The sequence below is a fragment of the Bubalus bubalis genome, chromosome 6 (genome assembly GCF_019923935.1).
Source record: "Bubalus bubalis isolate 160015118507 breed Murrah chromosome 6, NDDB_SH_1, whole genome shotgun sequence".
NCBI lineage: Eukaryota > Metazoa > Chordata > Mammalia > Artiodactyla > Bovidae > Bubalus > Bubalus bubalis.
Window position 1 is genome coordinate 58,289,201 of NC_059162.1, and position 72,089 is coordinate 58,361,289.

General features: G+C 40.0%; 1 pseudogene; it reads right to left on the reverse strand.

The window, feature by feature from the left end:
• Positions 1 to 45,613: 45,613 nt before the first annotated feature.
• On the reverse strand, positions 45,614 to 46,297 carry LOC102405956 (annotated as a pseudogene).
• Positions 46,298 to 72,089: the final 25,792 nt, after the last annotated feature.

Sequence of the window (72,089 nt, forward strand, 5' to 3'; positions counted from 1 at the left end):
TAAAATAATTTGTCCAAAGTTGCTGAGTCAATTTAGCAAGGTCAAGTCAAACTCAGGAGTTTGGCTCCAAAACCTAAGCCCTTAACCTTGAGACTGCACTTTTGTCTTTCCAAAAGAAAGAAGTAGGATGTATATGTGGGAGGATCAGTTATCTCCTCTTCTCGTGGTTAAGATTGAGCTGGTTTAGAAGGAGTTTATTTGAGCAATGTAGGAAGATTATTTAGGGTAGGATAATATTAGCAGCAAGGAAAGGAAATTAAGAAAGGGAACATTTTGGATCTACATTTACATCTCATAGACACCTCTCTTCTGAATGGAGGGCTGTTTCCTGACCAATTTTCCTAGTGAAAGAAGTTATTCACAGCTGCGGAAGCAGGCCCCATGGCTGGCAGGACTAGACCATCACTTCTATCGCAGGTGGTAGTAAGAGTGGGAGACGGTAATAGCTTACTGTCATTTCTAACATTTTAATAATTGACAGAATAAAAATTGATCCTTATCTTTAAAAAAATCAAGAAAGGCTTCAGAAAATTACTTCCTCCAGCTTATCACCTCTGCTGTCTTATTGTCATAATGAAATCATGTCTCATATTTTCTTTCCCCTCTGCTAATAGCAAGGCTTTAAATTATTAAAGGAGAGGGATGTCAAGGCTTCTGCTTTGCTGTTTCTCTCCTCTCTGCTTTGAGACTAGGTTGACTCTTTGGGCTTTCCTGTTGCCGCCCTGGAAAGGTTCCTTCTCTGTTGGGCGTCACATCCCAGCCTTGCTTCGTGTCTGCAGACATGCAGGGCAGAGTTTAGGCTGCTGAATGGAGCAGAGGAATGTTTGAGTGGCAGGGGCAGGGGGTTGTTGACTTTACCTAAAATATTTTCTGAAAATAGCTCATACAGTGTTATGTTTTGTAGCTCCCTCCGCTCTTCTGTGACCCCACTTTTAAATAAATGTGTAGAGTTATGGTGTGTACAGAGGAAGTTAGAGAATGAACCCCACTGTTCCTATCTCCACAGGCATCTTTGCGGGTGGGACAGGGTGAATGGGCTCTTTGGGAATTCTAAAGGGAATCCTCTAGAGCCAAATTCCTCAACCAGGGCAAACTTCCATCAGCTGTGTAAATAGTGTGGCAGCGTGAGGAGGCCACAGGCAGCTTCCTGACAGTCAGCTACTGTGCCCAGGTAGTTCAAAGGATTCATGTTCCATCCTGAGCTTGCAGGATGTGAGTTGAATCTTGTAGTCCCTGATGAGTGGGTGGATGGGTAGAAATGTTCTCTGTACTTTTATTTAGGAGGGAAGGCAAGTCTGATGGTGATAGATAGGGCTGACTGATAAAGCCACAATGAAAAGAGGGCTTCTGGGTATCTGAGTGAAGGAAAAAAAGGAAAAAACCTCTGGAAACTGGGGACAGAATTGGATACTCATAAGCAGACGTTTATCTCAGCTCAAGAAATTCCTGGGACCAGGCTTAGGACACTGTGCTCTGAAGTTATTTATTTAACTGTTCTTTAGAGCAGGAACTTAAATGCAGTTTGTGTATCTAGTTTCTTTTCCCCACAACATCTGAAAGAAGGCAGCACCCTGGAGGCTTCCTGTCCTAGGGCAGTGCCAGCTGCCCGTGCCTGTGCCTCTGTAGGGTGTTGGTTTGCAGCTGCATTAACCTCAGCTCTTCCTCATGCACAAATCTGGATGCTCGCCCTAGCTCCTGGATCTGCAGTCATTTTAGTGTTTTTATGCTTATTCTGCAGGCTTCATCACTCTGACATCCAACTTGTTTGTTTAGCTCAAATGAATGGGCATGGAGACAAAACAGCTAGGTATAAGCAGTCCTCTGTGTACATCTGTACATAATGCATTCCTAAAAATATACACTAATTCACAAAACTCAAATCATAGACTTATGTATTGTAAACAGCATTCTAGGACCAAAGAACTTAAAGTACTAGAAAATCCCTAAATATTTCTTGTTTTCACAGTTAGTTTTTGATTGTATATTTCTAGCATTTTGTCTGAGCTCTATAGTTTAATGCTTTCCCTCACCGCTGGATATAGGGAGTACTGGCTGAAGTCCAACCATCCTCCAGTGGAGACCAAAGTGTGTCTGCTTTTGGCTTGGCCATTGTTTTCTGTTTTCATCGCAATTGTATTAATTTATGAGCTCTATCCTTATCAATAGTACCAGTATTTGTTTTTCCATTTTCAGTCCCACTTTTATTGATATATATGGATAAAAAGGATAAAATCCATTAAGATATTCAAATAATTACTTAAACAAATATTCTTTTTTATTGAAGCATAGTTGTTTACAATATCATGCTAGTTTCAGATGTACAGCATAGTGACTCAGATTTTCTCTTTGCAGATTATATTTTATTATAGGTTATTACAAGGTATCAGACATTATTCCCTGGGCTATGCAATAAATCCTTGTTGCTTATCTACTTTATGTACAGTATAAACAAGTACTCTTTTACAAAGATATCACCATACTTCCAAAGAGAACAACTATATCTGCCATTATCCATTTGTCCTGCCCAGTTTAAGTGCTATGTTTCTCTTTTCTTTAAAATTCTCTCAACTTGCCTCAACCATTCCAGGAATGACCAGATACCAGTGTGCATGCAGCTATGGATATGTTTTCTCGAAGTGAGCAACTTTCTGACATTGGTCAATGGCCCAAAACCACAGGAATTGATGGAAGATAATTTTAGAGGCAGTTGCTTGTTTCCTATGTGCTTTATGAACAACTCTGCCTCAAACTGTTCTGAGAGGTCTATCATCCAGGTAGACCTCAGAGTATCTTTTGTATATTGTAGTTGTTTTCTTCAAGACAGTAGACTGTTTGAACTGTTGTTTTCTTTTCATTGTTAAGGTTCAAATGTGTTAGACATGCATACAGATAGTTGCGACTAAGAATTTAATTAAGAGAGACTCCAGAAAGGATGGAAGAAATGGAAACCAATAGGAAATCCAGATTATTTTTTTGTCTTTTGTTAGCACATTTACGGGTTCCTTGTGAGGATATGGAACAACAGACTGGTTCCACATCGGGAAAGGAGTACGTCAAGGCTGTATATTGTCACCCTGCTTATTAACTTATATACAGAGTGCATCATGCAAAATGCTGGGCTGGATGAAGCACAAGGTGGAATCAAGATTGCCGGGAGAAATATCAATAACCTCAGATACACATATGACATCACCCTTATGGCAGAAAGTGAAGAAGAACTAAAGAGCCTCTTGATGAAAGTGAAAGAGGAGAGTGAAAAAGTTGGCTTAAAACTCAACATTCAGAAAACTAAGATCATGGCATCTGGTCCATCACTTCATGGCAAATAGATGGGGAAACAACGGAAACAGTGGCTGACTTTATTGTGGGGGGTTCCAAAATCACTGCAGATGGTGATTGCAGCCATGAAATTAAAAGATGCTTGCTCCTTGGAAGAAAGGTTATGACCAACCTAGACAGCATATTAAAAAGAAAGAGACATTACTTTACCAACAAAGGTCCATCTAGTCAAAGATATGATTTTTCCAGTAGTCATGTATGGATGTGAGAGTTGGACTAAAAAGAAAGCTGAGTGCCGAAGAGTTGATGCTTTTGAACTGTGGTGTTGGAGAAGACTCTTGAGAGTCCCTTGGACTGCAAGGAGATCCAACCAGTCCATCCTAAGGGAAATCAGTCCTGAATATTCATTGGAAGGACTGATGCTGAAGCTGAAACTCCAATACTTTGGCCACCCGATGTGAAGAACTGACTCATGGAAAAGACCCTGATGCTGGGAAAGATTGAAGGCAGGAGGAGAAGGGGACGACAGAGGATGAGATGGTTAGATGGCATCACCAACGCAATGGATATGAGTTTGAATATGCTCCAGGAGTTGGTAATGGACAGGGAAGCCTGGTGTGCTGCAGTCCATGGGGTTGCAAAGAGTCAGACACGACTGAGCAACTAAGCTGAACTGAACTGTGAGGATAATCCAGTGGTATAATATATTATACTGGAATTCATCTACATCTTAATATCACACAAAAATAGATCTGAGAAGCAATGTGGTAGTATTAGTAACAGCACAGACTTTGAAGGAAGACAGAGAGTTTGGATCTACCACTTTCTAACTGTATGACCTTGAGTGAGTTATTTAACCTTGCTGAGCCTCAGCATCCTCATTCATAAAATGGGTATAATTATGTCCACGTCTCAAGGCCATGTTGACTTAAAAAAATGTACAACTTGAAAGTTGAGAAGTCTGTTTTATTTGGCAGACTTTCTGAAGACTTCAAGCCCTGGAGGCAACCTCTCAGAATTGTTCAGAGGGACTGTTTGGAAGTGGTAAGGGAGAAGCCAGGAGATATAGGAGTTTTTGCAACAAAGAACAGGCAGTAAAGACATCAAAATATTCCTGTTAAATCAAGACAACCAGATATTTCAAGTTAATGAATTTAGCACTTTTTTTATGTATGGGAAGATGCAAGAGCCTGGACTCATGGGAACCCTCCTTTGATATGCACCTCAGCTATCTGGGGCCAGTATCTGTCTTATCCTGAGTCCCCTCAGGGTGGCCCGTGGGGGTGGCTGCAGTGACCTAAGGCTTGGCAGTGGGGCAGCTTGTTCACCTCTATCCTGACTTCCCTCAGGGCTTACTGTTGGGGCTGCTGTAGTGGGTTGATGGCTTGCAACAGTCTTTGTTTACTGATACAGCGGCAACATTTTTCATTCACAGTCATTATAAAAATTAAACCTATATTTAAAAAATTTCTGTGATCTCATCCTGTGTTAGTCAACCAACATAGGTTTGCTTAAAGATTTCCTTGCTGTGGTCTAAAAACCTGTGTTTCTTCATTTCATCTTTAACAGTTAGCTATTGGCCAAATAAAAACACTAACTGTCATGGAGAGGGAACGGAGGATGGCTGAGGGCACGTGTGTGCAAGTATATTTTGGGCTTAGACCAGGTGGGCCTGAGTGGTGGTGCCATCATTTTCTCTCTGCTTGTGGGTGGCTTTTCGTGAATCAGTGTTAGCTGAGTTGTTCAAAAAGATTGGAATGCTATTGATCTAGCCTTCATATCCTCACATCTTATCACCATTTATCTGGATATACGATGTTAGAAGTTTTTTGGAGATTGAGATATGAGGTGACATAAACCACCTGTTTTCTTGGGACAGAATTCCAAATCAGATAACTGGAAATAGAACTCGGAGAGGAGGTTTTAGAGGGTAGAGAATTCTGATTTCCTCAGAATCTAAGTAGTAGGGGGCTGACATAACAGTTGAAACCGAGTCGCATAGATTCTTGCATGTACAATCTGTAAGCTTTTAGAATTATTTACTCTTGGTTTCTTTTTAAAGGTCATGACACAGCAATAGTTTGTCAGACTCTTCCGTAAATACTAGTCTCATTTGAAAACACTAGTTACTCATATCAGATTCCTTACAAATTATGAACCAGGTTCAGGTCCCGGAGTGAGGAGACCTGGATTCAAATCCACTTTCTGCCATTTATTAGCTCTATGACCTTGGGTGAAAATATTCTTGAATGATTCTCAGTTGATTCATTTGTAAAATGTGTATATCAATACCTACATTAGTGAGTTGTTTTGAGAATTAAATGAGAAAATGTTTAAAAAATTTTTTGTAAGCTCTCCCACTGCAATAAAGAGTCTAAGTAATACAGTAGATCATCACAGGATTCTGCTATATCCTGTAAAGCAGGGGTCCCCAACCCCAGGTCATGGACCAGTGCCAGTCAGTGGCCTGTTAGGAACCAGACTGCACAGGAGGAGGTGAGTGGCCAGGGAGGCACGTGAAGCTTCCTCTAGATTTTCAGTCACTTTTGTGGCTCAGCTGGGAAAGAATCCACCTGCAACATGGGAGACCTCGGTTCAATCCCTGGGTTGGGAAGACCTCCTGGAGAAGGGAAAGGCTACCCACTCCAGTATTCTGGCCTGGAGAATTCCATGGTCTGTATAGTCCATGGAGTTGCAAAGAGTCAGACACAGCTGAGCAACTTTCACTTTCACTTTCCTTCTCCATCCCCATCTCCTTACTACCTGAGCTCGGCCTCCTGTCACGTCAGTGGTGGCATAATAAATATAATGTGCTTGAATCATTCCAAACCATTACCCCACCCCTGTCCATGGAAAAGTTGTCTTCCACGAAACTAATCCCTGGTGCCAAAAAGGTTGGGGACGGCTGCTGTAAGACATAAACAAAAGAACAGACAAAGATCTATATAGCATCATCTGCTAATGTCTGAGTCCCTTGGACTGCAAGGAGATCCAACCAGTCCATCCTAAAGGAGATCAGTCCTGGGTGTTCATTTGAAGGACTTATGTTGAAGCTGAAACTCCAATACTTTGGCCACCTGATGCGTAGAGCTGACTCATTTGAAAAGACCCTGATGCTGGGAAAGATTAAGGGCAGGAGGAGAAGGGGACAACAGAGGATGAGATGGTTGGATGGCATCACTGACTCAATGGACATGGGCTTGGGTGAACTCCAGGAGTTGGTGATGGGCAGGGAGGCCTAGCGTGCTGCGGTTCATGGGGTCGCAAAGAGTTGGACATGATGGAGCGACTGAACTGAACTGAGACTAATAACGAGGAATATAAACAAGTGTCTGTGACATACTTATTTTTAATGTAACACTTTCCTATGAAATATTAGGGCAAGGGCCAAGGCTAAGAAATATTTAGGTTTCCCACAACAACTTCCCTTCCAGGAAATGGTACGTAAGAGCAAGATGATAAAAAATTTCCACTTTAGCACACAGAGCATTTCTTCTGTTGCTTAGAAGGACTTTATATTTTTAAAAGGAAAGTTAGTTTAGCCTAAGTTCTAAAGAGCCTCCTTCAAAAAAAGTTTTATTCTTGAAGAAATAAAAAGGCTATCACTTAGGAAAAGTACAGCTGTTTGAGCCCATCAAGTTGTGACTTGACTGTGGCAAGAGAATGAATGTTTCTTGAAGTCCTACATCTCTATTCTTTTTAAAAAATATGTATTTATTTGGCTGCATGGGGTCTTAGTTGCCGGATCTTCATTGTGTCACATGGGATCTTTCGCTGCAGTGCATGAACTCTCTCATTGTGACTTGCAGGCTCCAGAGCATGCGGGCTTCAGTAGTTGCTCAGTGCGCAGCTCAGGCTTAGTGCCATTTCCTTCTCCAAGTTGCCCCGCAGCATGTGGGATCTTAGTTCCCAGACCAGGGCTCAAACCCGTGACCCCTGCATTGCAAGACAGATTCTTAACCACTGGACCACCAGGGAAGTCCCATACACCTTGATTCTTGGCTGAGGAGTGGCAACATGCTTGGGGACCATCAGTCTTCATTTAGTCATAATGAATAATAGGGAAAAATCACTAAATGTGTTCTGGTTAGTCATTCAGTTGATAAATATGCTTAAGAGTTTATTATGTACAAGGAGTTACTAGGGTTTATAGTGGGTACAGGAGGAGGGCATTGGGGGTAGTTGTGCAAAGATGTATGAGTTACAGTTGGATCTCAGAGAAGCTTAGACTCATGTGGAGAAATGGAGTATACATAAACCTATCACAAGATACAAAGGGTGGTTTCATGTCAGACTGCAGAATGTATGATAGTTCAGAGGAGTGAGGGGTCATTTTCATTTGGGGAATCAGAAAAGAATTAACGAAGGAAGGTGTTTGAGCCATGTGTTGAGGCATAGTTGTCTTTGCACAAGTGGGGTAAGGAAGAGTGAGTATTTGTGGTATAGGAGAAATCAAGACCAAGACCCCAGAGTGGGTAAATGAAAGAAGCATGAGGAGAAGAGAGGGAAATAAGACTGAAAAGTTTGAACCCTGGGTCAAAGGGAAAAGGAACATTGTATGTATATCAGAAAGAGCGACTTGGTTTAAAATAGGAAGGTATTGTATTTCCTTGTTTCTAAGAGTCACATTTTTCTTCCTCATTTTAATGTTTTTAAAATAAAAAAAATCTTGCAATCGATATGTATATTTAGTGTAATATTTCTTTATTGCCTAAAAAAGTTGTTAAATCAATGGTATATCCACAATTGATGGAAATACTTTAATATTTTATAATGGTAATTATTTCACATGCAAATACACACAAATCCACTTTATAGGCTTTTCAGAGAAATAAGTAAAATAATGTGTGCAGCACTGGTCACATAATGGGTTCAATAAACTTCAGTTCAGTTTAGTTCAGTTCAGCCGATCAATCGTGTCCGACTCTTTGCGACTCCATGAGTTGCAGCACGACAGGCCTCCCTGTCCATCACCAACTCCTGGAGTTCACCCAAATTCATGTCCATCAAGTTAGTGATGCCATCCAGCCATCTCATCCTCTGTCGTCCCCTTCTCCTCCTGCCCCCAATCCCTCCCAGCATCAGAGTCTTTTCCAATGAGTCAACTCTTTGCATGAGATGGCCAAAGTATTGGAGTTTCAGCTTTAGCATCATTCCTTCCAAAGAATACCCAGGACTGATCTCCTTTAGAATGGACTGGTTGGATCTCCTTGCAATAAACTTACTGTTTTTAAAAAATAAAGTTGAATTAACTCTGATAGGCAAGGGAGAAGTACAGAAGGACTTCAAAAAGAGAGAGGTGATCAATCAAACTGTGACATCCAAATTGCTAATAATTTTAAGAATCAGTTTTTGGGAAGAGCCCATCTGGGACACTATTACAGTAGTCTAGGCAAGAGTTGCTGCTGCTGCTGCTTAGTCGCTTCAGTCGTGTCCGACTCTGTGCGACCCCATGGACTGCAGCCCACCAGGCTCCCTCGTCCCTGGGATTCTCCAGGCAAGAACACTGGAGTGGGTTGCCATTTCCTTCTCCAATGCATGAAAGTGAAAAGTGAAAGTGAAGTCGCTCAGTCTTGTCCAACTTAGCGACCCCATGGACTGCAGCCTACCAGGCCCCTCCATCCATGGGGTTTTCCAGGCAAGAGTACTGGAGTGGGGTGCCATTGCCTTCTCTGAGGCAAGAGTTAGTGAAGGGCTAATCTAGGGGAGGACTAGCGAGAGTGAATATGACCTGTGTCTTGCCTTGGAGACACCATTAACAGGATTTGCTAAGCAATAGCATGCCGCAAAGGAAGAAGCAGACATGATGGAGAGATTTGTACAGAAATACAAGATATGGGGTGTGATATTGTGATTTATAAGAAAAAACATGTACTTGGTCATTCAGATGATCAAAACACATTGGTGGTGCTCGGTCGTGTTCCATTCTTTGCAACCCCATGGACTGTAGCCTACTGGGCTCCTCCATCCTTGGAACTTTCCAGGCAAGAATACTGAATTGGGTTGCCATTTCTCACTCCAGGAGCTCTTCCCTACCCAGGGATCAAACCCACATCTCCTGTGTCTCCTGCATTGCCCCATGGATTCTATACCACTAACGCCCCCTGACAAGTCTCATTTATATTTGGTCCTCATGCACAGTTCCTGACTTACAGCTCCCCAAACCCTTTGAATTTTCTAATTGTTGAGACTGACAAAGCTGTCTCATGTTATGATAATGAAGTGACTTTTGGGCCTCACTAAGGTTGGGGGCTGTTTACCTGGAGAACCAACCTTGTGATTGAAGACTTCCAGAGAGGGGAAAGGGCCTGGAGGTTGAATCAGTCAACAAGGGCCAATGATTTAATCAACCACGATTGTGTACTGCTGCCTCCATAAACACCCAAGAGGACAGAGCTCAGAGAGCTGCTGGATTGGTGAACACATGGAGATGAGGGAGAGTGCTGCAGTGGAGAAGGCATGGAGACTCCACACCCTCCCCATACCTATGCAGCTCTTCTAACTGACTACTTCTGAGTGATCTCATTTTATAATAAATTGGTAATCTAGTAAATAAAATGTTTCTCTGAATTCTGTTAGCTATTCTAGCAAATTAATTGAACTCAAAGAGGAGGTCATGGGAACCTCTGATTTATGGCTGGTTAGTCAGAACTACAGGTAACAACATGGGCTTGTGACTGGTGTCTGAAGACCAATGAGAGGGTCATGGGAACTGCTAATGTATAGCTTTGACCTTCAACTTGAGCCTGAAATGGGGGAAGCAGTCTTATAGAACTGAACCCTTTACTTGTGGGACCTGATGTTTAGAGTCATTCTCATAAGTGGTGCTTGAAGCCATAGATACACATAAGATGTTTAAATAAAGGGAATATAGAGGGTGGAAGGATGGAAACCTAAGGATGGAAACTCTAGAGAAAAGCAACATGTAGACAATTTATTGAAAATGAAACAGAGGAACCAGAGAAACAAGTTTGGAGAGCTAGAAAAGGATTATGTCGAGGTATGTTCCATCTATAAACAGAAATTAAATCAGTGGAATAGGATAGAAAGTCCAGAGATAAATCCATACACCTCTGGTCATCTAATCTATGACAAAGGAGGCAAGAACACAATGGAGAAAAGGCAGTCTCTTCAATAAGTGGTACTGGGAAAACTGGACCACTATATGTAAAAGAATGAAATTAGAACATTCTCTAACACTACACAAAAATTAACTCACAATAAGTAAACTGGATTAAAAACCTAAATATAAGGCTGGATACTATAAAATTCTTGGAGGAGAACATAAGCAGAACACCCTCTCGCATAAATCACAGCAAGATCTTATTGGATCCACCTCCTGGAGCAATGAAAATACAAACAAAAACAAATGGGTGGGATCTAATTAAACTTACAAGTTTTTGCACAGCAAAGCAGAGCATAAACAAAATAAAAAATAATCCACAGAGAAAATCATAATTTGAAAAGATACATGTGCCCCAGTGATCACTGCAGCACTATTTTCAATAGCCAGGAAATGGAAGGAACTTAAATATCCATCGATGGAAGAATGGAGAAAGAAGATGTGGTATGTCCTGGTGCTAAGTCACTTCAGTTGTGTCCGATTCTTTGTGATCCCATGGACTGTGGCCCTCCAGGCTCCTCCATCCATGGAATTCTCCAGGCAAGAATACTGGAATGGGTATCCAATCCCTTCTCCAGGGCATCTTCCTGACCCAGGGATTGAACCCGAGTCTCCTGCATTGCAGGTAGATTCTTTACCATCTGAGCCACCAGGGAAGATATGGAATATGACTCAGCCTTAAAAAAAGAATGAAATAATGCCATTTGTAGCCATATGGGTGGACCTGGAGACTGAAGTAAGTCAGAGCAAGATAAATATTATATGATATTGCTTATATGTAGAAGCTAAAAAAATGGTGCAAATGAACCTATTTGCAAAACAGAAATAGAGTCATAGATGTAGAAAACAAACTTATGGTTACCAAAGGGAAAACGGGAGGGAAAAAATGGGAGATTGGGATTGACATATGCTCTCTGCTCTATATAAAATAGATAACTCAATAAGGACTTACTGATAGCACAGGGAACTCTACTCAATATTCTGTAATGACCTATAGGGAATGGAATGTAAAAAAGAGTGAAATATATATATACAACTGATTCCCTTTGCCGTACAGCAGAAACTAACACAATTATTATTGTGTTGTCTATTCTTTTAAAAATAGATCTTAGAAATTTTCATCACAAGAGATACCTTTTTCTTGGCCCACCTATGTTGTCCTTGAATAGCTCAGCATTTGGCTGCCATTTTTTTGCTACTTTTTCTTTTTTCCTTTTGCAGCAATTTCTGAGCTCTTTTTTTTTTTTTTTTTTTTTTGACTCACATTTCTGTAGCTGCTTTAGTATTTTTCTCTCCCTCTTGACTGTGTGCTTGTGGGAAAATGCAGAGCACAGACTATCTGAGGCAGCCCCTTTGGATGATCCAACACTGATGCTTAAGAATATCAGGGAAAGAAATGAAACCACATGCACAAATCATTGAGGCAGTCTCCTGGAGTTCCACTTTTGTGGCAATCCAACACTAATAATAATACCACATGGTTTAGCGTCTAAGCACGGACCTACCCTGATTCACCTTAAAATTTGCTGGAAAAGATGCTCTTGCATCTCATATTGACATTTTTTTTGGCCTCACCACGGCTTAGTCTCCCTCCATCCACTGCCCCCCAACCAGTGGTGGAAGCCACACCCCCTGGAGTGGAAGCTTGGAGTCTTAAACACTGAACTGCCAGGGAAGTCCCACCTTGCCTCTCACATAGAACCTTCCAACTCCTCCTCAGCTCTTGTACTTTGTTGATGTTTCTATTTTTATGTCATTTTGTATGGTAATTAGTTCTTCCTTTACCTTGCCACTCCAGGTCCTTTAAATGGGCTCATATCCACAGAAGCTAGCTTAAATTTTGAAAGTTACTGTGTAACTTATGTTGAATGCATTATGTACTTGTAGACAGTGGTAGTCTCATATTTTTCATAATCGCATTTTCATGTGATAATGTATTATACATCAAGAGCCTGTTGGCAGTGCATTTAGTTCTAGTGTGGAAAACTTGTAGGCATGGATTAGGTTTGGTTTTTATTTTCCTGCTAATGGGGATTGCGATGTTGAATTTCAGTACACTACCAAATACCTGCAGAAGAATTGACTTTATTGAGGAGAAATAGAACACACATTTTCTTAGTATGTTTTTGTTGTTGAAGAAGTGAAGTGAAGTAAAAGTAGCTCAGTTGTGTCTGACTTTTTGCAACCCCATGGACACTACCACACTATTGCACTCATCTCACACGCTAGTAAAGTGATGCTCAAAATTCTCCAAGCCAGGCTTCAGCAATATGTGAACCATGAACTTCCAGGTGTTCAAGCTGATTTTAGAAAAGGCAGAGGAACCAGAGAGCAAATTGCCAACATCCGCTGGATCATCGAAAAAGCAAGAGAGTTCCAGAAAAACATCTATTTCTGCTTTACTGACTATACCAAAGCCTTTGACTATGTGGATCACAATAAACTGTGGAAAATTCTGAAAGAGTTGGGAATACCAGACCACCTGACCTGCCTCTTGAGAAACCTATATGCAGGTCAGGAAGCGACAGTTAGAACTGGACATGGAACAACAGACTGGTTCCAAATAGGAAAAGGAGTACGTCAAGGCTGTGTATTGTCACCTTACTTATTTAACTTCTATGCAGAGTACATCATGAGAAACTCTGGACTGGAAGAAGCACAAGCTGGAATCAAGATTGCTGGGAGAAATATCAATAACCTCAGATATGCAGATGACACCACCCTTATGGCAGAAAGTGAGGAGGAACTCAAAAGCCTCTTGATGAAAGTGAAAGAGGAGAGTGAAAAAGTTGGCTTAAAGCTCAACATTCAGAAAACTGAGATCATGGCATCTGGTCCAGTCACTTCATGGGAAATAGATGGGGAAACTGTCAGACTTTATTTTGGGGGGCTCCAAAATTACTGCAGATGGTGATTGCAGCCATGAAATTAAAAGACGCTTACTCCTTGGAAGGAAAGTTATGACCAACCTAGACAGCATATTCAAAAGCAGAGACATTACTTTGCCAACAAAGGTCCGTCTAGTCAAGGCTATGGTTTATCCAGTGGTCATGTATGGATGTGAGAGTTGGACTGTGAAGAAAGCTGAGCACCGAAGAATTGATGCTTTTGAACTGTGGTGTTGAAGAAGACTCTTGAGTCCCTTGGACTGCAAGGAGATCCAACCAGTCCATTCTAAAGGAGATCAGTCCTGGGTGTTCTTTGAAAGTAATGATGCTAAAGCTGAAACTCCAGTACTTTGGCCACCTCATGCGAAGAGTTGACTCACTGGAAAAGACTGATGCTGGGAGGGATTGGGGGCAGGAGGAGAAGGGGACAACAGAGGATGAGATGGCTGGATGGCATCACCGACTCAATGGACGTGAGTTTGAATTAACTCCCAGAGTTGGTGATGGACAGGGAGGCCTGGCGTGCTGCAATTCATGGGGTTGCAAAGAGTTGGACACGACTGAGCGACTGAACTGAACTGAACTGGACTATATAGTCCATAGAATTCTCCAGGCCAGAATACTGGAGTGGGTACCCTTTCCCTTCTCCAGGGGATTTTCCCAATCCAGGGATTGAACCAGGTCTCCCACATTGCAGGTGGATTCTTTACCAGCTCAGCCACAAGGGAAGCCCAAGAATACTAGAGTGGATAACCTATCCCTTCTCCAGCACATTTTCCCAACCCAGGAATCCAGCTGAGGTCTCCCGCATTGCAGGCGGATTCTTTACCAACTAAGCTATCTTGTTTCCACTTTTAATAATGGTCTTGATAACTTTCTTGTTAACCAAATTAACAAGAGTGGGTGGCCACTCTTTAAAGGAGAGCGATTGAAGGATGCCAGGACATTCAGTTCAGTTCAGTTCAGTCGCTCAGTTGTGTCCAGTTCTTTTCGACCCCATGAATCGCAGCACGCCAGGCCTCCCTGTCCATCACCAACTCCCGGAGTTCACCCAAACTCATGTGCATCGAGTCGGTGATGCCATCCAGCCATCTCATCCTCTGTCGTCCCCTTCTCCTCCTGCCCCCAATCCCTCCCAGCATCAGGGTCTTTTCCAATGAGTCAACTCTTCACATGAGGTGGGCAAAGTATTGGAGTTTCAGCCTCAGCATCAGTCCTTCCAATGAATACCCAGGACTGATCTCCTTTAGGATTGACTGGTTGAATCTCCTTGCAGTCCAAGGGACTCTCAAGAGTCTTCTCCAACACTACAGTTCAAAAGCATCAATTTGTCGGTGCTCAGCTTTCTTCACAGTCCAACTGTCACATCCATACAGAACCTTAAAGATTATAATTTACTGAGTCTGGGTCAAGAGTTGGGCATCTTATTTTTATAAGCTTCTCTAATTTTCTAAGGCACACCAAAGTTTGATGATTACCTTATTTCTGAAATAAGTTTTAGAATGTTGAAGAAAAATGATCATGGGTAGAAAACCATCTGGTAAAAACAACTTTAGTTATCTATATTAAAATCTCCAAATACTTGCAGCTTAAAAGCCTTTAAAAGATAGGTCTTTCTGAAAATTTGTAGAAGTAAGAACTTTCAGAAAGCTGAAAAAAAAATAGATCAATATCATATGTAAATATTTTTGAAGAAATAGAAGAGATTCAGACAACTCTGGGCTGAAAAAAAAAAAACAAAACACAGCAGAAGCAATATTCTCATAATGTTGGTTTGGTACGTGAGCAACTGTTCTTCAACCATGGTTAGGCTGAGCAAAAGGAAACGGGCTGAAACTAGAACATGAGGGATTTAGGTTAGAATATAAGGGGAGAAATATTGGAACAACTTCCTAAGAAATATTGTGCAACCTATTTCTCGAGAGGTCTGTAAAAATAGGATAGATTTTCATGTCAGATTTAAATCTGGTGCTGCTCAAAGGTGAAAGAAAGCCGAAGTCCTTTATTTTATTTCTCATATATATTTTGATGACCTTTTAAAGTCTATTTTCTCATTTCAAATATTGGAAACTGAGGTTTTCTGTTATAATATGGCATCATGAATTTTAAAAATATTCTTCTGCCTTCAATTAATTTTGCTTTATAAGCTATATATACATATTATATATATATATATATAAAATGTATGTATATATATTGCTTTGCCTTAAGATTTTCATCTCATTTCCATGAAAAGTAAGAATTTCTAAGCATATCGACTCCTACCCCACTCCTTTTTTCTTCTGTTTTGAAACACTGTGTTTTTGGTCACATGTCTACACAACAAAGTTCAAATAAGTAGTCATAGGAACCTTTTCCGGCAGGCTTTGGCAAATCAAGTATATACTATATAATGTATAATAATTATACATGAAGAAAAGAGGCAGAGGGCCCAGAAGCTCTTGGCAGCTGTGCTGTCTGGTTAGAAAAGGAAGCGAGTTACAGAGTTTGGACATTCAGTTCTGAAATGTTATTCCTGAGTCAACAGGATTTTAATTATGTATGTGGCCTAGAAGAAACTTTTACGCAAGAGGAACATATTGTTGTCGAAAGTGTTTGTGATTTTGATCCTTGTTCAGAATTGGAAATAAGCCAAAAGTAATTTCTGAAGGTAAATAACTGGATTGAAAGAATATAGAATAATGATACCTCTCCTAGTGGCAGGAAAATAACCAGTATATCTGACTTTCCTTTCCTTCTCTCTCGTTCAACACACTCCCTTTTCTTTTATTGTTCTTTTTGTTAAAAAATATGTATGTATTTTCACACAACACTCATTCATTTTAAATCACACTGTTTAGACAGAAATAAAGAGTGTGTTAAGTAAAACTTCATCTTTGAACATCTTTTCTCCTTTTCTCCTCATGATATAGAGGTCACTTAGAGTTTTTGTTTATAAATTTGTTGTGTTCTTGCATATGTGTTAGTGTAGTTTTGGAAAAAGTTTAAAATTTACTGCACTGAACTGAGTTATTGCAAGAGGAATAGGAAAACTATTTTGGGGACTTCCCTGCTGATCTAGTGGCTAAAACTACTTGCTCCCAATGCAGGGGGCCTGGGTTCATTCCTAGAAAGGGAACTAGATCTCACATGCCACAGCTAAGGCCCAATGAAGTCAAATAAATAAATAGATTTTTTTTTAAAAGAAAGACTATTCTGGATTATCATGGATACCCTCTTTTATGGATGGAATGCTGCTGCTAAGTCGCTTCAGTCGTGTCCGACTCTGCGACCCCAGAGACAGCAGCCCACCAGGCTCCCCCGTCCCTGGGAGTCTCCAGGCAAGAACACTGGAGTGGGTTGCCATTTCCTTCTCCAGTGCATGAAAGTGAAAAGTGAAAGTGAAGTTGCTCAGTCGTGTCCGACTCTTAGCGACCCCATGGACTGCAGCCCACCAGGCTCCTCCATCCATGGGATTTTCCAGGCAAGAGTACTGGAGTGGGGTGCCATTGCCTTTTCCATGGATGGAATAGAGGGATTCAAAAGACCTGTAGAAAGCAAAGAATTTCACTTTTTTGAAAGCAAGCTTTTCTTCTTATGACTCCATTCCTTGATTCATTCACTGATTGATTAATTCAGTTCAGTTCAGTTGCTCAGTGGTGTCTGACTCTTTGTGACCCCATGAATCACAGCATGCCAGGCCTCCCTGTTCATCACCATCTCCCGGAGTTCACTCAAACTCATGTCCATCGAGTTGGTGATGCCATCCAGCCATCTCATCCTCTCTCATCCCCTTCTCCTCCTGCCCCCAATCCCTCCCAGCATCAGGGTCTTTTCCAATGAGTCAACTCTTCGCATGAGGTGGCCAAAGTCCTGGAGTTTCAGCTTTAGCATCATTCCTTCAAAGAACACCCAGGGCTGATCTCCTTCAGAATGGACTAGTTGGATCTCCTTGCAGTCCAAGGGACTCTCAAGAGTCTTCTCCAACACCACAGTTCAAAAGCATCAATTCTTCGGCGCTCAGCTTTCTTCACATTCCAACTATCACATCCATACATGACTACTGGAAAAACCATAGCCTTGACTAGACGGACCTTTGTTGGCAAAGTAATGTCTCTGCTTTTGAATATGCTATCTAGGTTGGTAATCACTTTCCTTCCAAGGAGTAAGTATCTTTTAATTTCATGGCTGCAGTCACCATCTGCAGTGATTTTGGAGCCCAAAAAAATAAAGTCTGACACTGTTTCCACTGTTTCCCCATCTATTTCCCATGAAGTGATGGGACCGATGCCATGATCTTTGTTTTCTGAATGTTGAGCTTTAAGCCAACTTTTTCACTCTCCTCTTTCACTTTCATCAAGAGGCTTTTGAGTTCCTCCTCACTTTCTGCCATAAGGGTGCTGTCATCTGCATATCTGAGGTGATTGATATTTCTCCCAGCAGTCTTGATTCCAGCTTGTGCTTCTTCCAGCCCAGTGTTTCTCATGATGTACTCTGCATAGAAGCTAAATAAGCAGGGTGACAATATACAACCTTGATTAATTAGGTCAATCATTCAATATTTACTGAGTACCACAATGTGTCAGTTCTACCACGAGGTCTCAGCAGTAGACGTAGGATTATCCTTGTTTGTTTTAACTTACCTTCTCCACTCCCCTTCAAGTGTGCTGCAATGATTCGTGATGTCTTCTGTTTTTGTTCTTAATTTTTCGGCCACGAGACATGGCATGTGGGATCTTAGTTCCCTGACCAGGTATTGAACCTACACCCCCTACATTGGATGCATGGGGTCTTAACCACTGGACTACCAGGGAAGTCCTGTAACATCTGTTTTAATAGATGGCAGTTATTGAGCATTTAGCAGATATTGTCTTTAATGCTTTTATAAATTATTTAATTATCACAGCAAGCCACCTCATGAAGCAGGTCTTATTAACAACCTCATTTAAAGAGGAAGAAACTGAGTACAGGGAGAATGGGTGTCCTGCACAAGGTCACTTACCTCGCGAGTGAGCCCAGCTTGTGGGACTGGTTCTTAACCCCATTCTGTACTGCCTCCTGGGGTTATTTATTCTTTTTTTTTTTTTCCTAAAGAAATCACATCTTTTATTTCTTTATTTTTGGCTATGCTAGGTCTTCCTTGCTTTTCGTGGGCTTTCTATATTTGCAGCAAGTGGGGGCTACTCTTCGTTGTGGTGTGCAGGCTTTTCATTGAAGTGGCTTCTCTTGTTTCAGAGCACAGGCTCCAGGGTCCGTGGGCTTCAATAGTTGTAGCCCTTGGCCTTTAGAACACAGACTCAGTAGATGTGGTGCACGGGCTTAGTTCCTCTGCTGCATGTGGAATCTTTCTGAACAAGGAATTAAGCTCGTGTCCCCTGCATTGGCAGGCAGAATCTTATCCACTGTGGCACCAGGGAACTCCTTTATTCTTTGGTTTTTGATTTAGAGATTTTCTTTAGGTGTAAATTCCCAAAGCCACCTGTATGCCTCATTAAATGATTTTTTTTTTTTTACCTTCTGTTTTCATCTCTTTTACCTCCTTGAAATCCATCTATAATTATTTTTAAGGAAAACAATAAATGGCCTGAGTCTCCAGTTATTTTAGATTGTTCAACACTTTCTGACAGCAGTCTTGATTCTGTCTTAAAGCTTTAAAAGTAGCCCAATCAATGTGGCACATTTGTGAAGGTTAATGTAAAATAAATTATTTTAGAACATAAAATGACTTTTTTCCTCTAATATCCTTACAGAGGAAAACAATCCTTGTTTGGAGTGCTTTGAGTAACTAAAATACTAAAAACCCTGTGAGGTTCTCTGGTTAAGGGAACAAGAGTGCAGAATGTACCTGAGTGTGTACAGTGTTGGTTTTCTCCGGCTTAGTAAAAGATTGCAAAACAGTCTTCAGCAAACCTAGAAATGACAACTATGATTTTATAATCATGAGAACTCGAGTCATGTTTCTTTAATGCTGTATTATTCCGTTATACCTTAAAAAAAAAAAGCCTTCCTTTTAAGACAAGCCAGACCTGCCAAACCAACATATCATCTTGGAGCAATTAACGGTTTTAGGGTTTCCCCTTCTGGAATCTTATTTCCAGTTGACAGATTTTGAAGGTTCCCCAAGGGTAACCATTTAGTAGATGTCATGTGGCTTTTAATGTGGGGCTTGCAAAAAGCAAATGATCACTTTGTTAGAACCCGGGGACTCATACTTGGCTTTACTCTGTGCACCCCAGAGTTAGCGTCTACAATAGCTGGGGATATGTAAAACCAGGTTCTCTTCACATCCTGGCTCTGTCATTGGCTAGATAGCTATGTGATCTCAAGTTAACTCCCAGTGCCTTGGGTTTTGCTTCTGTAGGAGGGGAATAGCAACAGTGTCTTTCTCATAAAGTTGTTGTGAAATAAGATAATCTATGGAAAGCACATGGCAGGGTGCCTGGTCCACAATAAACACCCAATAAATGTTAGATTTTATCCATCCCAACAGTGGTGAATATGAAGGTGACTGATATTGAATTCAGTTCTTTTATATCACCTTAATAGAATTATTTGATGTTTGCACTGTAATTTATGGCTTCATAGCACTAGAGACCTCAAGGGGTTTTAGTATTTTTAGTTACTCAAAGCACAAAAGATTATTTTTCTCTATAGGAACATTGGAGGTAAAAGTCACTTTATATTGTGAAATAGCTTTCTATACCTTTACAAATGTGCTAAATTGATTTGGTTACATTATAAGACTTTTAGAAAGAATTGAGAGAATAAATGGACAGTTTTTGACATCTAGCCTTAACAGCCAGGAGACTTGGTTAGTGAGATGTATAAACAGAGACTCAGGTCTCCAAGAAGCTGAAAGAGTGTCTTGGTAAAGGATATGGACTATGGATTGAGGTGCCTGGATCAAGAGGAGGGGATGGGTCCTGTGATTCCCAAACTGTGTTCTCTCAAATTGTTAACTATTATAGTACGTATGACCCACAAAAAATGATTCCATAGTCAAGTTTAGAAGGTCCTGGTCAAAAGTGGTTAAATGCCAAGAAATTCCTATCTCTCAACACCAATTTGTGAGCTGGGTAGGCCAGCATCAAGAAAAAGAACAATTCAGGCCCATTTTAATTCACTCAATATGCAAAAATCTAAATTAACAAATCAGATCTGTTGAAGTGAAATACACAGACTATTTCAAAAATAGCCTTCTTGATGTCTTGGGCTTACTCCATTCTGACCAGCCTGTCAATACAGACCCCTGTATTAGGGAATCATTCACGCTACAGAATGATTCTCCATTTTCACAGATGGTGTCACCGCAAAGTTTCTCCAATAATTACCCCTCTTGGTAATTAATATCTGATCTGATCTTCAGAAGTTAGTTTATAATCAGTTCTAAGGAGCCATCAAGTACCCAGAACCTGCTTCTGCATTTATTCTTATGCTGCATGTGGCCTTATGATAATTCTAAGGCAAGCTAGTAGAAGTCTGCTATAGTAAAACCTGGAATTTTACTCAATTTTTGTATTCTATCAAATATCTTCATTTTCTTTAAAAAAAATTGGGGGTCTTGGGAATGAGATACCTAAAGAAAGGAGATGGCTTAGTTAGGTTTGAAAGGTTGTGAAAATGTTGTTTTAAATGAAGAAAGGGATTACATGACTATTCTCATTTTTAGAAAGTTAATATTCTCCAGAATAGGATAACACAACATAATGATCATGATTAGCTTAAGTCAAAGATAGAGTTCCTTTATTAGCACTCATGTATTTCCTTGAATCACTTCAAATGGATACCCATATTATTGTATTATAACATTTTATTTTTCTTAACAGAATTATGAAATTACTTAAAAGACCAGGTAAAACAACATTTCTCAAATTACAGGTCATAATCCATCAGTAAGTAGGAAAATTAATAAAATGAATCATGATATTTTATGAAAATAGAAAAATAAAATATCAGCATGCATAACACTTTGAAAGGGTAGGTTTTGTTCCATATATATACATATATATATATATATATATATAAATAGCATATAAACATATGCATGTGAGTGCTGAATCAAAAAATTTTAATATATTTCTTACTGTGGAATGCAAACAAAAAGTTTGAGAACTCTTAAGATAGAGAATATTCAAAATGAAAAGTAAAAAAAGACCATGTTATTCTATACATTAAATATGATTTTAAATGTGAAATTATTCTTAAAGCAGTGTCCTTAGACTTAGCAAATTTACAGTTCTAATAAACAAAAGAGGCATTCAGGCAAAATATATTCATATACATGTATGTATATGAGCATATAAACACTTATCTTTAAATAGCATTTTTTAAACCTTTAAATATTATTTAAACCTTTAAAATATAGTTAGAAATATAGCTTCCCATCCTGTGAATAACCACTGTTAATAATGTAAAATCAAGGGGGCAGTTATGCTGATGTTTTAACAGTGTTCACTCACTCATACTAAGCAAAACGGTATGAAAAAATTCATGTGTAGTTGCTACTTTTTAGTTTAGAATTTATAACCTATTTAGCACCTATCCTCTCATTAACCTGGACTATGGTAGATGGTCTGTGTGATGCAGCTGGACTCCAGAAAGAAGTTCTGAAACTGCATTAAATGGTTGAGATGAGCCAATCTTACACTTCATCTTAATGATTTTTTTTTTTTTTAATCCCTGATTGCTCTCTGATCTGAATCAGTCTTGCTGAACATTGTTACACCGCTTTGCCCATTCTTCATCATGGACCATATAGGCTACCCAGGGAACTCTCGGGACTAAAAGCATTCCCGACATTCCTTAACACAACGTTCCTCAAAAGGTTGGTTTCTTAGGATCCAGCTGGAGCCCTGCCTGCCTGGTTCACAGAGACCACTGCATAAGCCTTTCATTAGGAGCCCGCCAGACAGCAGCAGCTGCCTCTCTGCTCTGAAAGGCTTGCTTCACTCAACTGGGAGTCCATCAAAGTAGCTTTCAGAGGGGTACATGAGGACACTGCAATTCTCAGTGAAGAAGAATCAATCAGTGGGGCCGAGTTTCTAGCACCACAGTGAAGCTACACATAGATTGTGTATCTTGGTATGATGTGTGTTTTCTTTGGAAAGAGGCATTTAAATGAAGTTTCCTATAACAAAAACTTGACCTCCTCCAATTCTGAGAGTCTCAAAGTTACTTTGAACAAATTCAAGAAATAGAAATCCTACCTTGGAACTCTTATTAGCTGCCTTTTTGAGAAAAATAATTACAGGATACACCATTTGCCTTCTTTTCTCTATTAATATTTCCAAATCTGCCTTCCTCCCTCCCTTCATCTTTCCTCTTGCACCTCAAATACTTCCTTTGAGGTTCTATAATTCTCTTTTTAGAGGAGAACACCTTGATATCAAACATTCCAGGGTTGAAGATTTTCAAGAAGGAGAGCATAAAACCCAAGAAACTTTTTTCATGTAGAGCTTGGTTCCTTCATGTTCTTTCTGGGCTCTTCCCTGCCAACCTCGAGGGTTTACTTTGCCTAGAATTCTCCTTACCTTCTTCTTCCTAACTCAGCCCCTCTTGGTTTCCATATTTCTTGATAAACACAGTCAAACTCAGCATCTTTCTGCAAAACCCTAGTACAAGATCTTAAATATGAGTTCTTGGCTAGGTGTTACAGCCTATGATCACACATCTGGATCTGTGTGATCTGACCAGTGGAGTCTGTCCTCAGGCCCTATTCTTTCTCAGTGACCCATGAGACACTCAACAAATTAGAGCTGCTCTATATTTGGCCTGTGACCGACTGCCAGTGAAATATGACTCAGCGCCAGGGGCTCATCACAGAACGAGGTGATTAAGAAGCTAAGCGATCATTTCACACTCCACATGTACAGTATGAGAGCTGGAAGGAAAGCTCTTAGCTTAGGGGATGAGCATTTTTCTCTCCCGATCTCTTCCTCTTGTAGCTGGGGGCTGGGGCTCATGGAAAGTGTTGAGATGAGAGTAAGGTGGGCAGTGCCTTTCTGTAGCATCTATAGGATATGTACATTTTGTTGCCTTGTTAGTCACTTTTCTGGTGACATTTAACCAGAGGCGCTTTGACTTTGGAATCTGTGGCAGAATTTTCCTCTATTTTTTTCTTAAATTGAAGTGTAGTTGCTGTATATTATTATTGAAGTTACAGGTATACAATATAGTGATTCACAATTTTAAAGGTTATACTTCATTTATAGTTATAAAACATTGAATGTATTCTCTGAGTTGTACAATATATCCTTCTAGTTTATTTTATACCTAATAGTTTGAGAGTCCCTTGGACTGCAAGGAGATCCAACCAGTCCATTCTGAAGGAGATCAGCCCTGGGATTTCTTTGGAAGGAATGATGCTAAAGCTGAAACTCCAGTACTTTGGCCACCTCATGCGAAGAGTTTACTCATTGGAAAAGACTCTGATGCTGGGAGGAATTGGGGGCAAGAGGAGAAGGGGATGAGAGAGGATGAGATAGATGGCTGGATGGCATCACTGACTCGATGGACGTGAGTCTCAGTGAACTCCGGGAGTTGGTGATGGACAGGGAGGCCTGGCGTGCTGCGATTCAGGGATCGCAAAAAGTCAGACATGACTGAGAGACTGAACTGAACTGAACTGAATAGTTTGTACCTCATACTCTCGTACCCCTGTCTTGCCCCTCCCCTCTTCTTTCTCCTCACTGGTCACCACTAGTTTGTTCTCAGTATTTGTGAGTCTGCTACTTTTTTGTTATATTCGTTGGTTTGTTACTTTTTAGATTCCACATATAAATGATATCATACAGTGTTTGTCTTTGACTTATTTCACTTAGCATAATGTATGGCAGAATTTTTAAATGCCAACTTTGAAATAGAGAAACTCACCTAAACCAGTCCTGTAAGATGTCATCACCTAAAAATATCCCTAGTGGATTATTAGGAGCAGGAAATGAAGCAGAGATAGCAAGTTTACACTGACTTTTAAAAGAGTCACTATGGAGTGTTTATAAGCATACCACAGATGACTAAAATTAGTTTATTTTGCACAGCATTAGCCACTGCTGACTCAAGATGGTGATACAAGCAGTGTTAAGCTGTGAGCTCACCAGGAAACTCATTCCCTAAAATTATTCTCTGGCAGAGAAAGACCCCTAGTTCACATCAATGGATGGAAGATGAGATATAAATAGAAACTTGTTATGCCATCACTCAGAAGCTATGTTTTCCAGATCTCTGTTTCTTGAAAATGTAAAAGCCTCCTGATCAGTCTCAGTGTGGGGGGTGTGTGTGTGTGTGCGTGCTTGTGTGTGCGTGTACAACATCCTTTTAGTGGTGCAATACAATAATTGGAAAACAGGCTAAGTGATCTGGCAAGGATCATCCACCAGCTCACTGGCACTGAAAAGCGAGTTTGGGGATCCTGTAAAGGTCCTATGAGCTGATATGTGTAAATGATCAATTAATTCAAAACATGTTCATATAGGTGTAGGCTGTGTAGGTGTGTGTGCTGTTTCTCTATTATGAAAAACAGGTTTCTTATCTGTTTTTCTGTATGTAGCTGATTCTTGAACAACGTGGGGGTTAGTGGTGTTGATCTTCCTTACATTCAAAAATCCACATATAACTTAGAGTCAGATATGAAGATGATACCAGTCTAATGGCAGAAAGTGAAGAAACACTAAAGAGCCTCTTGATAAGGGTGAAAGAGGAGAGTGATAAAGCTGGCTTGAAACTCAACATTAAAAAAACTATGATCATGGCATTTGGCATCATTTCATGGCAAATAGATGGGGAGTGGAAGCAGTGATAGATTTTATCTCCTTGGGCTCCAAAATCACTGAGGACAGTGGCTGCTGCCATGAAATCAAAAGATACTTACTCCTTGGAAGGAAAGCTATCACAAACCTAGACAGTGTATTAAAAAGCAGAGACATCATTTTACCAACAAAGATCTGTCTAGTCAAAGCTATGGTTTTTCCAGTAGTCATGTATGGATGTGAGAGTTGGACCATAAAGAAGGTTGAGCACCAAAGAATTGATGCTTTCAAACTTTGATGTTGGAGAAGACTCTTGAGAGTCCCCTGGACTGCAAGGAGATCAAACCAGTCAATCCTAAAGGAAATCAACCCTGAATATTCACTGGAAGGACTGATGCTAAAGATGAAGCTCAAATACTTTGGCCACCTGATGCAAAGATGACCCTCTTCACATCAGGCTCAGGGTTTTCTAGACCCTGATGCTGGGAAAGGTTGAACACAAAAGGAGAAAGGGGTGGCAGAGGATGAGTTGGTTGGATAGCATCACTGACTCAATGGGCATGAATTTGAGCAAACTTTGGGAGATGGTGGAGGAAAAAGAAGACTGGCATGCTATAGTCCATGGGGTCGCAAGGAAGTCAGACACAACTTAGTGACTGAACAACAACAACAAACTTATAGTCAGCTGTCTATATCTGAGATTCTTTTGTATTCTTGGTTTCAACCAACTGCAGATCATGCAGTACTATAGTATTTATGATTGCAAAAAATATTCACATATAAGTGGACCTTCACAGTGCAAACCCATTGTTCAAAGTTCAGCTGTATTTAAAGGTCAGTTTATCAGAATAAAGCTGCATCCACACTCTACTCAAGTTACTGCTTTGGTTGATTCACTAAGGTAATCAATTCCATAAAGTAAGAAATCATACAAATCAACCATTTAACGAAATGGACTAATCAACCCAGTGAAAAAGTGGCTGCAGCTCTGTACCAGCCAATAATCTGTTATGTTCTCTCTTCATAGCTGATATTATATTCCTTTTCACACAGATTTTCTATAGTATTCATTTCAGGACACGGCACATCTTCTTTAGTGTGTGCCAGAGTCATTTGGTTCTGAATTGTTCTATTTCTCTGTAGGTGCCCATTCCCTGCCACTGATAACTTCCCGCATCTGTTTAATTCATTTTCTGGCATATTAAGTACTGGGATTATTTCTTTAGTGACAAAGCCCTCAAACTATGCATCACTGATTTTCTATTTTTGAAGCCCTGGAATTTTCCTTGTTGGGACACTGAGTGCTTTATTTCTAATTAGGCTTTCCTTCTTACTCATATTTGGCTTTGCTTTATCAATAAATTACACAACCAATAATTAGGAACAGGATTCCAGCATGTGCTGCAGACATGATTCCCAGTGAAGGGCGGGAAAGAAGGGACTTTCAAAGGGAGATGGAATTTGGATTGCAATGCAAGCAAGATGACTCTAGGCTTGACAATGAAATGAGAAGTTGTTCATTTTTAAACAACAGCTGGACTCTGACTCAGGTAGAAACCATCCCCTTTTATTGGCTATTTTCTTTAAAAGAGCCTTTGTATTATGTGGCAGCTTAGGAAAAGCCGTTCGATGTTCTGCTGTAAAGCCAGGACAGAGTAAAATGCTCCAGAAGTGAAGCATCTTCTAAGATTCTGTTCTAATATCTCTACCTCTATGAAATCTTTCCTGATCTCCCCACTGGGAACCATGTCTGCATCCTATCAGCTCCCACAGCACTTTGAGATAATCCAGGTAAGGTAATTAGTCAAGAGCCTGGTATAAAGCAAGCCCTGATTTTTATTGTCCCTGCCTCTTGGTAGTATGTATCACATTCTGCTGGAGGGCATCATCTTATCCTCAGCAGTTACTTATACTTTGCAGGTACTTCTAAGTATGTATTAATATATTGTCAGCCCATCTCAGGTAATTTGGACCCTCAGGCTTGACATTCAGTAGATACTCAATAAGTTCAGGGCTAATGAATGTTCAATGAATTGATATAAACCAAAAAATCCACCACCAAAGTTCAGCCTTTGTGTTCACGGGGTAAACAACAACTAAAAATATATAAAATGACCTGCTGGTTATTTAAATAATTGACCAACAAGTTTTATCCACACACCTAATATGCAGAGTAAAATAATTATGGCTAATACTTATTAGGCATTTGCTTTGTGATGGGCTTTGTTCTGCTCACTTTACATGTACTCTCTTATTCTCACTGCCATCTATTCTAAAGACAAGTCACTGAGGCACAATTATATGAAATCCTTTGCCCCAGGTCAGTCTTTTACCAAATACTGCATTAAGCCAGAACTGAGCTGGAGTTGCAGACGAGTTATGGTTTGTTGGTTTATATTGCCTGCTTTGTGCAAAATGCTAAACCAAGAGCAAATGCCGGAAGCAGTCCAGCCAAGATGCTGTTGTCCAGAGGCTTTATGTCTCTCACAAATATACTTGAGCTCTCCACTTTCCTTTTTGTTGAAGGTGCCCCAGGTAGAGAGGGAGAGAAGGGCCATAAAAGCTGTTTGTTGGCTTGTGAGCACAGAAAACGTTTACTTCAAGACTCAGACTGTATCTTTGTGTCTGCTTTGCTCCATCAGTAAGCACTACTCTGCCACACCTATTCCCACTTTCCTTCTCAGACTCTGATCTCTCCCTGCTCTTCTCTTAGCTTTGAATTTTCCACTTCCATACCCTCCTTCAATTGTCTGGGCCTTACAGGTCCATCAAGATGTAACTTAGATTTGACACCTTTTGCTGGAAGCCCTCCCTGACCATCCCAGACAGGTGTCAGATCCCTACAACTCCCCATGTATCCTCCTATCCTGGCTTATCATTCTACATTATAGTTCTTGGTTTGATCATCTCTGCTTCTAGACTATGACCTCATCAAGGGTGGGGACCCTGTCTTGCTCCCTGGTTTCTGGAGATCCCACTGTCAATTCTTGCCACATAGGTGCCTCGTCAATATTTGCTGAAAGAACAGATAGGTGACTAAATAAAAGTGTTTCCTCGCGAGTTTATTCCACCCTGAAAGCATCATATAAACCAACTACAGGGCTGCTGTACATTCACACTCAGATGCCCGAGATTGGCTGGAAAGACACAGTTATGAATAACAGGTTAGAGACATCATATCTTTGTCCCTATGTATCAGAGAGAAAATATCCTGCTGCTATCCAACCCAATACCATAGGCGTAAATAATCTTTGATGAGGAAAGGAAAGCAAGCCTGAAAAATTTGTGGCTGGAAAAAAATGTTTCAAGCAGCATTTTATTTTTCCTGTCTGTGGGCTTGTTGTATAAATTATGTGTGAGACAAATATGTGATATGGAGATTCAGTGGTAATTACTTGTTCTCAAATGTTTGGTTAACCACGCCTCTCAATCCCACATACAATAGCTTAGCACAGAATTAAATTCTACCCTTTAGGCAGGATTAGCATTTGCAGTTTTGTGTTTCTGTAGTTTAAATGTTTTTATCCCAGTATTTATACTTTTCTATTTAGAATAAATGTACTGAGTGTGTGTGTGTAGGAAATATAAATAGCATGGGATTTTTATGATTCAACTCATCATCCTTATTGGTTTGTGGATCAATTTTTATAGATATTGATTTTTTTAATTACTTATCTCTAATTAGTTATAGGAACATGGGAAGAATTGCTAGGCCACTTTCTCTTCTAATGACTATAGTATCTTCTCTTTGCCAATAAGCAAAGTCTTTACTTTCATAAAGGAAAAACGTTTCCTTCAACCTTTACTCTCAAAATGCAGAGACTTCAAGAGACAATGTTGTTTGACATAATCAGGGAGACAGTTTTTCCCTGCTGCCACATATAGCAGGAAAAGGGGAGGGGAGAAGGCATTGATCTAATTAACTGGGGACTCTGTAGACCCCATATTAGTGGTAGTACTAATTTATCCATTCAACATGCAATTAATGTTCACTGTGTGCCTAGAATGTTCTGAAAGCTGCTATTTTCTGACAGTATAAAAAGAATCAGGGCATGGTCTCTGTCGTGCCATTCTCTCAAGAAACTTATACTGAAATAGGAGACAGTTGTATAAACAGCTGCCATCAAACAAGACAAGTCTTAGGTGGGAGTCTATTAAAGGTGCAGCATGGCTTTAAGAGAAGAACTTAAGCTAGCTGGGGAAGTCAGAGACGTGGGTTCGCAGGGGAGCAAGTGCCTGAGCTGAGACGTACTGGAGTAGGAGTTTGCCAGGGGGCAGAGCTGGTGACTGAGTGATGGGGGATGCTGCTGTAGACAGAAGAATGAAAATAGTGGGTCCTTGGAATCTATTGGTCTTTATTATCAGTGACACGTGGCCTGTCACGACTCTCAGAGACACAGTAGTGCGAGGCTGGCTCCCTGGGGAAGACTTTAAGCTTGGTGAGGAACTGTTAAGATTGGCCTAGAGAAAGAGAGAGAGAGTTAGTTTATTCGGCCGCCATAGGTTGGGGAGGCCACAGGAGCTGCCTCAGTGTTGTCAGGCTGAGGAGCAGAGGCAGCAGGACCTGTTCTGCAAACCACTAGATCTGGACTGACTCAGGTGTCCAGTGTGTGGTCATGGCCACCTTCATCAGCCGAGTACAGCTTAGGTTGAGCCTTTCACACAAATTAATTTGAAGGCAGAAAGATGAGTTTAGCCCAACATTAGAATATTTTGATGGCATCATGTGTGTGGTCAGTTGCTTCTATCGTGTCCAACTCTTTGTGACCCCACGAACCGTAGCCCACCAGGCTCCTCTGTCCATGGGATTTCCCAGGCAAGCATACTGGTATGGTAGCCATTTCCTTCTTCAGGGGATTTTCCCAACCCAGAGATGGAACCCACGTCTCTTGCACGTCTCCTGCGTTGCAGCAGATTCTTTACCGCTGAGCCACGGCAGCAGCCTTGATGGCATTAGGTGGGATATTTTCAAAATAGAGTTCCATTTCGGGGGAGAGGATATTTGTGTGTGTTAATCTATTAAATAATGGTATTTAACCCTAGAGAAATGGCAACCCACTCCAGTACTCTTGCCTGGAAAATCCCATGGACGGAGGAGCCTCGTAGACTACAGTCCATGGGATCGCAAAGAATCGGACATAACTGAACGACTTCACTTCACTTCAAGTAATTCCAACACTTCCAACAGAGAACCAACTGAGGCGCCTTCATGGTTCTCCATTAGCATTTCCCTTTTTTACTTGAAAAGCAGTACATAAATACCTTCCTTATTCTTTATCTAAAGTAAAAATTGGAGACAGGAAAAATATAAAGAAGAAGGTGATTGTTATAGTTAATATAAATCTGTGATGTCAGGTCTATTCTTCCAGTAGCCTAAATTTTCTATTTAATTATATATTGACATTTTTCTGTACTTATATCCATCTAAGTACTTAAATCTGTTTCCAAAGCTCTTCAGAATTTCAGAAAGGAAATCCTGCTTCAACCACCCTCATCTACTACTGGCCGCTGTGTTCTGTCGATAAGGTCTCTTTGTGCCATGACACAGTTCATTTTGCTATCTGAATTGTTTCCTCTTAGAAATCCATGAATTTCCTTTCCTCCTTCAGAATCTGGCTCAAAACGTAATCTCTCTGATCAGTTTAATCCCTACTCCAGTTGCTTCTTTGCTTCTTGACAGTCTTTATGAATTATTCAACTTGCATACAAGTTTCTGTTTAAGCCTTCTTAAACATTTTAATGTACATATTTTGGGTCTACATGCAGGACCAGCAAGGGGACTCTAGGAGCTAAGGGATCCATCAACTAACATCCAGCAAGAGAACAGAGATCTCAGTCTTATAACCATGCAGAACTGAAGGAGCAAGGAAAGAGATTCCTTCCTGGACTCTGAAAGAAGGACTCCAGAATTGCCAGTGCATTGGTTTTGGTCCAGTAAGACCTTATACCAGACCTACCAAACTATGAGATAATAAATTTGAGTTGTTCTATACCTCTAAAATTGTGGTAATCTTTTATTGTGGCAGCAATAGAAAACAAGTATTAGAAACCACAACAAGAAAGTTGTAGAGGAATGGGAACTCAAACTCAGGTGATCTGACTCCAGAATATCTGTACAGCTAAGTCACTCTTTATTAGCCAGCTCATGCTGATGGGCATTTAGACTGCTTTCAGTGTATGGTATTCCAGACAATGGAACAGTAGCTTTCCTTATGTCTATATCTTTATATGCTTTAGTTAGAATTTTTACAGGAAAATTTCCTAGAAGTGAAATAATTGGGTCAGAGGAGAATCATATCAAGTATTTTTTATAAATACTGCCAAACTGCCTTGCAAAATGTTCCCAGTGAAGCTCTTAGACTAGAACTGAAATCAGCAGGAAAAGAATTAAGAAAAAGTATGGATGGATATGGCTCATTGGTGACAATTTCAGCGAAGCAAAGGACCAAAATGATCATGTAACTGCAAATGCCTTTCTCCTTCATTTTAACTGGAGGACTTGCAGACATCTGTTTCAGGAGATTTCCTCTGGCTTTAACTTTTCTCTGTGCATTGTGGACAGATTCATTTTGTGCTTTTACTTCTGAGTCTTGCTTTTTGGCCTTTGAGGCAATAGTGACTGACAAAAATAAATAGCCTTTTCAGTAAGGATCTCTTGTGCTAACACATCCATTCTAAAATTCTCTATTACTTCAACTGAAGCTAGATTTTCCCATGTGCACAATAGGTACTTTAAAATACTAATAGCATTTCATTAATTTTGAATGATAGTCTTCCCAGCAGGCCCCTGGAACTCAACTTATGGAAGAAATCACTGGTTAAAAAAATTAACAGAGCAGCCAGCTCAAGTGCACAGGCTCTGTGACTAGCTGGCATTTTATTGGAGTCACCAAAGCAGGCCCCATAAGATTGAATGGCCAGTTCCTCACATGACTACATCAAAACAACCTCTTCACATTAAGGAATCCCAGGCTCTGAAAGACAAGGAGTCTTTCTTGCTGAAAACAACTTTTACTTTCCTTGGGCATCTTAACTCCACTTTTTGTCTGGAAAGTGGTCTCCTTCACTTCCAGTTTGCACTAATGCTTTCGTTGTGCTTGTAGATCTGATAGCATCCTCTTTTTTTCCCAGACTCTTTCTTTGCTCTAGAACTTTACTGCTTTGGAGATTTTGGCTTTCTCCCTATGCTGTGATTTTTCTTATTTAGAGTCATGAAATCTTTGATTCAATTGTTCTCCTTATTTTCTCTTTTTTGCTCAACTGCTAAATCCTGGGACATTGTATATAAACATCTTCATGGCTGTGAAATGGAAAGATGTCTAACTAATGATGTTTGTTTGCTTTTTAATTTATTTTTGCTTCATTTTACCTAGGAAAACAGGCTGGAAATTTTGATTAATTTTCAGGTATTATAATGAATAATAGCACCTCCTATTTATTGAATAGGCTTCCCTGATAGCTCAGATGGTAAAGAATCTGCTGCAATGGAGAAGATCGGGTTCGATCCCTGGGTTGGGACCATTTATCCTGTACCTGATACTATTCATTTTTTTTAAAAAAATGCTTTAGCTTAAAGTCTTCAGGGCCTTTGTGAGGTAGGTGCTACTGTTACCCCATTCTACTGTTGAGGAAATTGAGGCTTTAAGAAGTTAGACAGTCTGATCCAGGCTGTGTAATAGTAAATGATAAAGCTGTGGTTGAAACACAAGCTTGTTTAACCAGTCTGTACCCTTAACCACTATACCAGAATGTTCTTTGGCATTTCAAAATCGTGTAAGCAATACTTCCAAGAACATTTTTAACAGAAAAAAATTAAACACAGAGTTACTTAGTTGTGGTGAAGTAGAAACAACACTGGGATAGGAGTCAAAGAGGGAGTCTCAGCTGTGTCCTTAACTAGCTGAGAAAGTCCCCAGGCAAATCGGTTCACCAACCCCTCCCTTATCCTTTATTCCCCCATCTGTAAAATGCCAATCTTCTAGCATTCTTAAAAAAAACAAAAAACAAACAAAAAAAAGACACTTGATTTCCTCTTCTTTAATTTTTTCTATACTAAGATAATTGAAATCTGCCACTCCTATATCATTTGTGACAGTTAAGGCCGGTATCAAATGAGTCAGTCAGGACAGAGCTACTTGTCCTGAAAAAGGAAGAAAAAAGCAATGATTAAATGCCACCACCTCCTCCCCCGGCAGAGAGCAAGCTAAGCATAATGACTCAAGTTCAAAGCCTAGAAAATCTTGGCGGAAACCAGGTGGATATATTCTTCTGTCTCTAATTTTCTCTGTGTATATTCATCTTTGACCTTAGAAATCTGGATGAATGTATGGCTCATCATTTAATCATCATCTCAAATTTGCTCAAGCCATTATGTAGCAATAATGCTACCAAATTGTCTTTGTCCAGTCGGAAACATGACTGTATTTGGAGATGGGTCCTTTAAAGAGATAATTAAGATAAAATGAGGTCATGTTGGTGGGTCCTAACCCAATATGATTGGTGTCCTTATAAAAGAAATTAGGACACAGAAACAGATGGAAAGATGGCTATGTGAGGACACAGGGAGAAGGTAACCATCAGCAAACCAAGAAGAGAGATCTCAAGAGAAAACAAACCTGCTTGATCTTGGACTTCTAGACTCCAGGACAGTGAGAAAATAAATTTCTGTTGCTTAAGCCAATGAATCTTTGGTCCTTTGTTATGGCAGCCCTCAAAAATTAATACACCATGTTTTAAATCCAGGGTTGTTTTTAGGTTTTTTTTTTTTTTTTTTTTTTGTTTTTTTTACTTCTTAGAACATCTTTACCTCCATTTTTAATTTTCTTTCCTCCTTTGAGCTAAATTTTCTTGCCCTAATAAGTCATACTGTGGTGTCAAGCTTCATCCATGTACTGGAGTACAGGAGTTTCATAGATGTTAACAGTGTTTGAAGAACACCCAATGTTAGTGAATCTTGACTGGTACTTTTAATATAGCTTACATTTCTATATCTATGTAAAATCCTTGTTTTGTCACTGCCTCATCTGTGAGTGTAAGTTCTTAAATAATTTTATAGCTAATAAAATAAAACATTGAGCCATATAAAATTGAGGTCTCATCCCTTACCAATACACTATGAATTTTTCTTCTTTTTCTTACTTCCTATCTTTATAACATGGCCACAGCAGTCCCTCTCCTCCAGGTTCGTGTTTTCAAGCTAAAAACATAGGAAGTCATTCTTGACCTTTTCCTTGTCTCATATATCCATCTCATTACTCAGTTCTGTTCATTCTCCCTTTAATACAATTATCTAATAGAAAAAGACTTGTAATATTAATCTACAATATTAAATTTGAATTACAAATATCAATATGGACTAATGACTTAAAAATATCAATATGGACTAATATATTAAACATATCTACCTATCTATTCTGGCTTCAGGAGAAGGCAATGGCACTCCACTCCAGTACTCTTGCCTGGAAAATCCCATGGACAGGGGAGCCTGGTGCGCTGCAGTCCATGGGGTCGCTGGGAGTCGGACACAACTGGGCAACTTCACTTTCGCTTTTCACTTTGATGCATTGGAGAGGGAAATGGCAACCCACTCCAGTGTTCTTGCCTGGAGAATCCCAGGGACGGGGGAGCCTGGTGGGCTGCCGTCTATGGGGTCACACAGAGTTGGACACGACTGACGCAACTTAGCAGCAGCAATTCTGGCTTCATCCACTGAAAGAACGTAAAAGCTATGATATCCCCTTCCCAATAAGCACATCCAGAATCCAGATTTTGGTTTCAATTCATCATTACCTACTAAAAGAATAGTGGTCTTTGGAGAAATAGCTGATTCTAGGTGTTGAGCAGGAAACCACAAGGTGAGTTTAGGATATCTTGTGTCAGAAACCACAGAAGGGCTCAGTGATTTATAGGGGCATGTTAAAAGGACCCAGGAATTCATTTGAAAGGGTTCCCACTAGAAAAATTTTGAACATTTTGAAGTATAATTGATTGTTAAACATTGAATACATAAAAGTCTATTAGTTGACAGTGATACTCAAAAAAGTGAAGGAAAGGAGGGAAAAATCATTTGGATCATTAGAGATGACTACTTAATAAATCCTGATTCTGAAATTGGTAATAAAAAGGAAAGAACTAAACATTTACCTTTCCTTTTTATGGGGAGTTGTATATCATACTATTAATAGTTGATGAGGGAAAATTCATATTTAGAAAAAAACGACAAAAATAGGAGTGAAACTATTTTAAATTCACTATTTTGCAACCCCCAGTGAAGTAATTGATTCAGGCAAGGATCACCAGTGATGAAAGGTTATTGCGGAACGGGATAGTCACACAATGACAAAACATCCCCACACAGAGTACTTATTAATTGTGAAGAACAAAGGGAAGAGACCTGGTGGTAGTTCCCACTTTGACCAAGGGACTGATACAAAAGCATTCATAATATGGGATAATCTTACATTATGTTCCCACTGATGTGATGCAGATGAAATTCACAGAGTTGTTTATGAACTGTTCTTGCCAAAGATGTTCAACCGGAATCTAATTAAGCCTTTAGACTTAGCTTCAAATATATAGGAGTTACAGGGAATCAAAGAACAATAAAATTGTTAATCCAAGGAAACATACAGAGTAATCCCAAATGTGAAATATTTTATAGACGACTTTTTTAGATTCATTCAAAAGTCGCTGTCATCAGTGGAGAAAGAGTAGGCAAGAATTGATCTAGATTAAAAGAGACTAAAGAGATATGACAGCCAAATACAGTATACAAAACTTGGTTGACTCTTGACCTGATTTAAAAAAGCTAAAAAACCACTTTGAGAACAACTGGAGAAAATTTGAATGTGAGCTTTATGTTAAAAGCTCTGTTGGTGGCTCGGATGGTAGAGAATCTGCCCTGCAATGCAGGAGACCCAGGTTCCATCCCTGGGTGAGGAAGATCCCCTGGAGAAGGGAATGGCAACCCACTCCAGTATTCTTGCCTGGAGAATTCCATGGACAGAAGAGCTGGGTGGGCTATAGTCCATAAGGCCTTAAAGAGTTGGACACAACTGAGCAACTAACACTTCCACTTTCTATACATTAAATATGACATATGATATTAAGAAACTAATATTAACTTTTTTTAGATGTGATAATGAATGTGGTGATATATTAATAGAAGAAAATTCTTATTTTTAGGAGATGTGTATTTGGGTGACTGGGGACCAAGATCCTTCACTCAAGGGGGCAGTATTACTCGGGATCAGCTGAATGAAGGCCCAGTGTTGCTGAATCTTTGTGTTTGACTGTAAATTAAAAATAAAGGTTTATATACAAATTCTCATTTTAAAAACTGACAAGTAAGTTTCTTTAAAACACTGCAGGCTGAAAAAAAACTGTGGGCTACAGTGTTCACTCTTTCGTACTGACCTCTGTGTCATTCTTTCATCTCTCTTCTTGTTCTAGAAGACTTTCTCCATCCTTTTCCCATTGAAATCCTGTGAGTCTTTCAAAACCTAACAAGCAAGACCATTCACCTTTCCAAATTCTTGTAGGCAGAGCTAGCACTCCCTCTCTGCTGGGTCTGGCTACTCATACAAGCCTTCATCCAGGACTTATAATGGAATGACATATTTGGTTGTCTGTCTCCTTCCACTTAGTTCTGCACCCTCAGGATTAAGAGCCATAGTTTATTCATTGTGGTATCCCCCGTGCTGCCCACACTGTCTGGTATAAAGTCAACACTTGATGGACATCTGTTGATTGAGTTGCAGCCTGTTAAAAGTAATGCTACAGAAAAATTTAGGACATGGCTTCTGTGGCATCCAGTTGGCAATGTACTTAAGAATGTTTATGAATAAGTAAAAGAAAATTTCCTATTATTATATTCCAAGCAAGGTTGTGTTTTGGGCTCATTTGTCTATTATAGTATATTAAAACTAAACAAGTTTAGTTTTAAAAAGAAAAAAACTATCTCAAAAGGATTATTTCTGACCTTTTAATGCAAGAGAATGATTAATAGAGAATTGTTTCAAAGATGGATTTTCTAGAACAATCTTGGCCAAGATCAGGCCAAGGATTTAGGCTGCTTCATAACCTACAAATGCTCTAAACCTACTTGAACCTATATAAATAAGAACTGATGGTGGAGTGTGTGCTCAATCAAGTCACCTTCCTCCTTTTGGGACATCAATGCCTATAAGTGCTCTACACACCCAATTCTCTCCTTGTCATTTTCATACATTTCTTTTCTGCAATGCTTCCTTCCTTCCTTTCTTTCTTCATTCCTTTCAAAATTCAGCTTAAAACTAAATTCTCCCAAGGAGTCTCTGATAAATGCCACACACCTTGATTGTTCCTCTATATTGTCTTCTCCATTATTAATCTGTGTTGTTTTTTTTTTTTTTTTGCTAGGCATGGTCTATTCCTCTGTAGGCTATATAATTACAATGATTGCGTTATTAAGAATAAGATAGTAAGAATCATTTGGAGGGATCCTGCAGCTTGCTGGATCTCAGTTCCCTGGCCAGGGATTGAAAGCCCAGAATCCTAACCATGAGGCCATCAGGAAACTCCTACAAACTAATTCCTACAATCAGGCAACTAGGAAACACTGGTCTTATCCTTATGCCTGCTAATTGCTTTGGTTATGTCCAGCTCTTTGCAACCCCATGGACTGTAGCCCGCCAGGCTCCTCTGTCCATGGGATTCTCCAGGCAAGAATACTGGAGTGGGTTGCCATGCCCTCTACTAGGGAATTTCTCCAACCCAGGGGTTAAGCCTGTGTCTCTTATGTTTCCTGCATTTGCAGGAGGGTTCTTTACCACTGGTGCCACCTGGGAAGCTTGGATTTGGGATTAGACTGACTAGAATTGAGGCTGGGCTCTAGAGATTGTTAGCTGTGTGAAGCATTAGACAAGTTATTGTGTTCACAGATGTGGATTTTTATATTTAGGTAAACACTATCGTAGGGTTGTTCTGGGGAATTAAATGGTTCATTGGAGCATTAATACAGTCTAAGTTCTCAGTAAATGTTGAAAATTATGTTTACATTTGCTTGTCACTCTCTCGATCATGTTACTGTGATTCAAGGTTTGGGTGGTGGGCTTCTTTGGATTTTCTGTAACGCTGGTGATTCAGGGTAGAGTGGCCCATAAGATTTTACCCTAGCCATTGTTGAGAGCCTATTAACCCCTGGAAATTTTTTTTTTTTGCCTCAACAAGATATCCTTTTTTTCTTTTTTTTTTTTTTGGTCCTCTTTAATTTTATCTGTTACCTCCATTAAATTATAAAAAGATCTTTGAAGTCAGTGACCCAGTCATACATTTTGTTACACGTAGATCCAGTACCTTGTGTGGTGGGCTATCAGCAGAGGGCATTATCTAATAGAACACACATTTATTTCATACTGCTATAGAACCATCATTTCTTGTTTAGGTTACAACAGCTCCTAATGAATCTTGGAGTCTTACACTCTTGCTTGCCTACAATCCAGTCTCTACACAGCAGTCAGTGTGATCTTTTAAAAATATTATCACAGGCTGTCATTCTCTTTTGAAATCTCCCAATTCTCCCCACGGTATTTAAAATAAAAAAAATTTCTTACCATAATTTTGTAAGCCCTACCTGAACTGGGCTGGGTCTGTCTGACCTCATCTCCTGTCATTCACTTCCTGGATCATTACATTCCCGTAACTTTGCTGTTTCTCCTGCCTGGGATTTTTCCCCCCTAGATCTTCCCATCATTAAGCCCAGATGTCATCTTCTCAGAGACCTTCCTTCCCCTCCCTGTTCAAAGTTTTCCTCCCATCAGTTTCTATCCCATTAGCCTGCTTTATTTTCCTCTGATCCTTTACCCACTGTCTGATCTTGTACTTACCAGTCACTGATGTTAGCTTGCTTGTTTATTGGAAGCTCCATGAGAGCAGGCATCTTGCCCATTTTGTATCCCAGCACTAGGGATAGAGCATGACACACTGCATGTGCTGCATATATATTTGTCAACCTGATAATTGAGTTTTACAGATAGAGTAAAGAACATCTGTAGAATCTAGTAGATTTCAACACTTTTGGTGGCTCAGACAGTAAAGAATCTGCCTTCAATACGGGAGACCTGAGTTTGATCCCTGGCTCGGGAAGATCTGCTGGAGAAGGAAATGGCAACCCACACCAGTATTCTTGCCTGGAGAATCCCATGGACGGAGGAGCCTGGCAGTCCATGGGGTTGCAAAGAGTCGGACGTGACTGAGCGACTTCGCTTTCTCATCAAAGAAAATATTTGGTTTTAAATAATTAATTTGTGCGTTTGTCCAGTTCTTTTCACTCATTTTTGACAATTAATACGATTCTATACACATAGAAAGTTATTAGCAAATACTTGGCAATTTAAAGAATCCTTGTTCAACAAAAACTACCACCGGGGGAAATCCATCTTCTGACCAGAAGCTGTGGACAGGGAAAATCTGGCCGAAGGAGAAGCAGAGCTGACCCCAGGGGACAAGGGCAAGTGAGAGATACTGAGCACAGCTCCTCTGGAGTTTCCCTACTGCTCTAGAGAGAGAGCGATAGGAAGCAGAAGAGGCAGGGTCGTCACTGAAGCACTCAGAGGAGAGGCAGGGAGAGCAGGCTCATTAATGCCCGCCAGGGCTACAGTGAGAAGCAGCCTGGAGCAACCCTGGGCCAGTGGCTGCAGCGCTGCAGAAGGGATGGCAGTGAAGGCGGTACCACAGAAACAGTGTCTCAGGGAGGTGGGGACCTGGCATGCAGCCTTCCATGAAGGGCAGGCTGTAAGGGGCTTGGGAAGGAGGCAATGACTGAGAGATTACACTTTTATAATCTTACTTTTTTAACTTTTTGAAAACCAGTGTTATAAAACATCTACATAGGAACAGTTACTGATACATTCAGTTACACTAACATTATATGGTTTCCATTCAGTAATTTTCCATTAACAAATATTTTTTATACCGACTCCAGTGCCCTCCTTTTTCCTTATGATGAGACAAAGAGGGCTTGGCAGAAATTACTCATTAGTTTGTAACCATTCTTCTTTCTCCTTAAAGTTGCTATGCATTTATAGAATTTATTGATTCCTTTACTTCAATGAAGTATTCCCTGAAATACTTCAATTTTTTTATGCCACTTTATATACCTGATCATGGAGAATAGAAAAAGCAAAGCAAAAATAAGGAAGGATATATGATATCTTTAACAATCTATTTTCTGATTCCCTGTGGATACCCAGTCAAGCAGGATCTCACACAGTTTTCACTCTTTACTGTAGGTGTGTGAAAAGGCTTACTGGTCTCGTGCATTTCATGTATATGTTGTTAACTCCTGGGTTTTGACTCCTCTAAAGAAACACAGCAAGACTCATTTACAAGTGTACATATGCTTCTATTCAACCAGAAGAAAATCCAAAGCAAGTTGTAGAAAAACAATGATGTTAAAAAAAACTCTAACTTCATATTGTATTTAGGCTGAGATTTTCTGAAGTTAAGTTCTTTAAAGTTAGAAGGGTTCCTGAAAAGTTTGCAGTGGATGTGGAAAGCACATTAAGTACTGCTCCGGGAAACATTATACAGATGAAGTGCTTTAATCTGCTAGCATAAATGCTTTCTTAATTCTTTCCCAGTGGTCTTTTGGAATATGTTTTATTTGCTCTTGACTAAAGTTTGGATGCCAAGATGCAGGAAATATATTCCTTACAGAGCAGGTGTCTGTTTAATCCCCAGGTATGATCTTATAAGTCAGTTTAGCTAGAGATGGCCTGGTGGGAGCCTATAAAATGTTTATACTGTAACTGCAGGTCCCATAACAGGTCTAGAGTAACTAGGCTACACTACACTACTCCCTCCCCCCAAAACAGGAACTCCTAAAGGGGCTTTCCCAGTGGCTCAGTTGGTAAAGAATCTGCCTGCAATTCAGGAGACCTGGGTTTGATCCCTGGGTAGGGAAGATCCCCTGGAGAAGGAAATAGCAACCCACTCTAGTACTTTGTATGCAGAATTTCATGGACAGAGGAGCCAGGCAAGCTACAGTCTATGGGATCACAGAGTGGACAAGACTGTGTAACTTTCACTTTCGCTTTCAAAGGGTGCCATGTGTAGGCCAAAAAGAAACCCCAGTAAGACGGTAGGCACTGGAGCGGTTGTGAGGAGATACCCCATGCCTGAGGGCAAAGGAGAAGCCCCAGCAAGATGATAGGAGGGGAGAATTCATGTTTAAAATCAAACCCCATTTCTGCCAGAGACACTCAGAGGCTCAAACAAACCTCGTGTGAACCAGGACCCAGGGACCCCACAGAGACTGAGACAGAAGTGTGTTTGAGCATCTCCTGTGGAGGTATGGGTCAGCAGTGGCCTGCCACAGGGACAGAAGCTCTGGGTGCAGCAGACTTGGGTATGGCATAAGCACTCTTGGAGGAGGTCGCCATTAACCCCACCATAGAGCTGCCAGACCTTACAGGACTGGGAAAAAGACTCTTGGAGGGCACAAACAGAACCTTGTATGCACCAGGACCCAGGAGAAAGGAGCAGTGACCCCACAAGAGACTGACCCAGACTTACCTGTGAGTGTCCAGGAGTCTCCAGTGGAGGCATAGGTCGGTGGCGGCCTGCTGCAGGGTGGGGGGCACTGAGTGTAGCAGTACATGCATGGGATCTTTTGAAGGAGGTCACCATTACCTTCATTACCTCCACCATAGTTTGGCCCCAGGTAAATAGCAGGGTGGGAACACAGCTCCATCCATCAACAGAAATTGGATTAAATTTACTGATCATGGCCCCACCCATCAGAACAAGACCCAGTTACCCCTTAGTCAGTCTCTCCCATCAGGAAGCTGCCATAAGCCTCTTATCCTTCTCCACTAGAGAGCAGACAGACTGAAAACCACAATCACAGAAAACTAACCAATCTAATCACATGGACCACAGCCTTGTCTAACTCAATGAAACTATGAGCCATGCCATGTAAGGGCCACCCAAGACAGACAGGTCGTGGTGGAGAGTTCTGACAAAATGTGGTCTACTGGAGAAGGGAATGGCAAACCACTTCAGTATTCTTGCCTTGAGAACTCCATGAACAGTATGAAAAGGCAAAAAGTTATGACACTGAAAGATGAACTCCCCAGGTCGGTAGGTGCCCAATATGCTCCTGGAGGAGAGTAGAGCAATAACTCCAGAAAGAATGAAGAGACGGAGCAAAAGCAAAAACAACACCCAGTTGTGGATGGGACTGGTGATGGAAGTAAAGTCCGATGCTGTAAAGAGCAATATTGCATAGGAACCTGGAATGTTAGGTCCATGAATCAAGGCAAATTGGAAGTGGTCAAACAGGAGATGGCAAGAATGAACATCAACATTTTAGGAATCAGCAAACGAAAATGGACTGGAATGGGTGAATTAACTCAGATGACCATTATATCTACTACTGTGGGCAAGAATCCCTTAGAATAAATGGAGTAGCCATCATAGTCAACAAAAGAATCTGAAATGCAGTACTTGGATGCGATCCCCAAAATGACAGAATGATCTTTGTACGTTTCCGAGGCAAACCATTCAATATCACAGTAATCCAAGTCTATGCCCCGAACAGTAATGCTGAAGAAGCTGAAGTTGAACGGTTCTATGAAGACCTCCAAGACCTTCTAGAATTAACACCCCCAAAAGATGTCCTTTTCATTATAGGGGACTGGAATGCAAAAGTAGGAAGCCAAGAAACACCTGGAGCAACAGGCAAATTTGGCCTTGGAGTACAGAATGAAGCAGGGCAAAGGCTAACAGAGTTTTGCCAAGAGAACGCACTGGTCATAGCAAACATCCTCTTCCAATAACACAAGAGAAGACTCTACACAAGGACATTACCAGATGGTCAACACCAAAATCAGACTGATTATATTCTTTGCAGCCAAAGATGGAGAAGCTCTATACAGTCATCAAAAATAAGCCCAGGAGCTGACTGTGGCTCAGACCATGAACTCCTTATTGCCAAATTCAGACTTAAATTGAAGAAAGTAGGGAAAATCACTAGACCATTCAGATAAGACATAAATCAAATCCCTTACGATTATACGGTGAAAGTGGGAAATAGCTTTAAGGGACTAGATCTGATAGACAGAGTGCCTGATGAACTATGGATGGAGGTTCATGACACTGTATAGGAGACAGGGATCAAGACCATCCCCAAGAAAAAGAAATGCAAAAAAAGCAAAATGGCTGTCTGAGGAGGCCTTACAAATAGCTATGAAAAGAAGAAAAGCAAAAGGCAAAGGAGAATAGGAAAGATATACCCATTTGAATGCAGAGTTCCAAAGAATAGCAAGGAGAGATAAGAAAGCCTTCCTCAGTGATCAATGCAAAGAGATAGAAGAAAACAATAGAATTGCAAAGACTAGAAATCTCTTCAAGAAAATTAGAGATACCAAGGGAACGATTTATGCAAAGATGGGCACAGTAAAGGACAGAAATGGTATGGACCTTACAGAAACAGAAGATATTAAGAAGAGGTGGCAAGAATACACAGAAGAATTATACAAAAAAGATCTTCACAACCCAGATAATCATGATGGTATGATCACTCACCTAGAGCCAGACATCCTGGAATGTGAAATCAAGTGAATGTGAAGTCAATGTGGGCCTTAGGAAGCGTCACTACGAATAAAGCTAGCGGAGGTGATGGAATTCCAATTGAGCTATTTCAAATCCTAAAAGATGATGCTGTGAAAGTGCTGCACTCAATATGCCAGCAAATTTGGAAAACTCAGCAGTGGCCACAGGACTGGAAAAGGTCAGTTTTCACTCCAATCTCAAAGAAAGACAATGCCAAAGAATGCTCAAACTACCACACAATTGCACTCATCTCACATGCTAGTAAAATAATGCTCAAAATTCTCCAAGCCAGGTTTCAACAATATGTGAACCATGAACTTCCAGATGTTCAAGCTAGTTTTAGAAAAGGCAGAGGACCAGAGATCAAATTGCCAACCTCTGTTGGATCATTGAAAAAGTAAGAGTTCCAGAAAAACATCTATTTCTGCTTCATTGACTATGCCAAAGCCTTTGACTGTGGATCACAACAAACTGTGGAAAATTCTGAAAGAGATGGGAATACCAGACCACCTGACCTGCCTCCTGAGAAATCTGTCTGCAGGTCAAGAAGCAACAGTTAGAACTGGACATGGAACAATAGACTGGTTCCAAATAAGAAAAGGAGTACGTCAAGGCTGTATATTGTCACCCTGCTTATTTAACTTATATGCAGAGTACATCATGAGAAATGCTGGGTTGGAGGAAGCACAAGCTGGAATCAAGATTGCCGGGAGAAATATCCTTAACTTCAAATATGCAGATGATACCACCCTTGTGGCAGAAAATAAAGAAAAACTAAAGACCCTCTTGATGAAGGTGAAAGAGAACAGTGAAAAAGTTGGCTTAAAGCTCAACATTCAGAAAACTAAGATCATGGCATTCGGTCCCATCACCTCAAGGCAAATAAATGAGGAAACAGTGGAAACAGGGGCAGAGTTTATTTTTGGGGGCTCCAAAATCTCTGCAGATAGTGACTGCAGCCATGAAATTAAAAGGCACTTACTCCTTGGAAAGAAAGTTATGACCAACCTAGATAGCATATTAAAAAGCAGAGACATTACTTTGCCAGCAAAGGTCTGTCTAGTCAAAGCTATTGTTTTTCCAGTGGTCATGTACGGATGTGAGAGTTGGACTATAAAGAAAGCTGAGCGCTGAAGAATTGATGCTTTTGAACTGTGGTGTTGGAGAAGACTCTTGAGAGTCCTTTGGACTGCAAGGAGATCCAACCACTCCATCCTAAAATAAATCAGTTCTGAATATTCATTGGAAGGACTGATGTTAAAGCTGAAACTCCAATACTTTGGCCACCTGATGTGAAGAATTGGCTCATTTGAAAAGACCCTGATGCTGGGAAAGATTGAAAGTGGGAGGAGAAGGGGACAACAGAGGATGAGATGGTTGGATGGCATCTCTGACTCAATGGACATGAGTTTGTTAAGCTCCAGGAGTTAGTGATGGACAGGGAGGCCTGGCGTGCTGCAGTCCATGGAGTTGCAAAGAGTTGGACACGACTGAGTGACTGAACTGAAGTGAACTGAGATGTAGGCCTAGCAATATAAAAACTAATAGACAAATCCATATTCTCACCATTTTTTTTTTTTTGGTCTAATTACTCAAGTTAATTCAACCACCTTCCTGGAAATGAATATCAGAGAAAGTTATACCCAGAAAGGTGTTGTTGGGAGTTAACACTTTCCACAATGTAATGGCTCCTTTCTCCATCCCATTAATAATTAGGTTTATAGTTAAATCCATTATATAGGCAGAGTAAATTGTGGGGAGAACTGAGCATGGAGAATAAACTTATGTTTTGTAATAAGGCCTCTTGGAGTAATTCTCTACTGAATTTCTCATTTTATCCACAGGGTCTCTCAAAGGGAATACTTACAAGGTGCATCTTCTGTAGTTGAGTTACAGGACTCTTCGGCATATGTTCAGTACTTGATCGTACTTGGACTTCTGAAGGCAGGGCATAGTTTGGTTGAGAAGACATAGTCAACTGTGGACTATGTAACTGTATTCTTTTCTCAACTGGCAACCTGAGAGATATGAGAAGGAATGGTGGACCTTTGTAGTGATCCACTTAGGAATTTGTTAACTGCATTTTGGAAGTCAGTTTAAGAGTAAGCAGTGTTGATGGGCTTAACATGGACTATCTCCTTAACTGTTATAGTTATCCAGCTATACCACAACCAGAAAGGCACCAATTAGAAATGTGCTTAAGGCATTCAGGTACGGGAGTGACTCTGCTCAGTTTTTGTTCAGGGTAGCTGCTTGGTGGCGAGTCACAGTGCTCTATTTAGGTGGAAAGCTGGTAGGGATTCATAAGGGGCTTTTGAAAGGTGGGACTCCACAAGAAGCTAGAGGAGGCCATTCAGAGATTGGTTTCAGTTTGGGTACATAGTGGAATCAATAGAAGAGTCTTAGACCTATCTCTCCAAGTACATGGACTAGTGTGCTAGCATCCAAGAGTTTAGCATGGTGTAACCAGGAATTTAGGATATAAAGGTTTCTAAGTTGTAGAATATTTTTAAATGGTATTTAACCTGCCAGGCAAGACTATCAAGAGATGTTAGGTTGGGTACCATAGGGTCCCCTTCTTCGAAGGAATCCCACTCATTGTCAGAACTCTCACTGAGGTAATTAGCATTTTCTTCTTCCTCACTTTTTGATTCTGATAAGGAGTCAGTAGAGGGATTTCTAGGAACCATTAGAAGAGACCAACAGGATAGGGAAAAAAAGGTACTAGAAAAAGGTGGCAACCTAAGCCAGTAAAACTCTAACACTGGCAAATAGAAGCAAAAAGGAGAAATCCTTTTAGTAAGTTCATTTGGCTGTTTCTCAGTCTGATTCACACACAGAGTGCCCCTGACTCACACCACTGTGCCGTTCTGCAAGATAATGTTCTTCACTTACGAAGAAGACAGCTCAGTTCCTCAGGACCAGTTCAGTGTGTAAAATTAGTCACTGACCAGTGGCACAGGTCAGAGTCTCTCCTTCAAGTCCTGGCTGCCCAAGAAGAGAAGGGGCCTCATCTAGGCAAGCTGATTTTCTTACCATGGTCTCAACTGGTTGTGATATTATGAAGAGACACTTTATGTGCTCTTTTTTTTTTTTTTTTGACAGGAATAGTATATCTATTTGGTAATGAAAAGAAACAGCCTTCTTTGTCTGCTGGTGCAGCAACTTTTGCGCAGTGGGATGGTGGGATGGGTTGTGAAGGATCTGTCTGGTGTGCACAGATCTGACATTTTCCATAGGTGGTGCAAATGCCCTTGGAAACTAGTGACTTAGTTGTTGGACTGTCTGGAAAGGCAGCCTTAACCCATGGATGATCCTTACCTCATCCGTAGCCACATGACCCTACTAGGCCTAATGCCATTGGCTCTGTTTCCCGTAGTCTTAATTTTTTTATATATATAAAACTGAGATTGCCTTAAGTATGCAACTGACATATTTAGATTAAAATTGCATCAACAACATACATATTAATATACAAACTTCCAAATCATCTAAATGTTTGCAGTCACTGCGTAGCTCCATTAAAATGTATGTTTACATTATACTTTAAATCTGTATTTCCTTGGGACATACTCATATTTTATGAGAATAGAAAGCTTGCCTAAGGCTTCTTCTATAATGGAAATGGAAACATTGCTAACATCTGAATCTTGTTTAGTGTAAAAAAGAAAATTGGGACCGTCTGAACACTCGGTATCCTTTCATGGCATAGAATGGTAGAGTACTGGTGTAAAAAGAACCGCTTTTTAAAAAAATATTCCAAGTGTTACTAAGCACCAAAGTCCTTTGCCTTTGGAAACACTGTGGCTTTCTAGGTCACTGGCTGTGTGTCATATACCAATAGAGGGCACGATTCGTCAGCTGTGGGCATTCTTTGCATTCTCAGTGTTGTTCATTGCTGTTTCTTTACCTCAGGGACTGGCTGACACCTTTCACTAAAAGCAGCCCTTGAGTTTATGATTATTGTGCATCGGGTTATTGGGTTGGTGGCCAGCCTTCCAGCTGTCACCTGCCTGGGCTCATGAGAAAGCAGTCACCGTTGTCAGTGGCACAGTGCTGTTCTCTTAGGTTAAATCCAAAACACTGGTGATATCCAAAAAACTTCTGGTATAAGAATTATTTTTTCTTCTATTTTGAATTAAGGAAGCAGAAGTACAAGCTGTGAGCAATGTCTATAAATAGCCTTGGTTCTTCTATGAGGAATGTCTTCAATGTTAGCACCTGCAAGAAGCTAGTGTGTGTCATATTAGTTTTATAATATTAGTGTTAGAACAGAATGATGACAGGAAGACAAATCGGGTTGTTTTCCCATCCCTATGAAGACTTGAAGTATTAGGTTAAATCACATGAAATTGCTATTTGTGTAGAAAATTTTACATGGCTCTAGGAGATAAGAGGGGCTTTGCTGGTGGCTCTGATAGTAAAGAATCTGCCAGCAATGCAGGAGACCCAGGTTCCATCCCTGGGTTGGAAAGATCCCCTGGAGAAGGGAATGGCAACCCACTCCCGTATTATTGCCTGGAGAATCCCATGGACAGAGGCTATAGTCCATGGGGTTGCAGAGTTGGACACAACTGAGTGACTAACATTTTCAGGAGACAAGATACATTTTAATTGTTCTTGTACATCATGGTGAGTTTGCCACACATATTTTAAATTAATGCATATAATTTAAAAGTTAGAACGTGAAAGACAAGATTTGTTTGTTCTCATTCCTGCTGTTTTTACTCTGTCATTGCTCCCTTCCTCTTAAGGAAATGGAGACTGCCTAAAAAAATGTCCTGATGTTTGACTTTCTGTAGCCCCTTGAGAGGTAAACAAATAAAAGCACAAATATTACATACTCAGGTGTGGGTTAAAGTTGTCTTTAGATTTTTCTAACAGTAATTTAAACTCATAGCTGTCTCTTTATGATTTTTATCAATTTTTTAATAGAGAAGACATTATCATCAACGAGGATGTATTAGAAGTAGTCAAATGTCTTACTCCTCCTCATTCTTCTGTATTTCTCCATGTGCAATTTCAGCTATACAGAAAAAGAGCTCTGGCAACTTCTGCTGAGACTTTTCAGTAGGAAAAGCTTCCAAAAAAAAAAAAAAAAGCAACAGCTATTTTGAAGGCCAACTTGCTAAAATTATATTCAGGTAAATTAAATTTTAGATGTCATCCTCTACAGCTAAAAGTAAGCACATTTGACTTAATCATTTTAATCAAAAATGTATTTGTATTCAAGTGTTCGTATATATGAGTCCTCTTGGCTGGATTTAAATTATGTTGACAGAAAACATGCATTTTCTCACATTTTCAAATACCAAGGAAGTTTTAGAACCCAGCCTATAGCTTGGTTGTTTTGGAAGAAAAAAATGTGATTCGGCCAAGGCTGATCTTGTTTTTCCTTTATTCTTGAAGCCAGAAGCAATTACTTTTCATTTAGGATTAAGCGGCTGTAACATTGCCATTTGTGGCTGAGGCTCCTGGTTTCAGCATGTCTGCTTGGTTCCCAGCCAGTCCTGGGTGTTCAGGTAGCAGCTGGGGATGGGAGTGCCACTCCAGCCCACATTCCTTGGCTATGAATTTTGCAGCCCTGTTTATCTGATGAAGATCTCCCCACAGTGAGTTGCCCATGACATTGTCACACAGACATTAATGAATGATATGGAAAGATATAGACTTTTTCCTCCTGGAATGCCAACAAATCCTGAATCTTCCAGTCCCTTCATACTGGCTGATGACCACAAAGGCCTGGTACTAAGATGAGATCCAATGAGATCTGTCCTACCTAAACCAAATTCTAGTGGGATGCCTATATACATCTTCTCTGTGAGACTGTCATCCAAACCTGTTCAGCGTATTTTTCAACAATTACATTTGCCCAAACACTGACTCTCACTACTCTGTACTCATTGATTATTGATATTTATACTTTTAATCTATAAATGCTGTACCCAAAGACTCTCTTCCTTCTCTTGAAACTCATGAATTTACTTGGGATGACTTTTGAGCCTGGCTCTTTCACTATTCCATGTGTCTTTCTTTTGCCTTCCCAAACCAGACTGTGAATTCCTTGAGAGAGGGGCTTCCAAAAACAGGCAACACCTTATACAGACAGACAGGAGAAAAAATATTTGGACAGAAAGACCTTTGTTGTTCTTAGTAATCCAGAAAATTTGTCTTAACTTGTTCAGAACACTCTAGACATATGCTGTAATATATGGCTCCTCTCCTTTCCCCTGCCTGCCCTCTGCTGGAATGGCTCACCAGCAATAAGATGACCAGAGGAGGATGTCGTTTGGGGAATGTGGGAAAATACAGGGCTTGTTTGGCTGAAAGGCTGCCTGAATAACTGTGAGTTGAGTCCACAACCTCGATCTTTGGAACTCTGCATTATGTGCCTTGGGATAACTAGCACACTCAATACAAGACCCCTTATGAGTTCAACCATGCACAGGGATTCTCCCTGCTAGCATGAGATGGACCAAGTAATCTTGGGTGTCCTCCTCCTCTGTTGTATTCGTTTCATCTCCAGAACCACCCAATGGATGGCAGGTAGCTAAGCCAGGTGGTGCCCCCTCCCAAACACAAATACCCTTTCCTGTTCACAAGCCCCTCAAAGCCTTCACCACCTTCACATATAACAGGCATTGACAGAGATCTGGCAAGGCTGCCAGTTTGGTAATGCAATTCAGGAGGTAAGTTTGAAACTCTAGCAGGGTTTTCTGTTTCGGAGGGCAGAAGGATATGGCAGCTGCTGAGATGGCCCATTTGCCCTTGGAGAGGAGATGCAAGAGTGTCGGATCCCTGGACCACCTCTCTCTCTTGCTGGCCCAGGCCATGTCTGGGCAGTCCCCTTCTTCCTCCCGCTGTTACTCAGGAGGCTAGATGTTATGAAAAAGAGAAGGAAAAACATGTTTTTCTGCTTTTTTATTATTAAAAGAGGGCACTTTCTGGGAAGGCAGAATCCATTAGCTGAATCCATTTCAGTTTCAATGGTTAATTAATTTAGGCAACTTTAATGCACTTTTATAATGTAGCCTTTAAGAGCTATTCTGGTAAATGTCCATCCCATAAATACTAGCACCACTTTATATGTATGATATCCTTTTTGGAAGGGTGAATCTGAATTATTATCCAGGTACTAATTTGCACACGTTGTCCAGGCAATCCAAAAATGCTTCCTCATAGTTTGAACATTGTTCAATACATTTTGAAGTGGGAAAAAACTGTTCAGATTTGACCCTACATTTTAAGTTGTGGAGAAATCAGCCTGGTTGCCTCCCAAAACATAATTTTGAAAACCAGTTTTGCCATACTATGAACTGAATAATTGATTTCCCCATTTCATTCTGTAAATTAAACACTAGGCTTTGAATTACCAGAAGAAATAGCACAGTTAGCCAATAAACCTTTCTTATACAATGACAGCATTTTAATTTATTATATACATTAGCATTTATTCATGCCTAAGATTTCATCAGTCAATTTTCTATATGAAAAAGATGTCTCTGGAAACAACAGTGGAGAAGTGCTGAGTTCCAAAAGCAATGTTGTGAAAGGCAGCAGGGCCAGAGTTCTGGGCACACGTTTAACTAAATTATAGTCAATAACTATGCGGCTCCAAGTATAAACCCACATTTTTTAAAGTATCCACCTTATGAACTGACTCTCTTGGAATGTCAGAATTTTAAAAAGAAACTATTTACTTTTCACTGTTTTAAGAGGTGGGCTCTATTTGTTCAGAATTACAGCAACCTCTGTTATTATTTTAAAATATTTATTTTGCCACTTTGACAGGCTTCTGCACTGCTCTTGGGTTTTAATTTTGTTTGCAGAGGTACATTTCAATAGTTGGCTTCAGATTAAATGAATGTTAGTACTTTGTGATGATTATATTAATTAGTTGTTTTGAAAACTATTTTAAGCTGGGCATTACTCCATTATAGAAGCTCTAAGAATCATGCTATCAGGTAGGTGTTAATTTAAAATTATTTATTCATTTCATTAATTTAACAAAATTGCATTTAACACATACAGGCAAGATAGGCACAGTGCCTGGAGGCCACAGTACTTTTAGGGAGCTGTGCAAATTAGCTGTGCAAGTAAAAATTAACTTTTAAGTTAAAAAAATATTAAAATATGTAATGCTAATGTATTTACCTTTGTAACAACATGGTAATAAAATACAATTTTCAATATGTTTTTTAATGGAAGAAGTCTATGAAAACTAAAGTTCCAAGGACCTATGAAAATGATAATGTAACCTATGCCATATTTCAGCTATGTTAGATTCTAGAGATAAAAAGATGAGTAGGACATAATTTCTGTTACCAAAGTACTCACAGCTAATGAAGAAAATGGACATAAAATAGGTATTTATAATGTGGTTTCCTTGAAGTTGTTTGGAATAGTCATTACAGCTTGAAGAGCATCAGAGTTTTACTACAAAATGTCATTCAATGCATAGACTGAGTCTTTTCCTTCTTTTAGTTAAATTTTACCAAAATAGGATTTGTATATATTTTAATGATACATATACAGCATTACTATATGTTTGTTCCTTTCAAACACTGCTGATATTATCATTTGGATCTGTAAGTCAAAATCTTCATATCGTATAAGCATACTGCATTAACAGGACCAAGAAGGAAATGCCAAGTCTAAGGAATTAATTGTTCAATGGCAAAAATGAGAAGAACTTTAGTTCTCCCATGCTTAGCAAAGCTTCCCTACTTATATCCTTCTGAGTTTTACTGAGGCTTCAGACATGGAACAGAATCTTGGCTGCACTTTCTCTCTTCATAAAATTTCTCATATATATGAGATTCAGCACTTTTTCAATTATTCTTCCTATGCCATAATTGAGGTAGTTAGAATGTTCTCCTTAACCTAAATCTTCCTTGTTAATATTTAGGTCCACTTCCACATTTTTGTTGTCAATTGGAGAATGATTTTTACCATTTTCAACTTTACCTGCATTATCTTATTATGCACACAAGCTTTTTGAATAAGCAGGGCATCATGGGACATTGGAAAGAGTACAGGCTCAGACAAACCTGGGTATAATCAGAATTATGTCGCTCAAACTGTATGACCTTGGTTTAAACTCACTGCATCCCAGCATCCTCATCTATTAAATGGGGATCATTATGAATGTGTTAGAAAATTGCTGTAAAAATTAGAATAATATATGTTAAGCATTAGGCCAGTACCTGAAATACGGTAGATGGCTAAACAAGTAGCTGCTGTTATTATTTGCCATACTTTACAAATCAAGAAACTGAAACACAGACATATTAAATGACTTTGGTCAAGGTTGGGGCTATGGTACGCAGTTATTACTAGGAAATTGGAGGCTTGCTTTTGATCAAACCTTATTGAGAATGAAGTCGTAGGACACAAAGAAAGTGCAGAAGCAAAAAGTACGGAAAGAACACTGACATCAAAGCAACCAGGTAATCAGTATGTATTTATTGAACACACTGTAAGTATAAGATATCCTTTGCACAAGTTGGACAACTTTGGCTTGCCAATGACTGAACCCTAACTTGCCCTTCCAAAAGGCTGGTATAAACCAAACACAGGATGTAGCGAACATTCTGAAGGTTCTGGTGATGTCTGGATTCTGTGGCAGAACACTTTCAGGATTCCCTCTCTATTTCTAATCAGTTTGTCTCGTATTCTTTGCAGATGGCTTTCTCCATGCCATGGGGGGCATGGCTCCTAGCAACCTTGATCTCTTCTCATCTAAGCAGCTCTTCTAGCAGCAAAGAAAGAAGGTTTCTTCCTTTTTAGCTCCAATCTGAAAATGATTTCAAGCATGATTTGCATGGGACCAACTTAAGTCACATACTCCTCCTCAAACCAGTCACAACCAGGAAGATGAGGTAATATGATTGGTTGAATTGAATTTCTAATGAAATGAAATTCCATTACATTCGAATTTGTTTCCTGTGGAAAGAGATGCATCAAGCATGCAGAGATAGTAACCTTTACCTTCTATAAGAGGTAATAGAATAATTAGTATTTTAGTGGTAGAGTTGGTTCTACCAACTGGCATAAAGTCAAAACACTGACTCTCTACTAAGTCACTAGAACCAAAATGCTAGAATCTCTGGATGTCTGGCTAAGATACTACAGGGCCTGAGTTGACATGTCACGTGAACTTTGTAGCCAAGAAAGAAAGCCTATCATACTTTCCTCTCCCAGGATGTTGGCTCATAGAGTAAAACCTTGAATTTATTTCTTAGTATACACACCTTTTAATGAAGAAAGTTATAAACACTTGAGTACTATCTTAGAAAAAGCAGAGCCTCTAAAGAGGGTGGTTGAAGGTGACATTTCTGTTGTTTTAAAAACGTTAGGATGTCATGTCCTGTGGGAATGCATTATTCTAACAATTGACTTAACATTTTGCTTCCTGTAGAGTGGACTGGGCGTGGGAGCCGAAAGCAGACTTGTGAATTGAATTGATAGTGGATGAGCTTCTCCTAATGCTTTTGCCAGGTCGTTTAAGACTGCTCTTGGTTCCAGTACTTTCAATATCCATTCACCACTGCATTAGTGGGAGGACTATTGTATTATATAAGAGATCTGGAGAGCTAGTGACTTAGTAGAGAGTCAGTGTTTTGACTTTATGCCAACATCATCATCATTTCCGTACTCGTTTCACATTTCTCTTATCAGCTGGGCCCTTGGTTCAAGGTTACCTTGATTATTTTCAGGTCTTGAGTCATGAATCTCCCTTATTTTTACCTCAAAAATATTTTCACCAACTCACCTTATCTTCTTTCTTTTCAAAATTAAAGGTGTCCTCCAAGGGGGTGAGAGGGGTGAGATTAGGAGATTGGGATTGGCATATATCATTGTGTATGTGTATATGTATAAAGTGTTATATTTTATACTATGTATAAAATGTTAGTCACTCAGTCATGTCCAACTCTTTGCGACCCCATGGACTGTAGCCCACCAGGCTCCTCTGTCCATGGGATTTCCCAGCAAGAATGCTGGGGTAGGTAGCCATTGCCTTCTCCAGGGGAATCTTCCTGAGCCAGGGATCGAACCCAGGTCTCCCACATGGCAGGCAGATTATTTACTGCCTGAGCCACCATAACTAATGAGAACCTACTGTATAGCACAGGGAACTCTACTCAATGCTCTGTGGTGACCTAACTGGGAAGGAAATCCAAGGAAGAGAGGATATACATATACATGTGACTATTCACTTTGCTGTATAGAAGAAACTAACACAACATTTGAAAGCAACTATAATCCAATTAGGGGCTTCCCTGGTAGCTCAGCTAGTAGAGAATTTGCCTGCAAAGCAGGAGACCCCAGTTTGATTCCTGGGTTGGGAAGACATCCTGGAGAAGGGACAGGCTACCCACTCCAGTATTCTTGGGCTTTCCTGGTGGCTCAGCTGGTAAAGAAGCCACCTGCAGTGCAGGAGACCTGGGTTTGATCCCTGGGTTGGGAAAATCTCCTGGAGGAGGTCATGAGTCAGACACGACTGAGTGACTAAGCACAGCACAGTCATGGGACATAAGAGATCAGAAATAAAGAAAAAGTCTATGATGACTCCTAGGTATTTAGTTTTGTGACCTGTATGGATGGGGATATAATTAAATTAAAATAAAATAGAATTAATTTAAAAAATACCTACCCTTTCCCAGCACTAAATTCTTCTCTCTTTCACTGCCATAGAAAACTAACTCCATCCATTTCTTCATTGTCTATCTGTATTTCCAGTCATTCCTCTCTGATGCATCTCCACCCACTTATCTACCTATAAGACTATCTCCTTGAGATAGCATCAAAAAGGATAAGGTAGGTGGCAGTATACGGTTGCCCTAAAGTGGAATGTAAATATGATGGAACATCACTGTTATCCTCTTTCTCCTTCACTCCACAACCATCTAAAAAGTCAGTATAAAGTATTTCTTAACTTTAATTTTTCATTATTCAGCTCATTACTTAGTATCTTAAAATCTGACTTCATTCTCCTAACATACTATCCTGGGGTTTATATCATTGCATTATCTTTCTTCAGTTGACTATGCCTTCCTCTTGATTCTACCACCTCACCGCCTTGGTTTACTTTCTCTCTTTCTGACCAATAATATATTTTTAAAAATTTTGACAACTTTATGGATATGCAATTCACTCATTCAAAGTGTACAATTCAATGGCTTTTTATATTCAATATACACTGAGTTTTGTGCAATAATCACCACAGTCAATTTTAAAACATTTTCATCACCTCTGAAAAGAAACTCTACATTCCTTAGCCACCCTGTCCAATCACGCATCCCTCCCAGCCTTAGGCAACCACTAATCTGCTTTTTTCTGACCACTCATATTTTAGTGATCATCTTTTTCCTTGTGTCTCTGAATGTGAGTGGTCTCCATCATTCTGTCCTTGCTCATTCTCCCTATGCCTCCTCTCTCTCATAAATAATTCTCAAAAGAGCTCCCAGATCTCTCTCTTCACCTCAACTTCTTTATTGGATGCCTGCTTATAACTTTAACCTATGTATCTCACCAGTCCCCAACTATAATGTATACTAAAATAAACTCTTACCCCATCCTAAGTTATCTTCTACCCTATCTCAGCTAACAGTATTACATTTCTACCCAGTCATTTGGACTTAGCGCTTGGTTTGATTTTGGCTGCTCTCTCCCCGTTATCCCCGAATCTGATTTAAGCTATATTTTAAGGGCACATTGTTCTATCCATCTACTTTCACTCTGTCTCTCCCCTCTGCCTTCTCTTCCTTCAGGCAGTAAAGCTCAGGCTGACAGAGTAGCACAAGGTCTATTATTTTGGTTTTGGTGAGGTTGTCCAGAAGTATTTTGTGGCCATACTTTTTCTCTCTTCCTCATTCTTAATTCTTTCCCATTTCTGAGAAGAATAACTATTTGAACTCAGTTTTAAAGATCACTAAATCTTCTTCTACACAAGTACCCTTCTCTTAAACTCCATATACATGAATGTGCTAAGAATGGCCTGTATAACATGTCTAATAAGCAACAGTCAGGTGTTTGCTGACTATTATTTGTAAGCAATGACATAGCAAAAAATATTTCCTAGCTGTATGTTTTACTAATATAATTTGCATCTTTGGGGGAGGAGAGAGAACAAGATGGCGGAGGAGTAGGTGGACGTGGAGTACATCTCTGTCCACGATACATCAGGAATACACCGTCAGACACAGAAGTGCATGCAGAACACCAGCTGAGAGCAGACAGGAGTACCTGACCAGCAGAAAAGAATATATAGAGCCACACAAAACTCGGTAGGATGAAGGAACTAGAGGGAAAAAACAAGAGTGTTAGTAGGACTGGACCTGCCCTCAGCAGGTGGGGGAACCAAAGCAGGGGTCTGATCCCCACATCAGGACAATTGTCTGAGTCATAAGAGAAGCATTTAAGGCTGAGAGTGAAACAGCTGACCTGTGGCAGCCTAAATGGAATGAGAATCAGACAGTCCTTGCTGCAGCCATACATACCCTGGACAGGGACTCAGGTCCCCTGGAAGGCACATCAGCTGGGAGCTGAAGTTTAGGGATTGTGGAGCAATCATAGGGCAAGGGCTGCTGTTGACTGCGGAGAGACAGATGGAGGGGATGTGAAGGAGGAGATTGTGGTGGGAAACGCCTGTGGAGGAAAGCTGGGCAGCCATGGAAGCAAGGTGATACTGCTGAGTCACGCGTAAGGGGTGGAGCCATCACCATAGTGTCTCTCTTCCTACACACCAGCATCGGCAGCTGAACAATAGAAGGCAGGCCCATCAAACACCTGACGCACTGAACTACAGAGTAGGACCCCAGCCAGGGGGCCCCTCTATGTGCCCGATGCACCAAACAACAGAGAAGGGCCCCAGGCAAGGGAGCCTTCTAAGTGCCTGAATGGGCAGAGTTATGGAGAAAGACTGGCCAAAGAGGCCTTCTGATCACCAGCTACAAGAGGCTCGAAAAAAGACTCTGATAGGGCCATAACTCCTGCGGTGGAGGCAGTCCGTGTCCCTGCACACTTGGTGCCATCAGGGTCCCTGCAAGCCAAGCAGCTGCGCCACCTTCACACTCAACTCTTACTGGGGCAGAGCTGCCACAGGCAAAAAAAAGTCTTGCATCTATACACTCAGGGTTGCTTTGATCGTGTCCAACTCTTTGCGATCCTATAGACTGTGGCCTGCCAGGCTTCTCTGTCAGGGAGAGGGGTTCTCCAGACAGGAATACTGGAGTGTATTGGCCAATACTGGTTGCCATACCCTTCTAGAGCACTATATTTCCTGCCACCCTAGCCACCAACTCTCCTGAGTACCTGGTGCTGCCAGAACCCCTGCGACTCAAGCAGCTGCACCACCTCCACACCTGGCGCTCACAGGGGGCAAACCCAAGTCCTCCAGGGCAGCCTCAGGAGCAAACCCCAGTGGATGACCCACATGCAGAGGTGCAAACAGAATCACAATTGAAATCCAGGGGCAGTGTGGCTAAGGAAGAAGACCCAAAACCTCCCCATCAGCTGTACAAGCTGTAGATTAAATCCACATGATCAACTAGGCAGACTCCATGTCTATAGAATATATAAACAGAGATTGAGTGCTCCCATAAAAGAAAACACACTAGTTCTGATAGCTGTGGACATTGAAGGCAAGAACACACAAGCGTAGGACCAGATTAGAGTTTGAGCAGTCCCCACAGCAGGTCCAGAGATCAGCACAGTGTTGGAGGGCACCCAAGGGATGTGAGGTGGATTGTAACTCCCAGCAAGGGAAAAGGACTCGGACAGCAGTGACTCAAGAAAAACATTTATTATTCTTATGTTTTGACTTGTTCTGTAGATTCTTTTGAAAAAAAATTTTTTTTTTGGCCCTTTTTTCCCCCTCTGTTGTAGTTGTCGATTTTATTGGCACTATGAAATCTAATTAAGCTCTTGAACTTTTTTTTTCAGTCACATTTTTTATTATTGTTATAAACTTCTGCCTCTATGATGGTCTTTTGCAGTTCTGTGGAGTTTTTCTTTTTTTCTTCTTTTCTCTTTTTTTAATTTTAATTTTATAAACCTATTATATTTTTTATTCCTTTGTTTGCCTTTCCTACTGTTCTTTTCCCCTTGAAGTTAATCTTTAATGTATATAAATCTTCTTCATCTACCTCTATTTAGCTTTGCATATCTATTCTTTCTTTCCTTTCCTCTCAACATATTTATTAGTTTTGTTTTTGTTGCTTTATTTTCCACTTAGCACTTTGCTTTAGTTTTGTTTTCCAGTTTGTGCTTTAGTTAGTTTTCTTCTAAACTGGTAAATATAATTTATGATTTTCTTTGTTCATCAGGTCAATCTACTATTTTTGTTGGACTGTTTTGACTTTGCTTATGGGTGTATATGTATATGTATATATTACATTATTTTAATTATCATTTGCCTGATTTTGTAACTGCCATTTGTCTGGGGTTCCTCTTTGGTTTCTCATTTGGGGGTATTTGTTTTAATCTCACTTACTGCCATAACAAACTACTTGTGGAATCTTCATTCCTGACCAGAGATCAAGCCCTGAGCCTTCGGAGTGGGAACACTGACTCCAAGACCCTAGACTACCAGAGAACTAACCCTAGGGAGTATCACATAATGGGAACTCACACAAAGAAAATCACTTGAATACAAAATCCGGCATCACCCAATCACCAGTAGCACCCTGTGTAGGATGCCTCATCTGAGGAAAAAGAAACAAACAAACAAAAAAACTCAGCACAAATCTCACCCTATACTAAGCTTACACAAACCACTGGACCAAACTTAGGAGGTCAGAAACCAGAAGGAAGAAAGAATTCAACCTTGAAGCCTAGGAAAAGGAGACCTCAAACACAATACATTTAAAAAAATAATGAAAAGGTGGAAAAATACTACACAAATGAAAGAACAAATGAGAAACACAGAAATCCAAATAAATGAAGAGGAAATAGGCAAACTACCTGAAAAAGAATTCAGAATAATGATCAGATCAGATCAGATCAGATCAGATCAGTCGCTCAGTCGTGTTCAACTCTTTGAGACCCCATGAATTGCAGCACACCAGACCTCCCTGTCCATCACCAACTCCCGGAGTTCACTCAGACTCACGTCCATCGAGTCAGTGATGCCATCCAGTCATCTCATCCTCTGTTGTCCCCTTCTCCTCCTGCCCCCAATCCCTCCCAGCATCAGAGTCTTTTCCAATGAGTCAACTCTTAGCATGAGGTGGCCAAAGTACTGGAGTTTCAGCTTTAGCATCAGTCCTTCTAAAGAAATCCCAGGGCTGATCTCCTTCAGAATGGACTGGTTGGATCTCCTTGCAGTCCAAGGGACTCTCAAGAGTCTTCTCCAACACCACACTTCAAAAGCATCAATTCTTTGGCGCTCAGCCTTCTTCACAGTCCAACTCTCACATCCATACATGACCACAGGAAAAACCATAGCCTTGACTAGACGAACCTTTGTTGGCAAAGTAATGTCTCTGCTTTTGAATATGCTATCTAGGTTGGTCATAACTTTCCTTCCAAGGAGTAAGCGTCTTTTAATTTCATGGCTGCAGTCACCATCTGCAGTGATTTTGGAGCCCAGAAAAATAAAGTCTGACACTGTTTCCACTGTTTCCCCATCTATTTCCCATGAAGTGGTGGGACCGGATGCCAATGATAGTAAAGATGATAAAAAACCTTGAAAACAATGTAAAAAAACTTTCAGCTGAAATTTTGCAGGCCAGAAGGAAATGGCAGGATATAGTTAAAGTACTAAAAGGGAAAAATCCATAACCAAGATTACTTTACCCAGCAAGGATCTCATTCAGAATTGATGCAGAAATAAAAAGCTTTTCAGACAAGCAGAAGTTAAGAGAATTCAGTACCACCAAACCAGCTTTACAACAAATGTTAAAGGGACTTACATAGTCAAAAAATACAAGAGAAGAAAAAGATTGACAAAATCAACCCCAAACAATTAAGAAAATGGCAATAGGAACATATATAATTCCTTTAAATGTAAACAGATTAAATGCTCCAACCAAAAGACACAGACTGGCTGCATGAATACAAAAACAAGACCCATATATATACTGTCTACAAGAAACCCACTTCAGACCTAAAGACCCATGTAGACTGAAAGTGAGAAGATGGAAAAATACATTCCATGCAAATGGGAAGCAAAAGAAAGCTGGAGTAGCAATCTTCATATCAGACAAAATAGACCTTAAAATAAAGAATATTACAAGAGATAAGGAAGGACACTACATAATGATCAAGGGATCAATCCAAGAGGAGGACATAACAATTGTAAATATCTATGCACCCAACATAGGAGCACCTCAATACATAAGACAAACACTAACAGACATAAAAGGAGAAATTGACAGTAACACAATAATAGTAGGAGACTTTAAAACCTCACTCACACCAATGGACAGATCATCAAAACAGAAAATTAATAAGTTATTAATAAGTTAATAAATTAATAAGTTAAATGTATCATTTAACACAAGTCTTAAATGATACATTAGATGAGATGGATCTCATTGATATCTTCAGGACATTCCATCCAAATGCAGAAGAATACACCTTCTTCTCAAGTGCACATGGAACATTCTCCAAGATAGACCACATTTTGGGTCACAAATCAAACCTCAGTAAATTTAAGAAAATTGAAATCATATCAAACATCTTCTCCAACCACAATGCTGTGAGACTGGATATCAATTACAAACAACAACAACAACAACAAAAACTGTAAGAAACAAAAACACACGGAGATTAAACAACACATTTCTAAATAACCAACAGGTTACTGAAGAAATCAAAAGGGAAATAAAAAAAATTTAGAAACAAATGACAATGAAAACCTGACAACTCAAAACCTATGGGATGCCACAAAAGCAGTTCTAAGTGGGAAGTTTATAGCAATACAATCCTACCTCAAGAAGCAAGAAAAACATCGAATAGACAACCTAATTTTACACCTAAAACAACTGAAAAAAGAAGAAAAAAAAAACCAAAATTGGTAGAAGGAAAGAAATCATAAATATCCAAGCAGAAATAAATGAAAAAGAAATGAAAGAAACAATAGTAAAGATTAATAAAACTAAAAGCTGGTTCTTTGAGAAGATAAACAAAATTGACAAACCTTTAGCCAGACTCATCAAGAAAAAAAGAGAGAAGAATCAAATCAACAAAATTAGAAATGAAAAAGGAGAGGTTACAACAGACAATGCAGAAATACAAAGGATTATAAGAGACTATTATAAACAGCTATATGGCAGTAAAATGGATAACCTGAAAGAAATGGACAGATTCTTAGAACAGTTCAATCTTCCAAGATTGAACCAAGAAGAAATAGAAATTATGAACAACCCAATTACAAGCACTGAAATTGAAGCTGTGATCAAAAATCTCCCATAAAACAAAAGCCCAGGACCAGATGGCTTCACAGGAGAATTCTGTCAAACATTTAGAGAAGAGCTAATGCCTATCCTTCTAAAACTCTTCTAAAAACTGCAGAGGAAGGAACATTTCCAAACTCATTCGATGAGGCCACCATCACCCTGATACCGAAACCAGAAAAGGAACACACAAAAAAAGAAAACTGCAGGCCAATATCACTGATGAACATAGATGCAAAAATCCTCAACAAAATTTTAACAAATAGAATTCAGCAACACATCAAAAAGCTCATACACCATGATCAAGTTGGGTTTATTCTGGAGATGCAAGGATTCTTCAATATACACAAATCAATCAATGTGATACACCATATTAACAAATTGAAAGATAAAAACCATATGATAATCTCAACAGATGAAGTGAAAGCCTTTGACAAAGTTCAGGACCCATTTATGATTGAAACTCTTCAAAAAATAGACATAGAAGGAATCTCTGTCAACATAAAGTGAAAAGTGAAGTCGCTCAGTCATGTCCAACTCTCTGCGACCCCATGGACTGTAACCTACCAGACTCCTCTATCCATGAGATTTTCCAGGCAAGAGTACTGGAGTGGGTTGCCATTTCCTTCTCCAGGGGATCTTTCTGACTGAGAGACCAAACCCAGGTCTCCCATATTGCAGGCAGATGCTTTACCATCTAACACTAGGGAAACCTCAACATAGTAAAGGCCATATATTATAAGCCTATGGCAAACATTATTCTCAATGGAGAAAAACTGAAAGCATTCCCCTAAGATCAGGAACAAGACAAGGGTGTCCTCTTTCACCACTATTATTCAACATAGTTCTGGAAGTTCTAGCTACAGCAATCAGAGAAGAAAAAGAAATAAAAGGAATCCAGATTGGAAAAGAAGAAGTAAAGCTCTCACTGTTTGCAGATGACATGATACTGTACATAGAAAACCCTAAAGGTAGTATCAGAAAATTACTAGAGCTAATCAGTGAATTTAGCAAAGTTGCAGTATACAAAATCAATACACAGAAATCACTTGCATTTCTATATACTAACAATGAAAAATCAGAAAGAGAAATTAAGGAATCAATCCCATTCACCATTGCAACAAAAAGAATTAAATATCTAGGAATAAACTTACCTAAAGAGACAAAATAACTGTACACAGAAAATTATAAGACACTGATGAAAGAAATCAAAGATGACATAAACAGATGAAGAGATATTCCATGTTCCTGGGTAGGAAGAATCAATATTGTGAAAATGACTATACTATCAAGTGCAGTCTACAGATTGAATGCGATCCCTATCAAATTACCAATGGCATTTTTCACAGAACTAGAACAAAAAATTTCAAAATTCATATGGAAGCACAAAAGACCCCAAATAGCCAAGTAATCTTAAAAATAAAAAATGGAGCCAAGGAATCAACCTTCCTGAATTCACATTACACTACAAACCTACAGTCATCAAGATAGTATGGCACTGGCACAAAAACAGAAATATAGACTGATACGACAAGATAGAAAGCCCAGAAATAAACCCATGCACCTATGCTGCTGCTGCAGCTAAGTTGCTTCAGTCGTGTCCGACTCTGTGTGACCCCATAGACGTCTGGCAGCCCACCAGGTTCCCCCGTCCCTGGGATTCTCCAGGCAAGAACACTGGAATGGGTTGCCATTTCCTTCTCCAGTGCATGAAAGTGAAAAGTGAAAGTGAAGTCGCTCAGTGGTGTCCGACTCTCAGCGACCCCATGGACTGAAGCCTACCAGGCTCCTCCATCCATGGGATTTTCCAGGCAAGAGTACTGGAGCGGGGTGCCATTGCCTTCTCTGATGCACCTATGGGTACCTTATTTTTAACAAAGGAGACAAGAATATACAATGGGGCAAAGACAGCCTCTTCAATAAATGGTGCTGGGAAAACTGGACAGCTACATGTAAAAGAATGAAATTAGAACACTTCCTAACACCATACACAAAGATGGATTAAAGACCTAAATGTTAAGACCAGAAACTGTAAACCTCTTAGAATAAAATATAGGCAGAACACTTGATGACATAAATCAAAGCAAGATCCTCTATGACCCACCTCCTAGAGTAATGGAAATAAAAACAAAAGTAAACAAGTGGGACCTGATTAAACTTAAAAGCTTTTGCACAGCAAAGGAAACTATAAGCAAAGTGAAAAGACAACCCTCAGAATGGGAGAAAATAATAGCAAATGAAACAACTGACAAAGGATTAATTTCCAAAATATATAAGGAACTCATACAACTCAATGCCAGAAAAACAACCAACCAAATCAAAAAGTGGGAAAAAGACCTAAACAGACATTTCTTCATAGAAGACATACAGATGGCTAACAAACACATGAAAAGATGCTCAACATCGCTCATTATTAGAGACATGCAAATCAAAACCACAATGAGATATCACCTCACACCAGTCAGAATGGCCATCATCAAAAAGTTTACAAACAATGAATGCTGGAGAGGGTGTGAAAAAAGGGAACACTCTTGCACCGTTGGTGGGAATGTGAATTGATACAGCCACTGTGAAAGACGGTATGGCTATTCCTTTAAAAACTAGGAATAAAACCACCATATGACCCAGCAATCCCAGTCCTAGGCATACACCCTGAGGAAACCAAAATTGAAAAAGACACATGTATCCCATTGTTCATTGCACCACTATTTACAATAGCTAGAACATGGAAGCAACCTAGATGTCCATTCGCAGATGAATGGATAAAGAAGTTGTGGTATATATACACAATGGAATATTACTCAGTCATAAAAAGGAACACATTTGAGTCAGTCCTAATGAGGTGGATGAACTTAGAACCTATTAAACAGAGTGAAATAAGTCAGAAAGATAAAGATAAATATCATATTCTAGTGCAATGGCACCCCACTCCAGTACTCTTGCCTGGGAAATCCCATGGATGGAGGAGCCTGGTAGGCTGCAGTCCAAGGGGTCACTGAGAGTCGGACATGACCAAGTGACTTTCTACTTTCACTTTCCACTTTCATGCATTGGAGAAGGAAATGGCAACCCACTCCAGTGTTCTTGCCTGGAGAATCCCAGGGACGGGGGAGCTAGTGGGCTGCCGTCTATGGGGTCGCACAGAGTCGGACACGACTGAAGTGACTTAGCAGCAGCAGCAGTGCATATATAGAAAAATGGTACTGAAGAAATTATTTACTGGGCAGCAATGGAGAAACAGACATAGAGAATAGACTTGTGGAGATGGGGAGAGGGGAGGAGAGGGTGAGATGTTTGGAAAGAGTAACATGGAAACTTACATTACCTTATGTAAAATAGATAGCCAACAAGAATTAGCTGTATGGCTCAAGAAACTCAAACAGGGGCTCTGTATCAACCTAGAGGGGTGGGATGGGGAAGGATATGGGAGGGAGGTTCAAAAGGGAGGGTATATGTGTATACATATGGCTGATTAATGTTGAGGTTTGACAGAAAACAACAAAATTCTGTAAAGCAATTATCCTTCAATAAAAAAAACTATAATTTGTATCTTCAAATAAGTATCTTATTAGAACAACATTGGTAACATATTTGATTTAGAAAGCTGAGATTTGAGGATCCAATGATGGACTAATGAATGTGTACTAAACATATTGCTAGTGTTTTGATACTTTTCCAGCAATTATCAGTATATAAGTATTCCAGCCTGTGTGGACCCTCATCAGAACCATCACCTATCATTCTCTAACTTTATTTCTGCCATGCCTGTTAGCTAAGAATGATTAAAGACAGCTTCACTTTTCCTAATTCCAACCTTAAAGATGTATGATGTACAAACAGCATACTGTGGAGCTGTAAAAAAAGAATAGGAAAGCTCCTTATGTCTTATATGGAAAGGTCTTTGTGTGGACTGAATTATTTGTGTCTCCCCAAAGTTCGTATGTTGATCACCTAGTGTGATGGTATTTGGTTATAGGGCCTGTTGGAGGTAATTAGGTTTAGATGAGGTTGTGCAGGTGGTGCCCTCATGGTGGGATTGCTACCCTTATGGTCTTATAATAAGAGACACCAGAGAGCTTGCTGGCTTTCTTTGCCATGTGAGGACACAGGGAGAAGACGGCTGTCTGCAAACCAGGAAAAGAGTTCTCTACAGAACCTGACCATACAGGCATCCTGATCTATTATTTCCAGCCTCCAGAACTGTGAGAAAATAAATGTCTGCTATTTAAGCCATCCAGTGTATGGGATTTTGTTATGAGAGCCTGAACTGACTAATGTAGTTGCCAAGATTTATTTTTAAGTGGGGAGAAAGAGGTGCCAAAATAGTGTACTCTTGAAGTAAAAAAAAAGAAGGGAAAATAATCTATACTTGTGTTGGCTTCTACATACATTTAAAAAATCCTGGGAAGTAAATGAGAAACTAATAATATTGGTTAGTTATTTTAGGGGGTTAGGAATTTGGCAGATAGAAGATCGGGTTGGAAAAGAGACATGGGTGTACATCATTTTATACTTTTGATGCTCAAAGTATGTGAATGTGTTACCACTTCAAGAAATTAAATAAATGAAACTTATTAAAAATAATAACAAAAACATTTTATTTGGGAAAACAAGATTATATTGAAATAAGGAAAATACTGTTCATATTGAAAGAAGATTTTTGATTTTCAGAATAATTATAGCAGAAGTTGACATTTGATGCAGGCACAATTTGAAGAACATGAAGGAATTTGAACTATTAATGGTATTAAATTGCTTTCCTAGTCAGTTCTTTAGTAATCCTCATGATGATATAGATAGCTCTTATCATCTACTGCCCCTTTCTTGGATCTGCATTGGTTACTCCCAGTAGAGCTTGAAGTGCCCCACATGCATGCATTTGATTGAAAGATGATGGCAACAGGTTCTCAAGTATTCTCTCAGTAATGCCCAGAACGTCTCTGAGAGTAATACCTCCTCCTTCAACTTCCCTCAGTGGGTAATCCATATTCAAGCATACAACCACTGAGGAAAGGACCCAGGATGCAAGCATACAACCACTGAGAAGAGGACCCAGAAGACCCATTCATACAACTACTGAGAAGAGGACCCAATCTCTTCCATGGACAAAGATGTAAATTTTCCCACAACTTACTCTGGCCAATTATTGTTCTAGAGACATTATAGCATACCACCCCAAAGAGGGGCTTCCCTGGTGGTTCAGTGGTAAAGAATCTGCCTGCAATGCAGGAGTTGCCGGAGACCCAGGTTCAATTCCTGGGATGGGAAGATCCCCTGGAAGAGGGCATGGCAACCCACTCCAGTATTCTTTCCTGGAGAATCCCATGGACAGAGGAGCCTGGTGGACTACAGTCCATAGGGTTGCACAGAGTCAGATATGACTGAAGCAACTTCGTGCACACACACCCCAAAGAGATCTTTTAATTTCTATTTAATGTCTAATCATAGATTTCTTCTTCATTGGTCATCTAGCCTTCGCCTGACTCTCTACACCCATAGACTCATTTTGAGTTGTGTGCCATCCAAAGTGCTTTTTCTCTGTCTCCATGCCTTTGTAAACGCCATTTCCATTTCTTGGACCACTCCATGCCTTTGTAAATGCCATTTCCATTGCTTGGGCCACCTTCTATTTGTTACTTATGATGCTGCTGCTGCTAAGTAGCTTCAGTCGTGTCTGACTCTGTGCGACCCCATAGACGGCAGCCCACCAGGCTCCCCCGTCTCTGGGACTCTCCAGGCAAGAACACTGGAGTGGGTTGCCATTTCCTTCTCCAACGCATGAAAATGAAAAGTGAAAGTGAAGTCACTCAGTCGTGTCCAACTCTCAGCAACCCCATGGACTGCAGCCCACCAGGCTCCTCCATCCATGGGATTCTCCAGGCAAGAGTACTGGAGTGGGGTGCCATTGCCTTCCCCATAATTATGATGAAGCTCCCCCAAATAGAGATAGTGTTTTTCCTGATATCATCCTATATTAATTGAACCCCATTGCGATTTTCTACATGATTATTCCTTCCTATTAGATTCAAGACGTTCAGCAGGAGCCATAGCATATTCGTTTTGAATCCTCAATGCTGATATCCATTAGGCACTTGATGGTTGAATGAATGAGTAAATATACAGCCTGGCTGAAATGTTAAAGACAAAAATATCACAGTACTCTCTAATAAAATCCCATTCAATGCTTAGGGGAAGTGCTTCGCAGGAGGTTTCTAACTCTGCACTGTAAGTGTGTTATTGAGCCCCTGATTGATTCATAAGAGCTGAATTCTGTAAGGACCATTCTCCATGAATCTTTTGATATTTTGAAGTGTGTTTAATTTTGTAGATTTTTTTGGTGTGTGGTTTGAAAACTGCATCTCCAAACTAAGGCATTTCTATGAGGATCCCCTCTGTTTAAGTGCATTTTATTTCTCACATTTTAAAGCAAGATGACTGCTCTCAATCCAGTGGATTTTCATCCTTATCTCCAGAAAACCACATTTCTTATGCTTTGTGGTAAGGTAAGTTACATATCTATAGACATCGCTTTGTGGAAGTGAGAGTTCAGCTAGAACCTCAGATCTACATTTGCTTGCCAGAGAGCCAGAGTGGCACCGGGGTAATCTCTACTGCTTTGTAGTTAGATATCTTTCTCACATCTCTTTCTCAAAGATACCCTTTTCAAATGTGAAATTTGCAGAAAACAAATCATTATTTTTTCTAGCTGAAAGAATTCACTTTCCAGACTAAAGAGGCTGATTTTGGAGAGTTTCAGCTGTGTCAGTAATCTACCAGAGACAGATTTTAGAATTAGGCTCATTTTCTTTTCTTAATTCAGTTTACCCTAAACAGAGTAGATAAAAATAAATGCTTAAACTTTTCCATATTAAGACATGCTTATATAAATATGGCCTCATAATAATTTGTTCTCAGAGTTCATTGACTTTAATTGTCCTTACTGATGCTGTGTCCATTGACATATCTAATACGTAGTATTCACTTTCTATAGTATCTTGAGATCCTAATATGTAGCATGATGACTTTAGTTAGTAACACTGTATTGTATACTGGAAATTTGCTGAGAGAGTCAACTTCAGGTGCCTTCACCAAATACACAAAAAGTGCTAAATATGTTAGGAGATAGATACATTAATTAGCTTTATTGTAGTAATCATTTCACTGCATTTAGGTATCATCAAAACATGATATTGTTTAATATACACAATTGTTATTTTAAGAAACTAGATTTGTATACTAATGCATATATATGGAATTTAGAAAGAAGGTAATGATAACCCTGTATGCGAGACAGCAAAAGAGACACAGAGGTATTGAACAGTCTTTTGGACTCTGTAGGAGAGGGCGAGGGTGGGATAATACGGGAGAATGGCATTGAAATATGTAAAATATCATATGTGAAACGAATCGCCAGTCCAGGTTTGATGCATGATACAGGGTGCTCAGGGCTGGTGCACTGGGATGACCCAGAGGGATGGTATGGGGAGGGAGGTGGGAGGAGAGTTCAGGATGGGGAACACGTGTATACTCATGGTGGATTCAAGTCAATGTATGGCAAAACCAATACAATATTATAAAGTAAAATTAATTAATTTTTTTAAAAAAGAAACTAGATTTGCGTTAGATTGAATGCAGAAGGAGATAGGAGAATTCAACTATCCTCTATTTTGCAAAAATGTAAAATAATGTCACTATAATTCATGTAATAATGTATACATTCTTTAGAGGTTTTTTTTGTTTTTTTTTTTTTTTGTTTTTTTAAAAAAGCGTTACTTGTATCCCCCTAAAAAATATCAAAACAAAACATTTTCTATAGTAAGGGGCACTGTCATAAGCCTGAGTTCAACATACTTTTGAACATAATTCTGACACTTTTCTCAATATCAATAGCCTGCTGGCTCTTAGTGACATGTGGTTGAAGGCAAAACTTCAACAATATTTACTGGATCTTAGTTCTAATGCCATTTATTATAAGTTTTGGAGATAGAAAGAAAAGTTCTGAAATACTTCTCCCACCCCAGAATTTTAGTTATTTTGCAGTTACCAAGTCTGAAAAATCTCTGGATTTGCCCCTCTCCAGGAAAGAGTGTCTTAATTAAATAATTAGTCCCTTTTAAGGATCAGTTCCCTGTGGGTTGCTTCTATAATTGCCTCTTCACTCATCAGCTAAGAACCTCCCTAGGCTGTTTCTTGTTCGTTCTCAATATAATGCTTTACCTATTTAATTCATGCAGTTGTTTTTGTATAGCTTATATGTTTGTTTGTCATCATCCTCTGTTCAAAATTGTAAGGTCCCAGAAATAAGACCCAAGTGTCCTTAATTTATTTTTATGGTGCTTACATTAGCATTATATGATATTAAACGTTTAATAATTTTTCAGTGTGATGATTATGAAGATGGGAATCTATAGTAGGCTGATAAATGTGAATTTATCACATTTTTTAGGATGGAAGACGACAGTAATGGGTACAGAAAGGGATAAAGTTTGTGAAAAGTCAACCCTGAGGAAAAGTTTTGTATATAATTACGTTAGGTAGTTAGAATTAGGGAAAAAGAGTCCAAAATGGCGGTGGCTAAAAGACAAGGAAGGGAAAAGCCCGCAAAATAGAACAAAAGAAGGTCCGAGGTCCGGGGTGAAGACCTCAAGTAGAACAAACAGCACTCCTGGCTAAGCCCAATTTGCATAGGGCAGGCCCAGGGGGAGGAAAAAACATATACAAAGAGGAGCCAAAGCGCTCGTGCTCTCTCTCTCTCTACCACATGCTGGCGTGCTCCTCCACTCTCTTCTCTTCGCGTCTTTGGGTTGGCATGCCCTCACGCTTCGAGGATGGATTCTCCTGCTATCTTCTAAATAAAATAGAGCCATAACACTGATTTGTCTAAGAGCTATAACACGGTTTGTCCAAGACCTGAGAGCTGTGACATGCCGAGGGCTTTAATGTCCATCGCTCCAAATCTTTGTTGTGGACGAGACAGAACCGAGGAGCGTACACTCGCCTGACAGGGCTAAGTCTGGGGCTTCCCTGGTGCCTCAGACGGTAAAGCGTCTGCCTGCAATGCTGGAGACCCGGGTCCCTAGGTCGGGAAGATCCCCTGGAGAAGGAAATGGCAACCCACTCCTGTACTCTTGCCTGGAAAATTCCATGGACAGAGGAGCCTTGTAGGCTATAGTCCATGGGGTCGCAAAGAGTCAGACATGACTGAGCCACTTCACTTCACTTCAAATGTGAATTTAACATGAAAAAAAAAAAGCTCATTGAAACTCTGGTTGTGCTATTCATAGCACACAGCAGCCTATATCAGTTGCTAAGAAGAGTTTAGTATTATGTGAAAGCGGTAATGAAAATGTTCAAAATTGCCAACTTCCAATGACTTATAAGGAGAAGGCAATGGCACCCCACTCCAGTACTCTTGCCTGGAAAATCCCATGGACGGAGGAGCCTGGTGGGCTGCAGTCCATGGGGTCGCTAGGAGTCGGACACGACTGAAGTGACTTAGCAGCAGCAGCAGCAATGACTCATAAAGTACATATGTCTCTTAAGTTGCTTACCTGCTTTTGCCCTTGGGCCATGTTTCTGCTCTTATGTCTCCAGCCAGAGTCTGAAAAGCTATATAGGAGGTCAAATCAATCAATTTTACACATATTGGTAGTTCTAGTAGTAAGGTTAGTCAAAGAGAAAGTAGTAATGATGTAAATCATAATGTTGAGGGATTATTGTGGAATTTAGTGTTTGATGGTCAACTTGCATTAATAAATCAGCATTCATTTGACTGCATGGTTTGTAGAACTAAAGAAAAATTCCTCCTTCTGTCAAAAGTTCTGTATGGTTAGTCTGACTGTGGAAGTCTTGCTGGACTAGCAGAGCTTGGGGGAGTAAGCTCTAAAGACAGAGCAGTTTCCCAGAACTGAAGGATTTAACCTCGGGTCTAGCCCTCTGTTCTGTCAGCCTCGTCAGCTGGAAAACTGTCAAGGCTGATTTCAAATGAATCATCCTTGGCACTTTCCCCCCCTAAAACCGCTTATCTGTCACTTCATGGAAATTGCTACTTGTCCTTAGATGCACGCAATATTAGCTCAGA